Source organism: Sebastes umbrosus, chromosome 14 (genome assembly GCF_015220745.1).
Source record: "Sebastes umbrosus isolate fSebUmb1 chromosome 14, fSebUmb1.pri, whole genome shotgun sequence".
Lineage (NCBI taxonomy): Eukaryota > Metazoa > Chordata > Actinopteri > Perciformes > Sebastidae > Sebastes > Sebastes umbrosus.
In genome coordinates, this window is record NC_051282.1 from 19116148 (window position 1) to 19188236 (window position 72089).

Here is a 72089-nt window from a genome sequence, read left to right on the forward strand (position 1 = left end):
ATCGTAATCACAAAGACCCTATATGTTGCACAAAAATATAACTTTTAGTACTGATTATTGAGCAACGTATGAATGGAATTCAAGAACAATGTGTCCTGTTTTAAACTATTACTGAAAAAGCATCCTCTGTAGAGGAAGAGGATATTTCTATATGGACCCCAGGAAGAATTATGCTTCAGTACCTCATAGAGATCCAAGTAAAGAAGCAAACAAAGAAAGAAATGATCAAAAAAACAAACACAGAATACAAATCACAGTATGCCAGAGGTAAATGAAAAGGTCACAAGAATGAGTAAAGGGTCAAGCTGACTTTTTATCAATTCAAGAGTAAGCGCAGGACAAGAATGACTCATGCAACAGAGGAATACAAAGAAAGAAGAAAAAGCTTCTTAATAACACACTTTATAGTTTTATGATACAAATGCATGAAAAAAAGTGGCAAATTGTTCTTTTAAACATAGACTATATATAAGACGTGGACATAGTCACCGTGACGTCACCCATTGGTTTGTGGACTGCTGTTTTGAAGCCTTGAGTTTGGCATTTTGGCTGTCCCCATCTTGGTTTTTGCCAATCGCCGTCTTCGTTTTTGCCCGTCGCCATCTTGGTAATTTGACACGAGAAGGTGGAGCTCAGTACAGCAGACCAAAAAGTGTTACAATTAACTTTCATGAACTAAATACACACTTTGAAAGGGTTCAATTTGTAAGACGAAAACACGGACAACTCCCAGACCGGACAACACTGTGGTAGCGACCTGTCAATCACGTGGTGGCCACGCCCTAATACATACCCTGCCTTATGGTCTATTTGACTCTAAATGGGACCATAATCTACTAAATGAACATCATGCTGTATTGAAGAAGACTTGAAACTAGCGATTGAGACCATAAACTCATGTTCATAATGTTTACTGAGGTAATAAATGAAGTGAGAAGTAGGGTCATTTTCTCATAGACTTCTATACAATCAGACTTTTTTTTGCAAGTTGCAAATACAAGTTTAAGGCACTTCCACATTGGCTTCACTTCTCAGAACTGGAGTTGCTCACTGATTTTGAACAGTATAATGCATATTTGTAATGTTTATTTATCTGACTCCTGACACATTTGTAGATTTAGCTTCATATTTAAATAATGGTGTATTCAGAATGTAAGGTCCACATGTGTGTGTGTGTGTGTGTGTGTGTGTGTGTGTGCTCCTCATGCTTTCTGCTGCTCTTTTTAACCCAATCATTGCACCTCCACCCGCCCACCCATCCATCAAACTATCGAGTGTGCGCACAACATCAACACCTCTAATAAGGGATCCATACGGAGAGAAGTAGAGACAGAGCCAAGCTCTTGTTATGGTGAGTACTGACTTCCCCCTCATTTATTTACTCACTGGTTCAATTGCAAACCCAGATGAGTCAGTCAAACATCACAGCCAGTGTGAATAGAACATATTTTGCCAAATCCGCAGGGTCCGACGTGTCTCGGGAGTTGGCTCAGGATCCTGAATCCTGATTCAAATGCAACCTCCCAACCTTCAGTCTGACTGGTTCCTGGCTCTTCTGTCTCCCGACACACAAGCTTTGACACGCTGTCTGCGTCTGCTGTCAGCCATCATCCATCAACCAACGGCACGACACCGGGTCAGACAGAACAGCAGGATGGAGCATCATGTCCACTCTGAGAAACAACCCATGGGAAACAAAAGCATCCATTACTTTGCATTATTATGATTTATACTGCTGTCACTATGCCATTTATTATTGCACTTACAGGTTTTTCAATATCTCTGCCCTGCTTCTACATTTGATAGTGACATGGCTAATCTGAAATTCATCTCACTGTTCTTCTCCTCAGTGTACATGCACGTATTGACGGCTAACACTGATTTAACAAAGTTACCAGGTTGATTCGAGTTGAGATAAAAATCTATCTTTCCACTGACTCCTTATGTAACGGGACCACCCTCCTTTAAAATGGAAGGTGATGAATTTGGCCGGTTAGTTTGGACGATGATGGATTCTGGCCTTGGTGTATAAGGAAAATTAACATTCAGAAATACCTCTGGGTGTTGTTTCATGTGAGCGTTTCCATGGCAACCACAGATTGAAAGGATGGCGAGAACACAGGATTGATTTCCACCCAGAACACCAGGAGTAGCATGACATTTTACAGAGTAGTCTGCATAGAAATGCAGTGCATTGGTGAATTATTAAAAGACAGCTTCAGGCCAACAGAATCAAAGACATATCCTCTGCTAACTTAAACCTGAAAGATTTCTCTGTAGAGTTCAACGGTACGATTGTAAGAGAAGCCATTCTTTGACTGTTTGACAACGATAATAAAGCGGATCAAATCAGGCTCCCCTAATGAATTCAGGCATATGACAACAGTCATCAGTTGTTTGTCTCCACTTAACATCCAATTAACATTAATGACAAGACAGCATAACTCTATGCTTCTGTTTTACAAATATTACATTCATTATATCTAATATGGATTCATTGTTGCAGAGATGCGCTCTCAGAAAATGCAGAATATTCTGCAGTGACATGAGGTGACTCTGTTTCTGAGCTGATAAAAGCAGAGTGAAATGTAACCATTGTAGCCTGTGTGAATAACAGCCTCAGTGTCGACAAGCAATCAAATAGCTGCTGTAATAAAAGTGTGACAAAACTACTGATGGAATCATTAACCTCAAGATGCAGCACCTCTAAAAGAATTACATGTTCTCAACTCAATTACGCTGGACAAACTTATTAATTAGACCTCTGCCGAGCTTTCAATATTGACGTTTTTACAGTAGAGATCAATTACATTGTGAATGAGATTTATATGCCGCATCTGGAGCTTGCTTCATTGGTCCCCTCTCAGTGCACAAAACTAATCACAGCTACAGCCTCAGAGGAAATGAGTGGTGTGAAGTGTTAACCTCATACACCTTGGCTCGTGATCACTGGAGCGTTTACATGAGCTGGAACCTGTTGTGCTCAGACTCGAGTGCCTGCGCTGTGCTGATGGATCAATCAGTCCAGCGGTGGAAGAAGTACTCGAACTTTTACGAAGTAAAATACAACAATTTAGAAATATCCAATTACAAAAGGGGTCCTGCATTCAAAGTAAAAGCACAGAAGTAGGTAAAAGTATCAAAAGTAAAAGTAGTCATTCTGCAGAAAAATGGCCCCTGTGACTGATTATTTTATATTATATTATTATTGTTAATACTGATGTATCAATATTAGGGCTGTCAATCAATTAAAATAGTTAATTGTGATTAATCGCAAATTAATCACATATTTTGTATCTGTTCAAAATGTACCTTTAAAGGAGATTTGTCAAGTATTTTATACTCTTATTAACATGGGAGTGGACAAATATGCTTGATGTATGCAAACGTATGAATATATTTATTATTAGAAATCAATTAACAACACAAAACAATGACAAATATTGTCCAGAAACCCTCACAGGTACTGCATTTAGCATACAAATATGATTAAATCATAACATGGCAATCTCAAGCCCAACAGGCATCAACAGCTGTCAGTGTGTCAGTGTGCTGAGTTGACTATGACTTGCCCCAAACTGCATGTGATTATCATAAAGTGAGCATGTCTGTAAAGGGGAGACTCGTGGGTACCCATAGAATGTTTTTTCATTCACATATCTTGAGGTCAGAGGTCAAGGGACCCCTTTAAAAATGGCCATGAAAGTTTTTTCCCGCCAAAATTTAGTGCAAGTTTGGAGAGTTAATTATCCTCCTTCACGACAAACTGGCATGGCATGGTTGGTACAAATGGATTCCTTAGGTTCGTAAGATTAGGATAGTTTCATATGATGCCAGTATCTTCATTCTAGCTTTAAAACTGAGTCGCTATAATCTAAAAATGTATTGTGTTAATACGTTAAAAAGAAATGAATGGCATTAAAACAAATTTGGGTTAACATGTTATTATCGCGTTAACTTTGACAGCACTAATCAATATATAAGTAGCATTTTACTGTTGTCACTGGTAACTAACTTTACATGGAGTTTACTCCAGTGGTTCCCAATCTATAGGTCGGAACCCCACTAAAGGGTCACATGATGAATATGGGGGGTCTTGAGATGATTAAAAGGGTGAGATCCTCTGGTTTAATCTTTAACTATGCATATATTTTATATGGTCGTCTATTTGTTTATGTAAAATTGTAATCTGAAAATGAACTAACTTTAGCTGTCAAATAAATGTAGAGGATTCAAAAGCACAGTATTTCTCTCTGAAGTGTAGTGGATTAAAAGTAGAAAAAGAAAGAAAGTAAAGTACAAGTACAAGTACAAGTACCTCAAAACTGTACTTAAAGGTGCTATTCATAACATTGATAACTTTCAGCCACTAGATGTCACACCTCGTTAGAAGTCTTCTTAGAAGTGGGAACCAAATGTCTTCCAAAGAGATAAACAAAACATTTATTTTGGACCCGCCAAATTTTTTAAATTGATTAATTCACAATCATAATATTTTTTTTAGGCAAAGCAATTCGGAACCTTTATGTACAGTAACTGAGTACCTAGTTACTTTCCACCAATGGCTAAGTAACATGTCATGTCATACAGTAGTCTCGGATTGTGCGTCTTTAAATTAACCAGTCTCTCTCTTTGCTGCCAGTATGGATAAAACAACAATTATTATTATGCACACAGAGCAGAACAGGTAGTTAGTGTGTTCAGTATGCGGGGGAGTGTGCCACTTTGCCACTGGGAAAAGAAGTATTGACCGATTCATCCACAGCCATGCCAGCACAGTGTCATGTTCTGGCTGTGCCAGTCTCTTGTTATTATTTACTTTTGTGATTTTGGATTTGGTGTCTTCTATATTATTCCGGTGTTTCCTGTTTTATTTTGGTAATTCACTCCTCCTGTGTCTTGTCTGGTTTTACTTCCCTCCTTTGTTTGTTTTCCCGCCTTTTGTTGATTGTCTGCCCCGCCCTGATTTGTTTCACCTGTGTGTAATCATGTCTTGTATTTAAGCCTGTGTGTTCCCCTCTGCCCTTGTCGGTTCGTTTGTCTCTCCAGCCCCGTCTACCTTGTCCTCTGTGTTCCTTGTTTCCTCCTGCTCTGATCCTGGTGTTCCTCGTGTTTCCCTGGTTTGTGATTTTTTGGTTTTGGTCCTCTGTTTGGTTTTTGTTGTTTGTTTCTATTTGTTCTTTTGGTACTTGGTTCCCCTCCGTGCCTTTTGTTGTTTTGGATTTTTCAGCTCTATTAAAGCTCGCTTTTATTTCTAACAACCTGTCCTGCCTGTTACTCTGCGATTGGGTCAACTTTGTAAACTCACCATACGACACACAGATCTGAGGACTTTACCTTGTGTATGTACCACTCTGAGTCAGAGTGGTATTTAGGCTATTGGGTGCCTTTGTTTCTTTCCTAAATCCTCTTAGTCCTGCTGCATGATTCCAAACTTTATCATTTCAGCAAATGCGTCACTTTCAATGAAAAGCTGAAGCTCTTACTGTATTCACGCGCCGCCATTCAAATGATGTGGGAAGCCTTCAAGGTTGCATCCGCAGGTTGAATCATTACTCATCCTACACAAAGTAGGTGACGTTACACTGAAAAGACGGAACAAGCTGTTGCTGAAGTACTTATTCATGAAAAGAGATGACTTTGGGAGGATTACGAGAATGGAAACAAAGATGCTTACATAATAGCTGAATGTGAAAGAAAATATTCAGTGACTGACTACAGTCAGATATCAATGGTTCACAACAGATCATTGTTTTACTATCCTTCTAGAAGTGGATGCATTGGATGTGGATGAAATATTGTTTCAGATAGACATGCTACAGATTGCCTCATAAATAGTAAGGCTCATTTTGCCTCGTGAAAGATCATATCTGACGTTTGGTTTGTTCACAGCTTTGGTCCAGAGTAAAACATCTCAACAACCACTGGATGGAGACGTTCATGTTGGATGAATCCTAATAACTTCGGTGAAGCCTTGACTTTTCCTCCAGTGGCACCACGAGGTTCATATTTGTGGTTTAGAGTCAGATGTTTCAAGAACTATTGGATGCATTGCCATGAGAATTGGTACAGACATTCATGCCCAAGGATGAATTGTAACAACTTTGGTATATTTTAGTCTTGTTATAATCGCAAAGTTTATGGATTAGATTACCTGTTTATGTGAAAGCTAAACCAAAAAGGATGGTTTTCAGTATATTGTTAAATGAACATAGTATTGGAGCAAATCTCTCATCAGTAGGCACAGGTGCACAAACACAGACAGCTTTGCAGGGAGCTCTGGAACTATGAGTCAGAGGAGAAACAAAATGGAAAAGCAAGCACTAATTTAGCCTCATCAGCAGACTCATCACAGCAGCAAAATCAGCTTTGATTGCAGACAGAAATATTGAATTGGAAAAATACCACCATGGGTCAGTCCAGAGCTCAGCTACATACTGTATATCATTATCCCCTGGTTGCCATGGAAACCAATGCAGATAATGTCGTGTGTGCACTTAATGTTGAGGACGACAGATTTGGGGTGTGATTCCACTGGGGTTGTTTTTCACTGTGCCAGTTACAAAAACAGAAGCATGTGAGGCTGAGCAGAGCAGACATCTTCTTCAAAGAGTGTTTTGCTTTTTTGTGAAGGAGCCTGACGTTGACAATATTTCAACTTTTCAGAATTTTGGCAGTGCCGCTTTTCTGAAAACTGACAGTTTAGAGGTATCAGATGGTATTAGTGACATTGTCCTCACTCCATGGTGATCAGACTGAGCAGTGAAGCAGGAGAAAATCCACCATCGACCTGATCTACGGACAGCGTTGGCCATTAGATTATAGGATTATTGATGAGTGTACAAACTGTACTACAGAGCATTATCTCCTCTTGCTGCAATAAAACAGTAATTTCCAGCACTGTCCACTTCCAATACGAGCGTTTTTCTTCATACTGCAAACACGATTACTGTTATTAGTTCAAGCATCCAGCTCCAAATTCAAGTCCACTCTATGTGTGATCCAGACTTAGTGTGATATAAAGCCAGGACTAGGGTTTGTTAGCAGTGCTTTTTCAAAAGGCCTTTATTAGAAAACAGACAGTCGTGGGTTAAGCCTGCTGTCACTTCAGGTATGAAAGTTTTTTGTTTTGACCCCAATCGAAAATATCACACTGATGTTGAACGAAGACTGCGTGGCTTCATGGAGAATCCTTCAGTGAATCAAGGAAGCATTCATTAGTCACAGAAACACCACTTCAAACAAAACATCATCAAAATGGACCACTCACAATGCCATGGAAAAATGATTGCTTCAGCATGACTGGAAGAAACAAGAACAATAAGGAAAGTAAGGAGAATCACAATTAGCTTGGATTCAAAGCAGACAACCACCTTCATCATTGGAGAAGAGGCCATGTGAGTGCTAAAATACTGTTATATGGATATAATATTGAACACATTTTACTTTTTGTTGTGTAAATCATAACTTCTCAGCCTCAGAGCTGCTTTCCCTGGTAGCTTTTTCAGACATCTGCGGCTGCTGAGAACATCGTGAACCCACAAACAGCTCTGAAACCATTGAAATCTGCCCTTGGACTCAGACATAAGAACACAATGTACCTATAAGGCTTTATGATACCGTCTATATTCACAAATGGGAAATGCTCCAACCCAGCACACCACAGCTTCAGCTGTATGATTGAAAACAATATTCTGATTAATTATTAAAACCAGACTGACTGAATAAATGCTGCTTGCTAAAATTAAATGTTCATGTGTGTAATTACTATTATTACTATCATTATTAATTATGGATGCAAGCAAGAATCATTTGAACAAAACATACAATTCCTCTTGTAACAGTCAAGCAACAGGTGTACAACTTTTGTATGTGAAATATTTCATTGTCATATTCTACATTGTCAATTATATATATATATTTGTTATATATATATATGTATATATAACTTTGTATTTCCGGTTCCAATGTTTGTTAATACAGTAGCTGACAGGAAGTAAACTTGGACCAAAGCGGTTGCCCTAGCAACAGAACAGCAATAAAAAGGCATATGGTGAAGTCGCGCTTCTATTGGTTGGGTGGCATCAGCTGTTTGCAATGCTTCAAGGTGATTGGCTCATTCACAGTACTGGTAACGTCCAATCACGTTCACTCAGGTGTGCATGGCGGACATTTTTAAACCTGTCACATATCACTCACTACTGTTGCTGTAATGTCCAGAGAGATCATGTCTAGGATATAGGTCCTATTGGCAGATATTGAAATAGTTTTGGTGGTTTTCTATTACCTCATGCTATTTAGTGGATTACTAGAACACTTTACTCAAACTTTGATTTATGGTTATTCATATCATAATGGAGCCTATAGGCTAATAGAGCTGCAATGATTAATCTATTAGTTGTCAGCTATTAAATTAATAGCCAACTATTTTGATAATCAATAAATTGTTTTAAGTATTTTTTTAAGTAAAAAAAATATATATTATTTTTAATTATAATAATTAAAAATAATAATAAACTGATTCCAGCTTCTTAAATGTGAATATTTTCTGGTTTCTTTACTCCTCTATGACAGTAAACTGAATATCTTTGAGTTGTGGACAAAACAAGACGTTCGAGGACGACATCTTCGGCTTTGGGAAACACTGATTGTCATTTTCCACCATTTTTTTTTATATTTTATAGACCAAACAACTAATCAAATAATTGAGAAAATAATTGACAGATTAATCAACAATGTAAATAATCATTAGTTGCAGCCCTAGTCTATAAAGGAAGTGTGTTATTTTGTCTTAACTTCCTGTCCACACCAGAAGTGGGAATATGTTGCCACGTGTGGATTGACATCTGCTGTATGTGATCACCTTGCGCCTATATGTGAGCAAATATCTGACCAGTTTTATAATGTGTATATATAATGTATGTATGTTTAATAATGTACAGCATGAAGGACTGCCAGAGATGAGAGGAAATTAGACTTGTTTTCTACAGCTCCCTACCCACACAGCACCAGGAGCAGCTGGTCATCTTACCGTTCTAATAGTCATGTGACCGGTCAGCGTGTCCGTATTTGTATTTATAAGTTATTATGAATCATATAAGTCTGTCGGGGTTCGCTCTCTCAGCAGAATCCTTGTCGTTGCCCGGATTCATCAAACAGACTTTTCTGCCAAAATATTCTATAAATGGTCAGTTCCTGAAGTCTCTCACTGAAATGGGCTCTTCTCCAGATTTCTAGAAAGCTCATTTTGTTCACTTTACTTGATGGTTGTGATGATTTATTGATGAATAATTTAACAGGATGTTTTTCCATGGACCTTCGCAAAACACTTGATAACAGCCTGTAAGTTCTTCTTGTCTGACTGCCAGACTAATGCCGCATCATGAAAGGAAAAAAAATACTTTAGTTTGACATAACTTGGTGCATAAAATGGGTAGAAGGTTTTTGTAGAAAACTCGTTTTAGGGGTGATGTAGGTAAATATATCAACCACTACTGAATGCATCGCTATGACATTTTGTAATGTGTACATTCATGGCTCCCAGAGGATGTATCCTTTGGTGATCCCCTGACTTTTCGTAGCGCCAACATGAGGTTGACATTTGTGATATTGAGTGAAATGTCTGTACAACTATTGGATGGATTACCATGGATTTTCCCCTCAGGATGTTTTTTAATCCCTTTTCATCTAGCGCCATCATCAGGTCAAAAATGTATTTTGGTTTAGGACCTAAGCTAATGACATTTCCATCAGCTTCAGTCGTACTTTGTATTTAGAGCTAATAAGCAAATGTAAGCATGCTGCACAGTAAACTAGGAGGACGATCGTGGTAAATATGGCTACGTTCCATATCGCATACTTTTTCTTTTTACTTTTAGTACGTACTGCAGCTGCCCTTACAAAATAGGTATACGTTGCATGCATGTACGCATACAGTTGGGATTTAAGGCAACTACTTTGTTGAAGATTGTGGGTCAGAATAGCCAGAAAAGCATGCTAGTTGGCATACTACAAAATGGACAACCTGGTATTTTTGGCATTTGACATATGTATTGGGACATACTAAATATATTTTCTGGCATACTAAATAGTATGGGTATTGGAATGCACAGTATAGCTGCTAAACATCAACATGTCAGCGTTGCCATGGTGTGCATGTGCGCATGCTGATGTTAGCATTTAGTTCAAGCACAGCTATGTACAGCTGCAGGGTCACTAACATGGCTGCAGACTCTTCGTCTTGTTTTCTAATGTGCCACTGAGAATCAGCTCTTCTTTTGAATTCACAGTCGTGCATTTAACACAACACTTTAGTTTTTTTGCTCTTTGACACCTGCGGGTTGAAATGGTTGCTGGACAGAGGTCTTAATGCTCGGCTGCACCCTCTGTCGATGGAAGACATGCCTCACCCCTGGGTGCCATGCCATTGCTTCAATAAATCCGAGGTGATGAATCCACTGTGGGACTGAATAGTGAAACATGGAAAACATGCCAAGGTCTGTTGAAGCTGTTTCTTTGTAATAATAGAATATTTACTTACTATTATTATTTTCTATGAAGAACACGCATAACTTGCTGAAATAATCTACCTTGTGATATTAATGCCTCGCCCCTGACTGACCTGAACCAGCATCATATTATTGATCGTGGTGCAGGCGCTCCCCTGTGTCCTTGGGCTTGTTGAAGTATGAATCTGGTGAGAAATGAGGAGCAGAGATAATTACAAGCAGCAGCACGGAGCCAGAGTACTAAAGAATGACAATTTGATTAATTGAAGCTGAAGTGGGAAAAATAGGCAGCACTCAGAGATGCCATAACAGAGTTTCAGTCTTCTCTTGATGTTCATCCACATCCTCAGACTCGACATTACCAGGAACGTTGTATGACCCAACTGGAGAAGAAAATTACCTTTTGACAAATTAGCTCAACTTTGAACATTAGAATCTTAACTTAATCTTAACTGATACAACCCTGAATGACAAAATAGTTTGAACGGTGTTGTGTCTTCATATTTGGCTGTATATTGCATATTTTATGTCACTTTAATACAATTCCTATTATAAATTAAACCTTTTGACTTTCTCATTTCACAATATGGTAACGCATTCTATGACGCCCATGTCTACAATAAGAAAATGACCCTACTTCTCACTTGATTTATTACCTCAGTGAACATTGTAAACATGAGTTTATGGTCTCAATCGCTAGTGTCTAGTTTTCTTCAATACAGCATGATGTTCATTTAGTAAATTATGGTCCCATTTATAGTCAAATAGACCATAAAGCAGGGGATGCTTAAGGGTGTGGCTACCTTGTGATTGACAGGTTGCTACCGGTCTGGTCTTGGAGTTGTCTCTGTTTTCAGTTCATGAAAGGTAATATTAATATTTTGGTGGCCTAAAAATGTGTTATTCAGCGTTCAGTTGTACTTAGCTCCACCCTTTCGTGTAATTTCTGGTTGTAAATAACCAAGATGTCGACGGCCACAATGCCGAGGCTTCAAAACGACAGTCCACAAACCAATGGGTGACAGCACGGTGACTACGTCCACTTCTTATATACAGTCTACGGTTGGTAGTTGTTAGAGCTGTGTTAGCAGTGAGTTGTTTGATGCAAGTGGTTGCTGATTGGTCTGTTCAATGTATTTATTTCCACCAACATCAGTTTGGGGAACGCATCATTTTTATGTATCAATAGTTTGCATCAATCAATCTTCATTGCATTCAAACTGGCATGAGTTGTGGAGTTCTGAGGGTGACCTCAGCTCCCTTTACTCATCTGTACAGTTCCTCTCACTTTGTGAAAAGGTATATTACATCAATCAGTCCAATCTCATGGCCCATTTACTTGAGCACCATGTACTCCAGTGTGTGTGTGTATGTATTTTAGCGTACAATGAGTTTTCACTGTGTCCCATACTCTGACCCGCTTCGTACTTGTACACCACTCATCTGTTCAATGACATTGAGAATAAAAAACAGCATTACACTCCAGTCTGTCCCACTTTCACACCCCAATGAGTGTCAAGTATACTTAATACTTTGAATAAAATCATACCCACTGAGTTTTAAGAGCTCTTACTGTCAGCCTCTGGCTTCCTGTGTTTTAAATGGCTCTAATTAATATCTTTTTCCGCTGTGATTTTATCAGATTTTCATCCATAATAATATCCAAAGACATAAACGACACTATTGGTCTAAGAATAGGAGCAGTAAATATTTTAAATTCACTATGCACAGTACAGCATGTGGTATGAACTGCATGCACAATAAAATAATTGTTTTCTGTGTGCTGCTGATAACACAGCAGTGTTTTCTTCTGTACTGCAGCTAGAGTATAGTGGGAAAATAATGACTAACCAGCAGTGCCAAGTAATAAGTACGGTGGTGCCAATGGTGTCAGCTGTGTGGGGTTTATGGCCTATTAGTGCCAGACCAGCTCTGGTGCTGGTGCTGCTGGTGAACCAGTTGGACATGTCAAGTCAAGATGATACATGTTTTTAGTTGATGAGTTTCTCCATATTCACTCACCATAACGTCAGCTAAAGTGACCACCATTGTTACCATAGCAGTCAATTCTGTAAAAAAAAAAAAAAACAGCTTGTGAAAATGTGACTTTTAGTTGTTTCTGATGCTGTTAGACCACATCCAACTTTTCCATCAGCAGTGACACAACAAGGGCACGATGTTGGTCCACTCTGCTGTTCTCCTGCTGTGATGTGAAATGACTTTTGTGATAACCAGGAAGTTGGAGCCTGTTAGAGCTCTGTGCTTTTCCTCCACAGCCCTCCAGGTCATAAATCTCCAGCTGGGAAACGTGAATTTCCCTCGGGATCAATAAAGTTACTCTATCTATCTATCTATCTATCTATCTAACACATCTCCACCTCAGACATCTGAACAATCACAGTTTTTACAGAAACGTGGATAACTAATGAACCATTGGGGCCTTCAAACTAGGGCTGCACAATTAATCGAATATTAATCGCAATTTTGACTTCCCACAATTAAATGAACATGATCGACTGCGATATTGATGTTTAAAAGGTGTGCACCGCTCATAGAAAAACTCTCCTGCATATCAACTGTCCTAAATGTGCCAGAGGTCAATGACGATGTAGGCAACCCACCCGACCCGTCTTGAAACACTGAGCCTGTCTCGTTCACCATCCTTTGTCTGTATGACCTTTTTGCCGTGTCATCACCATTCATATCTATACAACCAATGTGTCTTTATGATTGAATTGTTTACAAGACCACAACGTTGTTCATAGATCTAGCCTCTTAATTTGGCTCTCAAAGTGAACCAGATTGATGCATTTAACTTTAAAATGTAGCTACAACATTCAGGGTGAATATTCCTGTATATTTTCATATGGTAATATATATTGAGGAAGAAAAAAATTGTCAGTTCTTTCCAACATCGTGCTGCCCTAATTTGTACATTAGCAGGAATGTAGCACAACACGGAAGAGAAAGCAGTTCTCTGTTTATTTAAATATTAAAATGCAATAAAAATATTTTGTAGCTAAATCAATGAATAATCGTGATAAATAATCGTGATCTCAATATTTATCAATATAATCGTGATTACCATTTTGTCCATAATCGTACAGCCCTACCTCAAACTCTACATAATATGAGCCTTTATAAACTAATATTGTTTTGTGATATAGGGCTGCAACTACCGATTATTTTCATTGTTGATTAATCTTTTGAGTATTTTCTCTATTAATCAATTAATTGTTTGGTCTATAAAATGATGAAAAATGTTGATCAGTGTTTCCTAGAGCCCAAGATGACGTCCTCAAATGTCTTGTTTTGTCCTCAACTCAAAGATATTCAGTTTACTGACATAGAGGAGTAAAGAAACCAGAAATATTCACATTTAAGAAGCTGGAGTCAGAGAATTTTGACTTTTTTTTTCTTAAAAAAAATACTCAAACTGATTAATTGATTATCAAATTAGTTGGTGATTAATTTAATGGTTGACAACTGTGTGAATAATCATTGCAGCTCTAATTATAATATATTAATTCTGAGTCACAATCTGGTCTAAGATTATTATCTTTCTACTATAAAGCAAGGACGTGTGTGTAATAAATCAAAACATTGAACAATACAGTGTTCAGTGTTTTATTGGCTTATTTTCAATATGCTAATAAAATCCTTTCCACTTTAATAAAATTACAAACCTTTGCTTTTGCAAACTGTTATTTATGAGAACAAGAACCATTCAGTTATTTGTTGACAGAAGAAACTTAACTCTTCTATCAAAACAGCCAACACAAGGTCATAATGTGGAACTACTGTGAAGACATTCACCGGTCTCGTGGCCACGTTCCTTTTTGTCCCCACAGAAGTGAATCATCGCAGCTCATAAATAGAAACAAAATCCTCCTGGTTTGACAAAGCAACAGTCAGTCAGAAAGCCTTGAAACAAATCCAAATGACTCAAAGGAGATCATGTACGCATTCATCGATGAGATTACCAAGATACTCATTTGGCTGGCTGAGTGGATGCTGTTGTGTCCCAGCAGGGATCAGGTGCATCAAGTTTATGCCTCACCGAGCTTCATCGTCACCACCTCTGAAATCCTCAGAGACAAGAGGCAACACGGGCGAAAAGCACTGGTCTTAAAACGTGTCTGAGGCACAATGTTTTCTTCACCCAGAGAAATGACCTTTCAACAATCACAGCACAGATTTCTATTTTTAAGTGTTGTGCTCTATTTTGATCTTCAGTCTCTATAAACCCTTTTCACTTAGAATTTCACTCAGCCTCAGAGCTGGATCGGTCTGCTTTTCTGGCAATAATGGCTCAATATCAACTACTTGGACTAATGTGAGAGCTCTGTGTGCTTTATATAACGCATAATTGTAATAATCCACTTGAATAACTTTGGTAATGTCACAATAACCAGCCAGCTTTGAGCAGAATCAGTCTTTCTCTGCATTTCTAACACGTTTTTAATATTGAAGGTGGCAGATTTCTTCCTTTTTTTATACAATTGTGAAACCTGTTTTCACAAAAAAATAACAATAATAATAACTTGTATATATTGTAGCTTTTAAAAACAGAGTTTACAAAGTGCTTTGACAGACAAAGTAAAGCAAAACAGGATACAAGGCAAGATAACAGAAAGCCAAAAGACTAAACTAAGGTAACTTTTAAACACAGATAAAACAGCACAATAGATAAAACAATAAAAAAAACATAAATTAAATAAATACAAATAAAAAGAAAACAGCAATAAAACAATACAAAAGATGATAAAAAAGGCTGCATCTTCACCAGTGTGTTGTTTAAACATCCGATTTCTACATTTAACTTGAAGTAATTGGTGCTCTTCTCTTTAGTGACTGATACTTAGAGCCTCTCCTGAGTTATTACTAAGTAGTGTTTTCAGATGTTTGTATTACTGTGCAGTATGTTGACCTCCACTGGTGAAAATTGGAAGTAATTGTAATGAAATATGAAAAAAAAAAAAATAGTATCAGCTAAAAGGGAATGTTAATCAACATCTCCCAGAACCAGTGATAAACATGAGCAGATTGGGTTTAAATATGTGTCTTCTTTGTACATAACGAATATAAATAAGAGCTCCTAATCCAATGTAGAACTTTTAGTACTCACAGCACTTTGAAGAAAATGACTTTCCTCATGAAAATGCAAATTTATGCAGCAAGATGCTGCAATTGATCAAGTCATGCATGATTTTGTTCAATATAAAGGCTTGCTTTGAATACTTTTACAGAATATTAAAGAACCAAATGTCACTTCACAATGTCAGCGGTGAATACTTATAGATATATTCTGACTAAGTGTGTTTATAATAGTTATCACAGAGGTAGCTGCATCACTGGCATCTCATAATGGTAATTGGGTATTTTGTGACTCATGCAAACTGCAGCAGGTTGAAGAGGTCGGTTCAGCCGTGCTTATTAAATATTATTATGTAAATGGCTTGGGACCGTTTTTAGGCTGCTTTCCAACGCAGCATTTCAACTGCTGGCTTTGTTGGTGACATCAAAGACCTCGATGATGTGTCTCCTCATCATGTAAACGGAAGCAAAGGCAAAAATATTGGAAAAAAAGGACCAGTCACCTGATTTTTACATGACATGTTTAATCTCTGTAAGAACAATAAGTAGAAAAATAACAGCAAACAAACAGCTGTGAAGTAAAACATCAAGCCTGTTATGAAAGATGAAATATGAAGTATTGCTGCCCTCTGCTGTACAAACCCTGAATGACTCACACACTGCAACAAGTACATTTTCAATTAAGAAAATATACACAAATGTTCCCATAATAAATATTCAAATTGCTTGTTTTGTCCGTCCAATACTCAAAAATATTCTATTTACAATTCTATAAAACATAGCAAAAGTGGCAGATCTTCAAATTTCAGAAGTCTGAACCAAACAATGTTGGTTGATAAATGACTTAAATGATTAAATTGATTACCAAAGTTGTTGCAGAATTTAACCGACTAATCGGTTAAATTGTTTAAGCTTCAGTCGCAAGAAAGAGCAAACTTGTAAAGATATTAATAATCTGTAAATATGTAGTGAACTAACTTCATCTAACCGTCGTTTGTAAATAATAATCCACATTGGAGCATAAAAATTAAATTAGAAAATCCTATTTATCTGCTTAAAGCTGTCAAAGTTGCTCCCTCTCATGTAAAAATACAGAAATCCGTTTTAAACTGTCAAGGGTATTGTGTTTTAATCCAGTGGTTCCCAAAGTGGGGTCCGGGGACCCCCAGGGATCCTTGAAGGAGTTCAAGGGGGTCTCCAGCAAAAAGGGGAATCGTTTAATTTCACAATAATTCCATTAGTAAGTATGTATTGTAATGGATGTCAATTTTGGTCATGGGTTTCATACACTTTCTGTAATAAAACATAAAAAAAGCAAAAATCCTATCAGATGGGGGACCCTGGGACAAAATCTTATCAAATGGGGGTTCATGGTTTAATTTGTTTAAGTTTAGGGGTCCTTGACGTGAAAAAGTTTGTGAACCACTGTCTTAATCCACAGCAGTTCTGATATGAAACCTGAATTTGAAGTTTGGGAACCAATTGTTACAAAGTTCTTGAACAGTAGAATGTATTTAAGATCAAAAACTCCTGTAAAACCCTGTACATGTTGATCACTTGTATGGTCTTTATTTACAATGAGGTTTACCTGATGACGGCCTGAGGGCAAAGCATAAATAAACTCGTGTGGAAACCATAATAGTTCAGTATTCTCACTTTCAGCTTCATGTGGTCATCACCCACACCGATGCTGTAAACAAACCCTCCTTGCTGTAGAGCTGATTACATTATTTGATTGTTCCACTTCACAACTCTGACAGACTTGCTGATTTGCCTTAATAACTCTCCTCGGTGTCTCAGTGTTAAGTGCGTCTTCAAATCTGAATCAATTGAGCGATTTCACATCTGCATGCATCTTTGAAATAATTTATTCAATATTCATATATATGGTAATATAATGGTTTTCATCATGATCAGCATAGAAAATATATACAGAGCAAAGCATTAGTAAAAATGACAGATCCTGCTGGGAAAGTTATGTGCTTATATATTGTAGAAGGCGGTAATATCTCAGCAACTTCCAAGAGGATTTTCTTCATTTAACAATCATTGATCCCGGATATGGATAGCCCAGATGTGCAGGTTCTAGTAGATAGTTAGCACAGCTTTTGAAGTCTAAGTGGTGATCCGAGATTAAGAGAGGCTGCAGTTGGAGGTTTTGGACTCTCGCCCCTAAACAAAGAGAGAAAATACGGTTAGAAACAGACTAATTTATCCCCACATATTTCATATACTAATTAAAAATGTATGAAAAGGCAAAATTAGTCTTTCTTCTGTCAGTACAGGAAGTTCAAAGAGGATGGATTGCCATGACAACAGTGTACCTACATGTGTTCCTGTAAGCATGCTACGGGCGCCTAAGCTTTCCGGGTACCTGTTGTCTCTGCTGCTGACGTCTGTATTCTTCTTCACTGGCAGCGAGAGCCTGAGCCAGAGCCAGATCCTCCTGCTCCTGAGGGCTGAGGCACAAACAAAAAGAGAATCACAGTTAGTGGTGGGAAAAAAACAAACAAAGTTAAGACCTGTGAATCTGGATTTATGTATAATGCTGCCTCTATTATTATGTGTACTTATGTGTATTAAACCGATGACGGTATGCGTGTATACTGTATATAAACTAGGATAGTGGTAAATATCAGAATACTTCCCACAACTTTGATTCTTTTTTTTTTTACCTTGGAAACAGCTGCTGTCAAAGAACGTCAATACAAGGTTCAATAGCTGTTCCATTGTATCACAATCCTTACAAACAAGTAGGCTCACATATTCCTGTTGCTCTCTCCCTGACATGTTAACACATTACATTTTTATCAAGTGGTAACAATATTGGGGAAACTATTTACAAAAGGAGCCCAGTTGCATTGTATAGATATGACATTATTAAGCATCTATCATCTTTTACGCATGTTTCTCATGAGTTACTGTTGTGCAAATAAAAGAAATTCAATTTAACTTTTGTTTAGATACAAAAGACACAAAGCTCTTCTGCTGTATTGACAGTGAATTTGAGAGCAAGACTGACTTCTTCTACATCCCTTTTGAAAACCTACTTTTTGAATAAAAATACAAAAACTTTAGCTGATCTTTTCATGTGCTTGCTATATTTTATTTTCATATTGTGTGATTTTATTGGTATTTTATCTTAAGTTTTATTTACGTATTTACTTGGTTGTTGATGTTTTAATGTTTATCTACTTATGCTACACCTTGTAACCTTATTAAGAAAGGCGTTACGCAGATAAAGTGGTGTGCTGTGCACTCCTGCTGTAATCTGTAATACCACTCCACTGTTTTAAACTAAAGGTCAGTGAGAAAAACACTCAACAGCAGCACGCCGTGTTAGGAGTGATGTCGAGCTGATAATAGGATGCGTCTATGTTTTGATGAACAAAGCCATTGCAATCTCAATAGCACAGGACATCACACACCCACTCAATCACCACCTCACCATAATGCCCCACTCCGGGCACTAGTACAGAACACTGAGGTGCAATAGGGCTCGCTTTGGGAAAAGCCTGATACCGGCAGTCATAGCCGCCTTAAACATCAGGCGTCGCTCAATAGGCCTGAGTGTGTACTGCTGTCCATCACTTTCTGTTGTGTCATTGTTGTATTGCTGTTGCTGTTACTGTCACTGTCACTGTGTGCTGTTGAACGTATTGGTGTCTGACAAGTACAGTGCTGCAGAAAAGAATTCTCTCTTGTGGGATAATAAAGTCTAAAGTTTACTCACGTGAGGGCCGGCTGAACTGTCTCCCTCGAATCAGCCAGGGACATCTCCAGAGCTCTTTGTAAAGCCTGCTCCTCCGTCTGCAATGACAGCACCAGAGCAGCACACTCATGTTCACATGTTCCTCGCATTTGGGAATTATTGAAATCAGGTGATGTCATGTAAACAATGTTCATACCATGCCGGCCTGAAAAGATGCTGATGGTGGAATTACATTCTGTGCTGAAACGGAAGTAGGAATCCTGGGTAGCTGGGCAGGGCTGAGGAAAAAACAAAAACAGGACAAAAGTCAAGTATTATTTTAAGCATCTATTTCAAAAGTGATTAGGCTGACCTTCTTCTGACGCATTTAAAATCAACACTAAGTGAAAGTGTTTACCCAGCGCTGTGGCCTCTGTTGTTTGCAGGCACACCATTAGAAGCCGGTCTATAGTTTCCTGAACCGGAAGAACTAGAGGCAGAGGTGGAGGTGGAGGTGGAGGTGGAGGAAGCACCTTGGGTCCTCATTAAAGCAGAATGTCTACGACAATAAAAAAAAAATTAAGTCAGCAATTCCTAGTGCAATATTCAGATGAACGGATCTGAAGATGTAGTGTGACTGTACCCACCCTGCTTTGGACAGGGGTTTCCCGTCAGTCTTACATTCATGGTCTAGTGGGTGCCGGTGTTTAAGACAGTAATTTAAATGACACTGGTCACAGGTCACTCGCATCATTTCCTTCTGCTTACAGCCTCCTTTAGAACACTTGTTTGTGAAAATCTGAAAGGAAAATAGTCTTATTATTGTTTTTAGATTATAACTCACTGTAAGGTGAAACACCTCAGTTTTATATTAACCTTTCTTTTTCTCTGCGCAGGGTCCGATTTGCAATCCCGATCAATGTGTTCCCCGACTTTAATGTCGGGCGTCTCTCCTCTCTTTATGGGAATGGGGATGTTGCACAGAGGACATACTGGGACCTGGATGTCCTAGAGAAAACAAATTAAATACATTTAACAAACGGAGGGTCACAGATGCTCAAAGGGTGAATATATTGCCATCACTACTGCTGTAAACTCTGACCGTTCACAGTTTAAAGTAACTCAAAATCAGGAAAGAGAAGCAGGATATATCAAAATGTGCTATGGGATAAATTGGTGAATGCAGTAGGTTTATTTATTTGTGTAATGCACCCAAATATTATCACCAGATAGTAGGGATGCACCAGTACCGGATCGGATATCGGGCCGATACTGACTCAAATAATTGGATCGGGTATCGGTGACAATGGGGCCAATCTATTCAATTTAATTCTATGTTTATATACGATATACATTACATACTGGAATTTGAATTCCTTTTTAAGTTTTGAGAAATTTGTTGCTGCATTAAAAGAGTTTACACTTGAATTGTAATTCCTGATCATTTTAAAAGATGTTTTTACCAAGTTGCTGGTGTACAATTTATCATTTTAATAACAAATATCAATTCAGTCAATTTATATCTATGTATTCATTTGTTACATTTAGTTTTATAAAGGCAGTATAATTTTGACATCATTGGGCAAAAATACCATAATAACCTTTCAGAATATTGTAATTCAACTTTGGCCAATCACAGGTCATTTCAGAGAGAGAGTGTTCCTATTGGCTGTGCTCTGGCTGGTGGGCGGTGCTTGGTATTTCGTCAACTGTTCTCAACATGGCTGTGGCCTGGTGGCCAAACTCTCATTTTACAGCTAAACAGTACACTACAAGATGTTTCTGAAAACATTTTAAGCGAGAAATAAGCATTACAGTAACAAAATATTGGTTCATATTTGATCAGCGCTGCCTAGTTTGACCGTTTCATCGGAGTTTGCGAGTGATTGACAGCTGCTCAGACACGGCAAGACTCCAGCTCGGCTCTGATTGGTTGTTTTCCTCCGGTCTGTGAAATCTTGCAGATTTTTTTTCAGATTACCTGTCTCATTTTTTAAAATCATATTTGCTCCAATCTCGCCTACTGCTGCTTTAATGAAAGTGTGATTTTAATTGGACATATATACTGTATATTCCTTCATAAAAACAACCTAAAGAAATGGCCTGATCATTTTGTAGCCTTTAAAATGTAACATTGAAAAAAGTTACCTTTTTGTAGGACGACATGCATTTGTGAGTTGCATAGGATATGTGGTCCTTGCAGAAAATCTCTTGACAGGCGTCACATCTCATAGGAAGAAAATCTGTAATGTGAAGTAGGGGTTTTTAAATTTCCAGGTTCAAATCAAACTTAGCAGGATTTAAAGGTCCCATATCATGCTCATTTTCAGGTTTCCACTTGTATTTCGTGTTTCTACTAGAACATGTTTACATGCTGGAATGTTAAAAAAAAACTTTATTTTCCTCATACTGTCATCCTGAATATGCCTGTATTTACCCTCTGTCTGAAACGCTCCGTTTTAGAACATTTTGACAAAATTGCAACAGAATTTCTACAGAATTGCATTGCTAGGCAACAGCTTGGGTCCATGTGTACTTCCTGTCAGCTGATGAAATTCACATACACTGCAAGGAGAGGAAAACATGCACATTCTCAAAACTGTTTGGGGTGCTGGGAGTAGATCCCCTCCAATATGTGCTTTTTCAAAAAAATGACTTGCTCCGGCACACACTTTTCTCTGCAGAGAAAGTGATTGCGGGAGCAAGTCATTTTTTTTAAATTCACATACACTGCAACCAGGAAGAAACTGGGAAACATTTAGAATGTTTACGTTTAAGATTGTGTCAAGGGTCTAAATATTGTATATTCGTGACATCACAAATGGACAGAAATCCTGACAGCTTGTTTCAAATGCAGAGATTCTGAACACGGGCTGTGTGTATTTCCCTGTGAATTGAGTGTTTCGATACTTTCACAGTGTTTATATAGCACTTTAGCCTGCTTTATAATAAAAAAAAAACATGGAAATCTCACTTTCTTATAATATGGGACCTTTAATAAACAAACATTGTCATCTTTCCTCCCAAACAGCACTCACCTAAACGTTTGCAGGTCTTCTCAGAGCAGTGCTCTCCCAAATGTGGAAACTCCATCACACAGAAAACAACGTGATCTCCACAGCAGACAGTGGTGAAATCTCAACAACCTGGAGGAGGTAAAGGGTTAAACATGTTTACTGTGTTAAAACAAAGCTGTGATTGATCAAGTTCTCAGTGTGTGTGTGTTTACTGAAAGGCTCTGCTAGTGAACGTTAGCTCAAATTAGCTTAGTCATTCGTGAGTTACTTATTGCTAACATCATGTTAAGATGGCTTATTTTATACTGTTAGTAACACTATTTTTTATTTGACTTTTGCTGGTTTTGGCTTTCAGAAGTTATCTTGGCCCAGAAAGAAAGAAAACAGTGAATTGTTGAGTCCTCACAGAAGAGGCTGCTAACTTCCTAGCTAACTAGGCCAGACTAACTTATACGATTAGGTTGGTTACATAACCAGCTGAAGCTGAAAATATCTCCATCCTAACTAGGGTAAAGGTAAACAGACATGACTACTGGCACCAAATCATGACATGTTTATAAGTAATCATCAGTAATACTTGTTTATTAACCACATATGTTAGCATGTAGCTTGTGTGTTAAGCAGTAAATCATGTTGTCTTGTATTGAAGTGGATGAAGACAAACACAATGCTTCACTTTCTCCCTCTCTAAACCTCCAGAGTCAACACAGTAAACATCATTATCTAGATAACACACAGCTGTTTTTACACGTTATAATCGAGCTGTACTTTTAGCTGACTAAGCTAGCTAACGGTCCTTCAATCTGACAGCTAAACTCTCGTTTGATTTCACCAAACTCACCAAACCCCGTTGTGTTTTCGGTCTGTTGTGTTAACAGCAGGAGGCAAGCGATGTTATCTGTAATAAATCCTGGTTAATTCCGATGTTATTGTGCCTTTTTGACAGCCGTGTAACCCTCGATCCCTGAGCACCGAACAGCCTGTTTACCGCTGAGCTGTCTGTTTTGATGTGTCATGCAGGCTCCGCCCACGAGGATGACGTAATGTGACGTCAGGAAAACACTACGTCACCTCAGGCGTGGTCAGTAGTAGAAATCAGTAGAAATGACAGGTGAAGTCTGGAAAGATCTAGACCTTTTCCATCTCTACACATTCATTTCAGAGGTGGAAAGTGATTAAGCACATTTACTCAAGTACTGTACAAGTACAATTTTGACATACTTGTTTACTTACACACCAAAAAACTGACAATAACCTGATATTTTCAGGTGGAATTTCATTCATTCATTCATTCATTCTCACTGTGCAATATAATTTTCCACTTGTGCAATTTTGTTAATAGTCTGTTTATTGTCAATACTGTATATACTGCTCCTATTTTTTATACTTCCTTCTATTTAAATGGTTCATATCTTGTTACACTTTGTTTAGCTCGTTTTTACTGTGTTAGCTGATGCATCTTGTTTTTTGCACTATCCCCTTTGCTGCTGTAGATTTCAAATTTCCACAATGCAGGACTAATAAAGGAATATCATGCAGGCTCCGCCCACGAGAATGACATAACGTAACGTCAGGAAAACACTACATCACCTCAGGTGTGGTCAGTAGTAGAAGTCGGTAGAAATGACAGGTGAAGTCTGGAAAGATCTAGACCTTTTCCATCTCTACACATTCATTTCAGAGGTGGAAAGTGACTAAGCACATTTACTCAAGTACTGTACAAGTACAATTTTGACATACTTGTTTACTTACACACCAAAAAACTGACAATAACCTGATATTTTCAGGTGGAATTTCATTCATTCATTCATTCATTCTCACTGTGCAATATAATTTTCCACTTGTGCAATTTTGTTAATAGTCTGTTTATTGTCAATACTGTATATACTGCTCCTATTGTTTATACTTCCTTCTATTTAAATGGTTCATATCTTGTTACACTTTGTTTAGCTCGTTTTTACAGTGTTAGCTGATGCATCTTGTTTTTTGCACTATCCCCTTTGCTGCTGTAGATTTCAAATTTCCACAATGCAGGACTAATAAAGGAATATCATGCAGGCTCCGCCCACGAGAATGACGTAACGTAACGTCAGGAAAACACTACATCACCTCAGGTGTGGTCAGTAGTAGAAGTCGGTAGAAATGACAGGTGAAGTCTGGAAAGATCTAGACCTTTTCCATCTCTACACATTCATTTCAGAGGTGGAAAGTGACTAAGCACATTTACTCAAGTACTGTACAAGTACAATTTTGACATACTTGTACTTTACCTGAGTATTTCCATTTTTTACTTATAGTTTATTTTTACATAATGATAATCTTATATGATATTATGCAGTACAACACTTCAAATCTACCCAGTAGCATACAAAGTAGGAAATTGTCTCCAAGTTGAGGAACTATAATATTAAAATGCTCTTTCATGTATTTGTTAGTGATAAAAAAAACAGAATAATATAATGACAACACAAGAATGACGTATCGTGATGTCAGGAAAACACTACGTCACCTCAGGTGTGGTCAGTAGTAGAAATCAGTAGAAATGACAGGTGAAGTCTGGAAAGATCTAGACCTTTTTTCATCTCTACACATTCATGTAAGAGGTGGAAAGTGACTAAGCACATTTACTCAAGTATACTGTACAGTACAATTTTGACATAATTGTACTTTACTTGAATATTTCCATTTTTATGCTACTTACTTCTACTCCACTGCATCTCAGAGGCAACTATTGTGCTTTTTACTCCACTACATTTAATTGACACTTATAGTTTCTTTTTACATAATGATAATCTTATATGATATGATGCAGTACTATACTTCGAATCTACCCAGTATAGTATACAAAGTAGGAAATTGTCTCCAAGTTGAGGAACTACAACATATGTATTTGTTAGTGATAAAAACAGAATAATATAATATTCTATAATAATATAACACTGTGAAAGGATCCATCCTGCATATTTTACTTTTGATTCATAAAGTAGGGCTACATTTTGCTGATAATACTTCTGTACTTTTACTTAAAGGTCCCATATTGTGCTCATTTTCAGGTTCATGTTTGTATTTTGGGTTTCTACTAGAACATGTTTACATACTTTAATGTTCAAAAAACACATTCTTTTTCTCATCCTGTCTGTCTGAATATACCTGTATTCACGCTCTGTCTGAAACGCTCCGTTTTAGCGCATTTCAACGGAATTGCGTTGCTAGGCAACAGCTTGGGTCCATGTTTACTTCCTGTCAGCTGATGTCATTCACATCCACTGCAACAGGAAATAAACTGGGACACATTTAGAATGTTTATGTTTAAAACTGTGAAATGATCTAAATATTGTATATTTGTGACATCACAAATGGACATAGATCCTAACAGCTTGTTTCAAACGCACAATTTCTGAACACGGGCTGTGTGTGTTTCTCCATGGATTCAGTGTTTTGATAGTTTAACAGTATTTATATATTAATTAAGTAACATTTTTAATTAAGGACTTTTACTTGTTATGGAGTATTTTTAGACTGATTTCTATTTTTACTTAAGTAAAGTGTCTGAGTGAGTCCTTCTTCCACCACTGGTGGACAATCGGCTTTTGTTACTGTGATTTTCTGATGAGCACAAACAACAATGTGTGGCTGATTTGCCAAATTTGCCCCCAACAACCCTCTATCATTACCTCCCTCCTCTGTCTTCGTTATATTTTGTTGTAAAGTTACATTTACATCACAGACTGGAAAATACAGCTTTTTTTTTTTTTATTATTTTGAAAGCTCCTACAGGATGTGTGTGTAGAATAATGTGTTGCTGCCCTCCAGTGGTCGAAGTTGGAAACTGCAACACATTAAATTAGTCAATTCAGCATCAATGCACACATCATGGCATACCGAGGAATACTTTCTAAATAAAGTGACCAAACTGAAGCAATCACAAAAAATGAACAGACCCTCTTAATATGACAACATATTTACATTGTCTGCAATGGCCACAGTTGGAGTCTACAATCCCAAGTTATTTGGTTACAGACAAAATACTCAATTTTCTTTATTCATCAGATGCACAACAATTACAGCGAGCAGTCGTTGGCAATGAAAATATTGGGCACCCTTCAGCAATGCTCATTAAAAATGTATATATAAAAAGTAAAAGTGCATAAGTAAAAGCAAAATGAGAATCAAAGGCATAACATTACTATCATTAACATACATAAATGTAAAATTATTCATGTAAATATAAATTTGTGGAAGGCAGTATTTCAAATGGATAATGTTAGGGTGTATGATGAGAAGTAGCCTAATAAATCTACGTACAGAGGTGTAAACGGTTTAGTTAAGGTGACACTTGTCTTTTAGTAAGAAGAGTATTATTGGTTTGGCTCACATTTCTATCTTTTGTTTTGCACATATCAGTGTTTGTAACATATTTTTTGAAGTAGAATATTCATTAATATCTCCCTTTGGTGAGGCCTTCACTGGCAAAATGTTTGTGGGTCATTCCAGAACTGGAGGACAATTTAGGCATCAGTACTTTTGAAAAGGTGCACATTTAATTTATCATTTTCTGTTACAAAACAGCTAATAAACCATCAAATAATTTGATTCGTCCAGCTCAGGCATCAAAGGTACACTTTTTATGAGATGTTTTTATTTGTTGTGTGCTATGCTTGGTGCAACCCTGTTACCAGTACTCCTGAACCTGAAAAGTATATTTTAAAGGTCCCATATTATTAAAAAAAGTGAGATTTTCGTGTTTTTTTTATTATAAAGCAGGCTTAAGTCCTATATAAATACTGTGAAAGTATCCAAACACTCAATCTATAGGGAAATACACACAGCCCGTATTCAGAAACTCTGCATTTGAAACAAGCTGTCAGGATTTTGCCCATTCGTGATGTCACAAATATACAATATTTAGACCCTTGACACAATTTTAAATGTAAACATTCTAAATGTGTCCCAGTTTATTCCTGGTTGCAGTGTATGTGAATGTCATCAGCTGACAGGAAGTACACATGGACCCAAACTGTTGCCTGGCAACGCAATTCTGTTGCAATTCTGTTGCAATTCTGTTGCAATTCTGTTGCAATTCTGTCAAAATGCGCTAAAACGGAGCGTTTTTTTGAACATTAAAGCATGTAAACATGTTCTAGTAGAAACATAAAATACAAGTATGAACCTGAAAAAGAGCACGATATGGGACCTTTAAATAAATATTGTTTAATAAATCCTTTACCATCAAGTAAAAAAAGTAGGATTCATATTAAATAGTCATTTAATTTAAAATAAGACTTGACTTATAATAATGAATTAATTCAATAATTAATTCACCTTTGCAGATGTAAATCTATGGCTGGGTGAAGCATTGCTGAGGTGCAGGACTGCAGCTATACTGTAGGTGGGCCTAGTTTTGTTTAGTTCTACCTGATTGGTCAGATGTATTGAGTGGCAGTACGTTTAGCAAATGTCAGATTGCGAGCAGCCCCTCCTCTCTCAGTGGATACAGGTGTCTCGTAGTGAGAACACGAACAGAAAGCTTTGAACTGTACTTTATACACTTTAAATTAACATTCCTCTGTGCACGTCAGTAGTTACTATAGGAACACGAGGATGCATTCGGGTGAAAGTCACCAGATAACACGGTCACAAGTTAAACCGAAACACCTGTGCGTTGAGGAAAGGAAGCTTGAGGAGCAGGAGGAAGAGATGATGTCCACCAAGACTACTGCCAAGTAATAACAACACGTAACGTTATGTGTGCCGTCGTCTCCTGCTGTCACCATCAACAGTAAGCTCATTTACAATATGGACTAGTTGCCTATTTCAGTGTTATTGTTTGTTGGGTATAGGGGAGACCAGGGTTTGTTAACAGACGTTTCACTTTCTGCAATATTACTCTGGCATAAGTTATGTTAGAATATTCTAACCAGCAGCAAATAGATATGTTTTAATGTACACACGTTTTCTAAAATGAGATGATTCGTGGTTAAAGTCGTGTTGTGCATTTTTTGCCAAACAGCCCAAATCACAGGGTTGGTTGGCACAATGTTGAAATGCTGTAGTTGCAAAGAAAATGAATCAAGCAATAGAAACAACTTGAACATTTAATTCAAACTAGAACCAGAAAACATGAACACTTAATAGAATATAGCTGCCCATTTAAAAAATGTTTTTAAGCAATTCATCAGTGGGAGTGTCTAATTTATTTTGCCATTGACCATTCAAAATAATAATAATAATTAACAAACGATTAAGGCTGTCAAAGTTAACACGATAATAACGCGTTAATGCAATTTTGTTTTTAACGCCACTAATTTCTTTAACGCATAAACGCAACTTGCGATTTTTAGGTTTTAGCAAGTCATCTGAAACTAGAAAGACCTAAGAAAACTACCTAAAACTAGCTTGTCTCGAAGGAGGCTAAATAACGCTCCAAACTTGTGTTCATTTTTTGCAAGGAAAAACTGGCATGGCCATTTTCAAAGGGGTCCCTTGACCTCTGACCTCAAAATATGTGAATGAAAATGGGTCCTATGGGTACCCACGAGTCTCCCCTTTAAAGACATGCCCACTTTATGATAATCACATGCAGTTTGGGGCAAGTCATAGTCAAGTCAGCACACTGACACACTGACAGCTGTTGTTGCCTGTTGGGCTGCAGTTTGCCATGTTATGATTTGAGCATATTTTTTATGCTAAATGCAGTACCTGTGAGGGTTTCTGGACAATATTTGTCATTGTTTTGTTGTTAATTGATTTATAATAATAAATATATACATACATTTGCATAAAGCAGCATATTTGTCCACTCCCATGTCAATAAGAGTATTAAATACTTGACAAATCTCCCTTTTAAGGTACATTTATGAACAGTTGACAAAGATTAATTTGCGATTAATCAGGATTAAATATTTTAATCAATTGACAGCCCTACAAACGAGCCCTTCAAAATAGTTATAATCTATCAAAATACCCCAACAAAATATACATTAACAGTCATATTAAATAGTGCCAACCAGCCCCGCTCACATTTGATGCAGCTTTTGTGATGAAATTATGTCAGCCAGCTATCATCACTCATCACAGACTTTAAAATATTGTATCAAAATGTAGCTGATTCCTTTGTCTATTAACTAGAAGTAACATATTTCCAATATAACTATTTAACACAGTTTTATAATATTTTGTCCATAAACCACTTTTTTTTTTACTTTCGATAATATAAAACTGAAATGTTACCCTCACCAAAAAAGTTAGTGCCTTTCAGATGTTTGAGTAGATGAGAGCAGGTCAAGTAGATGAACATTTTGATTTTCCATTTTTGTTTCTGTGACCTTCAAAGGACCGGAACATAGCTGTGTGCCAACCAACCCCGGTCTCCCTATACACTAGTTTTGTTCGGGTACAATTGGATTTTATGCTGATGTTTCTGCTGCCAGCTGTGTGTGTGTGTGTGTGTATATGTGGCCGCCGTGCCAGGCTATGTCATGCTGTTAATGTTTGTCTTGTTGGATCAGAATCAGCTTGATTGGCCAGGTGTGAGCAGGCCTATATACACATAACAGGAATTTGACTCTGGTTATGTTGCTCTCATTGTACATCCGGAAATAGAAATGCAGCAAGAGGAAAAAAAGAAGATGCTGGAATAAATATTGAATGATTAATGTAACAGGTTGCTTTATGTACACGACGTAGGTGATATGTACAGTATGCATATATACATGTCAGTTGCCTGTAACATTACCTCTGATGATGACGTTTAAGGCTTGTATGATTACACTGAGGTGCAGTCAGGCAAGTATAGTTGTATAATGGCCTATTTTGGTTAACATATGCATTTCAGGACCTACTAAGTAGATGTTTGGTGTTGGACGGCCCATCTGGTGTAGCGGCAGCTTGCTATAAACCATCCTCGCCAGCCTCTTCTAGCAGAATGTTAAGGTTTCTGACTCACGTAGACTACCATGTCCAACTTCCACTTGCCTTCTGCAGCCACTCACTCTCCTTGGTCAGGTCGATGTGTCCTTGAGCAAGACATTTAACCCCAAATTGCTTCCGAAGGCATAGTCATCGGTGTGTGAATGAGTATTTACATTAGATCCTGATGGGCAAAGTTGGCACCTTAGAAGCCTCTGCCATCAGTGTATGAATGTGTGTGTGAATGGGTGAATGCTGACATGTAGTGTAAAGAGCTTTGAGTGGTCGGAAGACTAGAAAAGCGCTATATAAATGCAAGTCCATTTACCATTTACCATTCCACGAAAATAAAAAAATAAAAAATATATCCATATGCAATCTTGGACCAATTCCGCTGGAAATAACTGAAATACAGACTACAATCTGTGGTCAGAAAAATCGTTGCTCCTCATTCTGCTCCATTGAAGCCTAACTCACACTAATCACACTTAAAGGGACACATCCAAATTGTCCAATAGCAGGTCAAAATGGATCAAAGCCCATTCTACAACGTGACTAATTACCTTAATTCTAATTCATATCAAACATGAATAACACAATGTAATTTTGCTATGAGAATCAAATGCAAAAAAAAACTGTACATAATACAACATGGCTCTTACACCTTGTTTTTTCGGTGCCCACCCACGCTGTGATTTCTGCTGCACAGCTGCGCTGGTGAAGGTGGAGCCATTTGGAAACTTATGAGATTCCCCAAATACACATTTCATTCTACTTTAGGGTTTTCCAAAAAAATATGATGGAAAATCCGGACCCCTTCATGACGTCAGTGAGTGCTGCCGTGGGATGAGCGCTGTAGGTGAGGGCCAGGAGACGTGGTGTTTGTGTGAAGACATGTTTACCTGAGAGTTTCCCTAAAGTGGGCAGCAAGACGGTAGTTTAACTGCTGAGCTGGCTGTTTTAATAGAAGGCCAGTGGGCTCCTGCTGGTTTATATGTTTTAGGAAGTAAATTTGCTCACTGGACTCTGTGTGTGAGTGTTGCATTGTGGGAGACACGAGAATTTGACTTTGTTTTATTGTTGTTTTTAATCTGTTTGTTATGAGCTGTCCATCATCATAAAGGTGATAGATTGAGGAAAGTATTTGACTTCCAGAAAATGTCCTCCCTAAGCCATAATGCCCAGTTTAGATCAGAGTTAAAAGAAGCACTCACATCTTTTACTTCAGTAAAAATAGCAATACCACAGTGTAGAAATGCACTGCTACACGTAAAAGTCCTGCATTCAAAATCTTCCTTACGTAAAAGTATTACCATCAAAATATACTTAAAGTACCAAAATTAAAAGTACTCATTATACAGAATAATACATAGCCTATTATATTATTTTATCAGAATTATTGATGCAATAATGTGTCCATCAATTTTATGTTGTAGCTGAAGGTGGAGCTCATTTTAATTACTTTATATATGCTGAGTAGTTTAATCTACAATAATACATCATCATTTATTAGTTGATTAATTATATATTGTATGGATAATCTGAATCTGTAAAGTAACTAAAGCTGTCAGATACATGTAGTGCAGTAAAAAGTACAACGTTTCCCTCTGAGATGTAGCGGTGTAGAAGTAGAAAGTAGCAGAAAGTGATAATGAAACTTAAGTTCAGTACTTGAGTTAATGTACGTAGTTACTTTACTCCACTGGTTTAGATACCAGATGTCCGGAGTGCTCCATAACTACATTGTTAGCTGCCGTGGGAACTCTTTTTGGCCTTGCAGGCATAACAGATTTGATTTTAAACTTTGTGAGATCTTCTAACTATTTTACACCTCCAGAGCCTTCGAGAATCTCTCCCATAATACAGTTGCATGAGTGGTTTTGATCCCAGTTCAACATTAGGTAGCAGATATGGGGGAGTTATCATTGCACCTTATTTCCTGGATTACAGAAAACATATTAATCTACTATATTTTATATTTTGTCGTGTATGCAATGTTTTACATATTCTGCTATATATTCATAATACTGTATATTTCAAATATTTTGTATTCACTCATATCAATATAATTTTAACAATAACTGTACTTATATTATGATACGTACTACAGCACTGGTTCCCGACCCCCACTAGGGGTCGCCAAAGTTTAACGGGGGGTCGAGAGGCCTTCTTGATTTTAAGGGGTGTGAGACAACTTTTTAAAAACTATAAACATTTGGTCTATATCTCAGCATTTCATTCACTTCTGTGAAGAAAACTAAAAGAACATTTCATTTTTAAACTCTGGATTATTATTTAAGATACAAACCAAAAAAATAAGAGTACGCAGTTAAAAAAAAACAAAGAGCTAATAGAGCAATGGCCAAGCATCAGGGAGAAGAAAACATTGAATTTATAAAATTTCTACAGAAATACACCATACAGGGATCTATATTAAAAGTTCTTAAAAATAACAGGGAAATTCATCTCAGATGCAATATTCACGAGAAATAATCTGCTCAAAATTCATCCAAATTGCTCGTTTTACACAAAATTCCTGCAGTTATTGCGTTCACTACTTGGGTAAATTGTACAATTTATCAGTTGTTCTGTACCGTTCTTGTTATGTATTGAATATAATGTGAAATATCCATAAAATATGTCACTTAATCAGGGGTCGTCAGATTACTCATTGATAAAAAAAAAGGGTTCCCTGAGGAAAAAGTTTGAAAACTATTACAGTATGACTCTTAATGAATTCTACCCCTCAATGAGGTCTGCAGAGTTTCAATACTTGACTCTGTACTTTTTAATGAATATAATGTCTATAGCTGTCATTTTCTTATTTTGCTGTATTCAATTTTGTAAATAGTTCTATCTGTTTCCTCTTCAGACTTTTTCTTGTATCGCTGTAACGAGTGAATATCCCCTCAGGGCATCAATAATATAATATCTGAAATATGCACACCAGTTGAGGGTTGATTTAGACTTAATAGGAGTCATAATATAAGGTTCTCTCCAGCGGGCCGACAGCAGCTCTGATAAACTGATCATTGAAGATTTGGTGAGCCAGATAAAAAAAAAATAATAATGTGCTTTTCTATCTTTTTAAATATTAAACCCCAAAAAGAGTCTTTGAAAAAAGCCTAAAGTCATATTCAGCATTCATGAAAATGTGTGTAACTCAGCGTTATTAAAAAGTGAGATAGAGCCTTATAATTCCAGTATCACATTTTGACATCGATTTTTTTTTTTAAAGTCAAGTCCAATCATCCAATCTTTTGACAATTTACAGAGAACGGATCTTTTTGAGTTTGAGTTTGGGCTGCTCTGTCAGATGAGTGAGTGTAATGGAGTGAAATCTACCCCAACATTGTTTTAGATGGCGTGCAGGTTAAATCTCTTGCAAACTGATGGCTTAAAGTGTGAATTTATCAGAGCAGAGGACTTCTAGGTTTAATGCATCCAGGCTGAGTGGTGTCTTTGCAAGTTTTACCAGTTGATGGCAGCAGGATTCCTCTACTAGCCACTGAGCTGAGGAGGAACCATGCATAGAGACACGGTGTGTTTTTGTCTGTATATTGTCACCGCATGGTGGAAATCTTGTCTGAGATGGAAGTTCTCTTTTCATTTTTACATTAAATTCTCATTATAACATGAAAGCCACAACACTGTATACAACAACAGTCTATTTAATGTATTTAAATGTTCTTCAGTACATAATAATTGATTAGAAGTCTCTATAGATTGAATGAATATTGCACTGTTTCAGTGTTGCCATCACTCTCCTGCATATTTCAGCCAAATTATCACAAGGGATCAATAAAGTAACTGATTTAAATGACATTAATAGAACATATATAGGCTAATGTAAGAGTACATCAGCAGCAGCAGACAGAGGCAGTTACAGAGAGCATACATTTCTTTCCTGTTCCGCAACACCTGCCTCCTAAGCTGCTAACGCCGAGTCCAGATGGCACCGCTCTGAAAACACCTGGCCCTCCACACACGCTGCAGACCCGCACCTCTTCTGCAGTTGCTGTTAAATGTGCAATTACAGATTATCAGTCATATTAGAGGATTACGGAATCTCTCAGCAGTGCAGTTGAATAATGTCGAGAGTACATTAAAGCACATTGACCAGCATCACTGTATGTGTATGTGCCAGTTTTAACCAAAAGGCTCATTTTCAACTGTTCATCCACTTGTGTTCTTTACCTGGGAAAGGAAGGTGCTGATAAAAACACGTTTAAAATATGTTTCCAGTCACTCAAACAAGAAAGGAAATATTTAAAAATTAATAACCTTCAATGCAGACCATAATCTTACCAAGTATATCTGTCTAATCAGCAGTCAAAATATCTCTCCTAACACTTAATATAACACCCCAAACAAGTAACATTCAGTGAGATATAAGGACTTGTTTTTAGACAATGCATCTTGACTATCTTGTTTAGTGAAAAAATACTGCCCTAATAACACTTCATTGATTGCTGTGGGGAAATCTAGAGGTCAGAGGTCAGCTCTTGTTAAAAAACACTTTGACAAACTGGATGTTTCAGACACAAAAACGTGTCGCTTGTCCTCACCTTGCCACATATTATTGGTCCTGATGTAAACCTCTCGAGACATTTGTTTGTTATATTTGTGTCTATATGTGTAGGTCAACACTCATGTTTGTGCCACACCATATAGAATAAACACTGGAAAGCAAACAGCCACTAGAGGGCACAACAGGTCTTTTTATGCACACTGAAGCAGGTCTTTTGAGATTCACGTTGGATGAGGAGGTCAAGGAGGCCCAAAGGTCTGTAGGTACACTAGTGCGCCATATGTATAAGGTGTGAGTGACTGATTCCTAACAAAATGCTGGATGAATGAGAGAGGTTGTGTTCCTGCAGAATGTAACCATAAAGTGGGCTGTATGTTGTGGACCACGTGATCTGACAACAACCATGTCCAAAATGTACATCTTTCTGCAACATATCTTCTGTGGGAAAGAACAGCAATAGCAGTGGTAAAAGATAAGCCTCGTAAGTTTGTTCAGCATGCGTCTCAAAAGTTCACATTAAGCTTCAATCTGTCTTTTTGTGTCAGAACATGTTGTCTTGTTTTGCTGCAGTGTATTTCTACAGTAAATATCTCTGGGGTGTTTGGTATTTTCTGTATAGCAGCAGATGGCCGGGCTGCAGAGTACAGTCACCGCTCAGTTTCTACCAGATCTCTTTGTAATGTGAGGAAACGGCGAGGGACTGCTAGCTATCCTGCCATCACTTCCAATTTGGCTGCAGTCAGAATAAACTACACAAGCCCTTGCAGCGACTAGTTTGAGGATAATAATAAATAGCTTCATTTCTCAGGCCTGGCCTCAACTTTATCCACAGTTTGTGTACTTGGATTAGTCGCCAAAGTTTAGCGATGTAAGTCTTGTGAACGCACTTGTTCAGTGCAGACGCATCACAGTTTAATACACCTGCATAATGCATTGTGTAGATGTAGGGAAGTTTGTTTATTACACATCTCTCTCAGGAGACTGTAAGTTTTGGGGTGTTTGATGCTGTCCAACGTGCTTAAAATCAAACAAACCCATCATTTGCAAGTGTTTTTTGTTATAAACACACACACAGAGTCATGCACAGCAGCTATATGAGTTATAATAATAACAGACACCCACAGTGACAGGCAGACTATATACCTATATGCACACATTTTCACCCATCCAAAACCATTTGGGATTATATGGAGGATGGCTTAAAATTGGGATAGGCTACACTTTTTTATATTCCTGTAGAGTTGAATTATTATATTGAAGTTGAATAATAAGCACTGAGTCAAACAGCACACCCTTCATCTGCAGAGCTGTAATTAACGGGGGCAAAATGCAGGCGGTGGCGAAGGAGGAAAAAAAATGCAAATTATCCTGCACAAAGGCTCCTCACAAATTGGCGTCACCATTTCTCAAATTATATCATTACTATATTTTGAAAATGTTAATCTGTTGAGCGGATTTCCCGGGGGAGTTGAGTAAATTAGTTCTATTTCCGAGACTGCCTCTCTGCAAAGGCACGGCAGCGACAAGCACCTCTGATTTGCTGATTACAATTAGACTCCCCAGTTTGGGCTCCTTCAAGCATTGATAATTTTCGGCATATTAAGCACGTTTTAGCAAAGGTGATAAGTCAGTTTTAATTGAAATGAAATTATTATTCTAATGGAAGTTTGGTTATTATTATTAGGAGGCACTAGTCATTCTAGCTTCATTTTTAATATATAAATGCTGGGGAGTAAAAAAAGATTTTGAAGGGCATTAGGGTGTCAGGATTGAATGAGGTAATTTGAAGGGAATTACTTTCTCTTCTATCAGAAATGAACTGAATTAAAAGTCCAAATCAATCGCTTTCACTTCTCCATTCTACTTTGACAGCGGCACAATTACAGATAATTAGATGGGAGGAAACTTTTAATTGTGGGATTAGAGGGAGAGAGAATTTGTAGGATCAGAGGAAAAATTTCCAGGCAGAGTTTCTTGCTTAAAATCGAATCAAAGGATTTGCGAGCTTAAAATGGCATCCAGCTTCTTTTTTTTTCCTCCCTTACTGTTTAATTGGAATTGCATCTAGTTCATCCAAATCATCCAAAACAATTAATTTAGATTTAATTCTATAATTATCATCAAATCGAATAATGTGCAACCTAATTTAGATAGTTAAAAATTAACGTGCGTGAAGTTAATTGAGTAATTAAACTCCTAAACTGCTGCCTATTAATTTGCCTGCCTAATTAAAAATGAATTTGATTCTGTGCTGCTAAAGTAAGCATCATTGTTGGATGGGCGTCTTGATAAGACCTGTGTCTGTTTTTAGGAAAGGGGGGGGGGGGTTGGGGTGTAGGCTATCATTAGAACACCTATATTAAGTTGGCACGCCTATGAGTTTCACTTATCTGGTTATCTAGAGTCAGGTGAGCTCCAAAATCCTCTTAGGAGACTCAAACAACATGTAAAGTTGTCAGTAAAGAGTCGTATTTAGGGAGGAAAAGATAAAGTGCAACTAGAGGTGGTTGACTTCTATTTGTTTAGCCTCAAAAAGACACTTTGAGGGGTGCAAAGAATACATGTGTGTGAATTTCTAGGCTGTACATTTGGACTTTTGAACTCTTGATTCGAGTCTAAGTAAGTGAATGAGTGAGTGTGGAGAGTTGGTGTGTGACTTTCCCATGCACTCCGTCAGTGCCACTGCTGTTTTTCTTCACCTCATTCATCAGTAGTGGATTTAAGAGCAACCCCTTAAGTGATTCTAACAACATTTAACACTCCTAAATGATAAAATAAACATCTGGCATGAAGCAACAATAGCAGAAAACAATAACGTGTGTCTGGCTCCGAGTGTAAAGTGGCTAAAAGCATCATCTCATCATAGATATAATACACTCTCCAGGCTTCAGGGTGTGTTACTGGTCATACTATCTTCCAGTCACTCTTGAGAATAAATTTAAGTGTAATCTCTAATGGCGGCAATGCTGTTTTATCTTATAAAAGGTGCTTAAGTTGAAGGGGTTATACGCATTGAGGTGACACATGCAGTGAAATATCAAATAGCAGGAAAAAAGCAGTGTTTTGTTGTTTGAGAAAGGCCAAGTTGTCTACAATATTCTCTGTAAATCCCATAAATAGTGGATATTAATATCCAAAAGCACGAGGATTGCATTGCATAATCAATGATGTTGATAACAAATCAACACGAATATGAAGCTACAGTATTTCAGTAGTTGAAAAAGCACTGTTTGGCAAATACATTATCACTATTATCACAATAAAACCAAAGCAAATTCCTAGTGTATACCTCTTACACCTGGCAATAAACACGATTCTAATTCTGATTCTGACTATTCTAAAATAAAACACAATATTTAAAAACACTGACTATAAATGCAAAAATGGTGGCAAACAATTGAAGTCCACTCATCTAGCCTATAAACATTGGGATTGTGGGGCAGTTGGGGTAGACATCTTAAAAAGTAAGTACTACCAATTCTTCTTAGAAAGGGCAAATTCTCCACAATATTCTTTAGAAATCCACATAAATGCACATTTTAGTCTATGCTCACCCATTTTCCTTGTAAAATAAAATGCTATATTTAAGTGAAACCCCTGATCAGTGCTGAGGTGTATATGCTATCTGTCATGATCTCTCTCAGCCCTCCTGGAATTCATCTCTTTGGATGGAAAGTTGAATCAATTAGTCTATAGGCCTCCTGTGCTCTTATTGATTAACATCAACAATACATAAAATGCAATAAAGACGATGTGTCCAGCTGAAAACAGACGACTCAAAACTCTCAGTGAGGGAGGGGGATAAAAAAGAAAAACCCACATATTTATTATTATTTTTCCATGTGAACAGCTGCCAAAAGGGCCAGTTATAAAAAAGGTAACAAGGCAGAGCAACAGTGCGGCTGAATGCTGGCCTTGTTCGCCTTATTATCGGGTTAATTAAAGCTAGAATCTGACAATGTCACCCGGTTGTAGAAAAACGGATTTAAATGCAATGTCTCTGGAGACTGTGTCAAGGGCTGCCTTTCATTGAGCCCCTCTCTCTGCGTGTGTATGTGTGTGTTGGGGGACAGCACATATATATGCTTGGAAATGAACGAAAAGCAATTATTGAATTTTTAGATGTTCAAAAAAAAAAAGAAAGAAAGAAATGAATGGGGAAGGAATTATTCATAAGATCTTGTCCGTGTGCGTTAAAATTAAAGTTAAAATACAAAAGAGCTTCAGAAGACGAAAGGCTGGAAGATGGATAAATAGGCGAGATCATTTCTGAGGAGTTCATTAAAATGTAAGGCTACACACACTGCAATACAGAGGGGTTGTTATTTGGGCTTGGGGGTCAAGTGACGAGCGGATTATATACTTCCTCATAATAATATTAATTAAACAATTTGCATGCTAATAGGGTAACAATTATCGCAGCTTCTGTTGAGAGATTCAGGTTATTACAACATGCCAATCCGGGTGCCAAGGGGTCAGGGAATGAGTGGGGTGCGAAATTTCAACTCTGATTAACATTATGACAGCGCCAGACTTGGGATAAATAAAGTCGAATTAATTATTTGAAAAAACCTAATGAGCAGATTTGGATTTAGGCTGGTCACATACTGAGTGCAGGGGGGTTGCACACAAGTGGAGGAGCTTTGCAATTTAGTTTCCTGACAGGAAATGTTGTAGATGATGCATATATAGGAGTATTTAGTTGCTGTTTTGTTATTATATTCTTTTAGTAGTTCCTTTATTTGGTCATATATTTTGTTGGTAGTAACTGAAGCTTTCGCCTTGTAACATTAAAATATTATAGTTTCACTTTCGCTTTGTGCCTTTTAAACACACCCATATTTCAACAATCACCCTGTTTTGTTTTACCACGTGGACTTGATTGTAAAGGTTTAATGTATTTAAATGATGATCCATAAATAACATGGGGGGGGGGAGGAGGGGTTATCTTAACTCAGGGGCCACAGTTCAATTACAGGAGAAATTAATATTTGAATACATTATATTATGAGTTATTATTGTAGTTTTCCTCATTTTCCTCAGATTTACCCATACAAAAAAAAAAAAAGATTCAAAATAATGCTAATAAACAGCTATGGCTTTAACTTTGTTAAAATATGATATTTTTGTGTGTGTACTCTGGTCTATATTATGAGTTATTATTGTAGTTTTCCTCATTTTAATCACTTTTTCTGCTACCTCTCCAAAAGATTTGCCTATACAAAAAAAAAAGATATAAAATAATGCTAATAAACGGCTTTAACTTTGTTAAAATATTATATATTTTTCCTCATTTTTAATCACTTTTTCTGCTATACTTCCCAAGAAAGATTTACAAAAAAAAAAAAAAGATACAAAATAATGCGAACAAACAGCTTTAACTTTGTTAAAACATTATATTTTTTTGCGTGTGTGTACTCTGGTCATAATATTCATCTATTTGCAGCGCCTCCACCTCCACCGCGCGTCAAAAAGCTCCGGGCTCCTCTTGGCCCAACCTATCCGCCTGTAGCGCCTCCTACCCGGGATGCTCTGAGCCTTCTTCCTCCCGGTGGTGGTGGTGGGTCCCCCGTGTTAGTTGCGATGTAGTTCTTATCAAAGCCCTCCTGTCTTGTTGTGACAGCTCTGATATTGTTTATTGAGGTGGATGTCAGCTTTAATTAGCAATCGATACAGGGGGAGCGTTTGCAGAAGAGCGCGCCTCTGACGTCACAGCCCATTACCGCCTCTCATTGGGTCTCTTATTCCCAGAGCCTGATGGGCTAATTATTGGGAGGGTTCATGTGGATAAAGTACAGCTCATCCCTCCCTTCACATCATGTCCCCTACTCGTTGGCCACACTCACTGCATGCTTTTTAAAAATTCCCCATCCAGACGTCGTTTTTTCCCTCTTTTTTTGCCTGGCGGGATGATGGACAGCAGGATACTGGATGCACCTCACGCCCAGTTCGGAGGCTCTCTCGGCGGGATGGTGGGCTTCCCGTACCATCTGAGCCACCATCACGTTTACGAATTAGCCGGGCATCAACTTCAATCTGCGTCCGCGGTTGTTCCCTTCTCAATAGACGGATTACTCAATGGTTCCTGCACGGCTTCAGTGGGCAGCTCCAACAACCTCTTGTCTTCGGGCTGCGGGATGAATGGAGATAATCAGCAGTACAAACTGTCAGGTAAGACACATTATATCATTATATACACACAACAAGCTCTCCTCTATAGGTCAGCTGCATGCACAGAGACAAAAACAGACACAAAGACAGGATATTGCAATGCAAGTTCTCCTCTTGGTGGTGTACAAGCCGAGCATCACACACACATCCTCCCACTTCATTCCCATCTCCAAAAAGCTGAAGATGCACCCAAAAAACAATGTTCCTTGTACCTATCTGGTATTAATGTTCTGGATTTATTGGGATTTGGGAGATTTATTGATAATCAAAAATAGAGAATATTATCAAATTTATTTTGAAATTTGGTTTTCAGTCATTGCTGTTTTATTATGAACAGCACTAGAACAATACTAGAGCATGGACATGCATGTGTGTTAACATCTTAAGGGTTTTTCCTCTTCATTCAGAAAAAACAGATTTTTTGATCTGCATGTGTTTATTATACACAAATGCAATCACCTTCTCCAGCTGTAAAGTTTGCAGAATTTTCTTGTAAATGCATGAAAGCAGTCTTGTTAGGGTTGTGTTGAAATGTGGTAATTTAAAAAAAAATATTCGACTCTATAGGTCGGCTGCTTGCACTGAGACAGAAACATACACAAAGACAGGGATATTGAGATACAAGTTCTCCTCTTGGTGGTGTATACAAGCTGAGCCACACACACACACATCCTCCCACTTCATTCCCATCTCTGAAAAGCTGAAGATGCAAAGCACAAAACAATGTTCCATGTCAGTCAGGAAATACTAGAGCATGGAAATGCATGTGTTTAACATCTGAAGGGTTTTCCCTCTTCATTCAGAAAAAAAGGCGACAGATTTTGATCTTGCATGTGTTTATTATACACAAATGCAATCACCTTCTTTGTTTACATTTTATTTATTACATCTACTCTACCTGTTTTACAAGTGCAATTACCTCTGTTTACATTACATCTATTTTTATATTTTATACTTCTAGTGTAACACTTCTGTTTATATTTATTTATTACATCTACTTTACCTATTTTATTTGTCTTATTATAACTGTGTGTGTTTTTACCTGTTATATATGTTTTATCTGCCTCGTTTAGTCTCGTTAAGTATTTGTTTTAAAGCACTGACCAGAAGTGGCAACTGTGAATCTCGTTGTATTTAATACGATGACAATAAAGCTTTCTATCTATCTATCATCAGCTGTAAAGTTTGCTGAATTTTCTTGTAGATGCATGAAAGCAGTCTTGTTAGAAATGTGTTGAAATGTAGTAATTTAAAAAAATATATATATTATAGGATTATATTGTTTGTTTACGTTTCTTCTCATTCTTGCTGTCAGACTCGGGGGACCCAGACAAAGATAGTCCTGGTTGCAAGAGACGGAGAACTCGCACAAATTTCACTGGTTGGCAGCTGGAGGAATTAGAAAAGGCTTTTAATGAGAGCCACTATCCAGACGTGTTCATGAGGGAGGCTCTGGCTCTTCGATTGGATTTGATAGAATCAAGAGTTCAGGTAAATATTTATTTTTGTTCCTTCATATATCATTTTAAAGCTTGTCTTTTATTCCTTTGTTTTATTAATTAATTCATGACAAAGGCTCAGTGTTTCAATTTCATGGTCCAAACTGCTGAAAAAAATAATCTTCAGATTAAGGTTAATTTTGGGTCATAACATACACCTTGTAATAATTTTTTTTAAATAATTAAAGGGACACCACTAGATGGATGTGTGCTGTTTGACCTTTCATGGCTTATGTTAGTCCAATAAATCAATTTTAATTACAGCTTTTATTTTGAAAAATAATGAAGCCTTTACTGCCGGCTAATATTTTGTCTTTTTTATTAACAACATTATTTTTTAATATATTTATCAAATATATTGACAATCTTTGTTTAACAGAAATACAAAAAAAATATTCAGTGTATATACTGACCTCAATTAGTTTAATTGCACGAGTGAATATACCGACATGATTTATTTTTATTTTAGAAGAATATATTTGTTGATGAAAATATCAAAGTGAAAAGTTTAATTGCAGAGTTTATATATATAAAAAATAATTAAGACCTGTAAATCTGACCTATACTTTAAATAAAGTTTGTTTAGCTTCATCCCAATTTTTTTAACCTTGTGTGCACAGATTTTTTTTTTTTTTTAAATCAAAGGCCTAATTAGTCAAGTCAAATTTATTTATATAGCACATTTAAAACAACATGAGCTGACCAAAACTTTACAGACATAAAGGCAGAATAAAAACAGAATAAAAACAGGTCAACAGAGCAGACAACAAAATCTCACACATATCCACAGACAGAGACCAAGATAAAATCCATGAGTAAAAGACTGTTATAATGAGCATTATAATTAAAGGCCTGCATAGAAAACAACCAGGTGTAACTTCACTATTTGTTTAATTCCCATATTGTTAAAACACTGACCCCTTTTTCTATCTAAATAATGTCCCCTTGTGCAGTGACAGAACATTTTACACGTGTCTTCTCTGCAGGTATGGTTTCAGAACCGCAGAGCCAAATGGAGGAAAAAGGAGAACACAAAGAAAGGTCCAGGTCGACCTGCTCACAACGCCCACCCGACCACCTGCAGCGGGGAGCCCATGGACCCGGAGGAGATCGCCCGCAGAGAGCTGGACCGGATGGAGAAGAAGAAACGGAAGCAGGAGCGACGCTTGCTCAAGTCCCAGAACAGGCTCGCTGCCGGGGATTTATTTCACACCCCGGGATCAGACAGCGACAGCGGCTTGTCGCATGTGACCGACAGCGACCACACTGGTCCGCCTTATGACAACCAATCGAGCTGCGACCAAACACCTCTCCACCAGACCCACCAGAACCAAAGACACTTGGACCGGGATGCTGCTGGTGCTGGATCCGAGCTGGACTCAAGCCTGTTATGCTCCAGCAGCAACATCAACAACAACAGCAGCAGCAGCAGCAGCAGTAGTGCGTCCAGCGTGCAGAAACTGAACCCTTTTAGCGTCGAGAGCCTCCTTTCTGACTCCAGACCGAGACGCAACCCGGCGGCCTTACAGTCCTCACGGCCTTTAATTGGTAAAGGACACTTCCTGCTCTATCCCATCACACAGCCACTTGGATTCATTGTTCCTCAAACTGCTCTGAAAACGACAACAACAACAACAACAACACCAGTAGCGAGCTGTGACAGTGACGCACCAGCGTCAGAGAGAAACCATACCACTGTCCGCTGCTGCTGCTCGCCGGACTCTGCAGACGCACCTCTAAATAAAGCACAGGTGGGGTCAGAGGACAAGACGCTTTCACCACACACCACTGCCTTTCCCACTGGCAAAACTCAGACCTCTGTTATTTGCAGCGATTCGACGACTTTCGCCATGCACGAACACAGTCCACAACTCATTAATAATAAGCCTGCAGTCGATGCAGACAGAAAAAAAGAGCATTTAGAGATCAAGGAGCAGCACCCTGAGTGTGTCCTCAGTGACAGTCCAGCACAAACAAAGACAACAGACTCTAAAAAAGAAGATGTCGACATGGAATAAAATCATTGGGGGTAAAAAAAAAAAAATAGTGATATAGCCTCTTAACGACACCTTTTCATTATAGGCCAAAGCTTAACCAGACATCTTTGCATCATAGGTTTTCCCCACTTTTGCTGATATTTTGACAATGGTGTGTTCTCTATCTCTCTCTCTCTCTTCTTCTTCTTCTCTCTCTCTCTCCCTCTCTGCGAGTGTGTATGTATGTGTGTGTGTGAGTCAGGAAGTCTCTAGATATCCTTTAATGTGTGATAACTTGTCAAAAAAAAAAAGACCAACAAAGATCCTCAAGAGCTGTAAAAAAAAAAGGTATTATACTATTTATATATGTAAGGTTTTTTCTTAAATAAATCTATTGTATACAAGCACCTCGAAACCGTGTGAGACCTTAAATAGCAGCACATGGACTATACAGTAGCCTACAGTAGGAAGGAAGGGCTTTTCTTAAGAAATCTCATGTTGTACTTTGTATATTGCCTTAACAAATTTATTCATCTATAAGCCCCCACTGAAATGAGGTTACGAGCCTGAGGCGAAAAAGGACCCGCTCGACTCCTGCAGAGTTTTGATATGAAAGTAATTATTTTCCCGGTGGCTACTGCAAGGGGGATTCAGTTTATTTTAGCTCAAAGGGGGTTATAATACATTACCGATTTCTAGTGATATGAAATCACATAAACTTCCAAGAATAATAGAATTAGCATGAAAAGGCCTGGGTGTCAAATTGAAATAGGAAAATAATAGCCCCGGCAGCTGGGAGTGTGTGTGTTTGTGCATATTGGATAGGAGATGGGGATTCGTGGGGAGGCATTTTCATGAGCTTTTTTTTTTTTTTTTTTCTTCCTTCCTTCTTCATCCCCCCATCTCTCTCTCCTCTCTCTCCACTTTGTCAGGGGCCCCCTTGTAGCAGGGCTATATTAAGATAGATGTTCGATGATATCCCTCATTGTTCTGTCGCTTTACATTGATGTTTCTGTGTTATCAGCCTATTGATCATGCGTCGGCTGTAATAGGACGGGCTGAGGCAAAACGTGCCTATTTACAATAGCAGAACACATTTGTTCTAATAGGGTTGGTGGTCCCTAGGGGAAAGCCATGCAGGGATCTGGGACATCTGCTCCCTTTTTGCAATATTAGCTGTGTTGACCACAATATCACGTCGACCCAAAAGGAAAAAAAATGTCAAGGCTGCTGTGTGTGCAGTGTAATAACATAAAAAAAATCTTAAAATAAAAAAAAAGCTATAGCGTCCTTGTTAAAAATCCACAAGCCCTTTAGTGTTCTCTTTGGGTCTTGATTTGCAAATAAATTGAAAATAATCAGAGAGGGGTGAGCTTTACGTCTGAGCCGGCGCAAATGAATTTCTGAGCCAGTGTCCCTTTCAAAATATTTACATAAATTTTCAAACCCATGCAGCTGTTTGCTCTAGGAAGCAATGTCTTATTAGGTTGGTGGTGGTGGTGGTGGGGGGTGCAGGGGCAGACACAGCCAACATGGCACACACACAGAAAACATGCAGGAGATTAGGCCTGCAGAGGCTGCTGAGGGTTAGAGGTGGATCCTCTGTGTCTGCATGCTGCTTTATGCTGCTTTTAAAATGTCTATTCATTTATTTATTTATTTCATCCTCCATCCATGGCACCACTCTAACTTTTCCATAATATTCCAGTCAGTTGAGTTTACATGCATCTTTTTAAAATCTCATATTAATTGAACTTTTTTGCAATGTTATCTTATTATAATTCCACTATTAACTAGGAATATTGTGACTTAATTCAATCTGGAAATTGATAAATCCATAGCTCTTTTTAATTCTGTAAAAAACATAGAAACTAAACTAAATAATATTCCAGTCAGTGGGTTTACATGATTTTTTTAAAATCTCATATTAACTGAACTTTTGCAATATTATTTTACATTTTATTATAATTCCGCTATTAACTAGGAATACTGTGACACAATTCAAGCTGGAAATTGATAAATCCATTTTTAATTCTGTAAAAAAAACATAGAAACTAAACTAAATTGTGGGATAACATGGGGCTGCTTTATGCTGTTTTTAAAATGTGTATTAATTTATTTATTTCATCCTCCATGGCACCACTTTAACTTTTCCATAATATTCCAGTCAGTTGAGTTTACATGAATCTTTTTAAAAATCTCATATTAACTGAACTTTTGCAATGTTATCTTATTATAATTCCACTATTAATTTAGGAATATTGTGACACAATTCAAGCTGGAAATTGATAAATCCATTTTTAATTCTGTAAAAAAAAAAAACTAAATTGTGGGATAACATGAGGCCGATTTGAAATAACCCCTATAAGATTTATTCGGTGTGTATTTTTCCAATGCTACTCTTTTAGGCTATTTGGGACGTATGCCCAGTTCATCCATAATTCATTAGCGCACTGAATAGGAGTATCGCTGGCTGCACATTGGTGGCCTTAAGGTGAAATTAGCGATTTGCTTAAGTAGTTAAGCTTTTTCTTGCCTTGAGAGCTGCACGCTGCACGATTCAAGACAAACTATCAATCGATATGCCCAGGCAGCCTCCAGGAGATGTGTCGTCCATGAATCATACTTTATGAATTCAATTTATACCCGGAGAAATTTTCAATTTGAACGCCTGGATCATTATGTGGGAGAGTGTAAATTGTTTTTGCTCTATTATGCATCGGACGCCATCATTTTTCTTTCTAATTACGGAGGTGTCAGGTCGGGCTGTCATGCAGACGCTGATTTTCAATTTAACTGATCATCATGCATTCATTTTCCCCATTTGATAAATCTGCTATCTCGAAGCTTTCTGCATGCCCGGAATGCTAAAAAGAGGTGCACAGATTGGCAAAGTAATAGGGGCCTGTATATGCGGCAATAAGTGCAGATCAGGCAGCTAATTTAGCACCTCCTGGTATTTCCATTTCCATTTCTCATTTCCAACTCTCAAAGGAGAGGAAAAGCAGCCCAAAGGCAGAAAAGCTGGTAGGCTTTTTCCTCCACTATCAGAGAAAGACAGAGAAAAAAATCTAACCAAAAACCTGCTTGTTTTCAACCACACATTTCCCCCTAAATTAGGATATCAAGCTTAATTAAGGCTAATAGAGTTTTCTCAGTATGTGTTAGTTTTATTTAATAGAAACAAATTTGCGCAATTAATTATGGCCATGATATTAAAGGGTCTCATTTGCAGCATTCGAGCTGCAGCCTTTAAATCATCAGCGTCTTCAGAAATAAGCCTCTCATTTCCAAAGCCAAATGACTAACCAAATGTTTTCCATCACACACATTAGATTGGGTTTATTTCCCCCCCATATTATTATAGCCAACTAAACTAGACATAAATAGCTCTCCTTTTACTTCGCTGGATGACAGAAATAAATGTTAAATTGTGCTATTTTCTGTTATTGCAGAAATGGTATTAATCTGAATTTTAGATTTTTCTTTAAAAAAAATGTATAGCTCTAACACCTTAAAAAAAACAACCAAAATAATAAATCATTTTTTAGAATAATAAAAGGACAAACGTTTATCTTTTAAACTCACTTGAAGGGCTGACACTCATCATCTTATATTCACACAATTTTCCATTTAAAAAAAAAAAATATAGATATATTTTGTGTTTCCCAGACTGTAAACTGTAATGTAAAAGTTTGTGAACTATACTGCTATAACAACACATGAAAATAATACAAATTAATATGTCCCTCAGTGACCAATCAATCAACTCTAATTGTCTTTTTACTTTGAAAGTAACACAATGCAGAAGACAGAGTCAGTTTTCTGAAGAAATAATGTTTTCTCCTTGAGTATCATTTTAAGTTGTTGCTTTATTCATTTCAAATGAATGCATTTTTCAAATAGCTGTGACAGGGAAGGATTTTTACAAGTTTCATGCTCAAATCAACTCAAATGGCCAACCTGTGTTCTCTCTGTGTGTGTGTCTCAGGCTACTCTTGTGCTCTTTGTGTCTCTGTATGAGATCTTGGAGGCTCTGAGGGCTCAGTTTGGATAAGAAAGAACCGTGTCCCTTTTTTTAAAAAAAAGGATCCCTCCATAAAATAAAATGCCACTTGACATTTGGCTTCTCCTGCAGCAACCCTCGCCATGCCTTTTAAGGATTATTTTACATCTACATACTCATTAATGCGCCGGTGGGTTTAATCACTCTTATCTTTCCTGCGCATACCTGGGATAAGCCTGACATTACCATCTGCATTGATTTCTGGACGATCCTTAAAATAATTGTAATTATCTTGGAGTATTTTTTGCGAAAAATCCCTCTAATCAAAATTTAGTTAATGACACTTGAACACTGGCTGCTCAGGTTTCTGTGTGCTGTTAACGCGAAAAAACTCAAATTTAGGTGAATTTAAAGATTCATTAAAATAGCAGTCTTTGCTAAATAAGATTAATTGAAGACCATCTACACTTTGACTTTTTTTTTAAATTTATTTTCCTGTAAAAAAAAAATGCCCCTTTTGAGGTTGATGATTTTCACACTACTCCCAAAGTATTAAATATATTTTTACTAATTTTATCCAGTGCATTTTATGCCAAAGTTATCACCCAATCTGGAAAGCTTACTAAAAACAATTTGGATAAAAAGAGGATACAAATATTACAACTTTATGTTGTAGCAGATGTGTTGCTGTCATGGTAAAACATCATAACTCCTGTGGTGTTTTTATTTTGCTTTAAGTTTCCATGATCTTTGTGTAATTCTCCAAGATTTCTGAAAACAATTCGAGAACACTGAAAAATTCAACCAAAAATGGAAAAAAATGAACAGAAGAAAATGTGCTTTTTCATTGTTTATTATAGAATATTGATCTGCATTGAGCTAAGGATGAAGAGATGGTGATATAGTGACATGATGTGGCAATTGTCATGATAATATAGATGTTAGCTTTCTGGTAAATAAGGTATTCAATATTACCTTCCTCAAAAAAGTACTAAACAAATATGACACAAACAAGTGCATTTCCACAACATGACGGCTGAATTGTTAGAAAACCATACAGAACATTGCATTCCCTTGTGGTTTGAGAAATGTGACCTTTAAAAGACCAAATAGAAAACCTGGTAATGAGTTATAAAGATAAATATTTGCAAAAGGACAAACGTTTATCTTTTAAACCCACTTGAGGGGCTGACACTCATCATCTTATATTCATACAATTTTCCTTTTTAGATAAATATATATATATATATATATATTTTGTGTTTCCCAGACTGTAAACTGTAATGTAAAAGTTTGAGAACTACTGCTATAACAACACATGAAAATAATACCAATTAATATGTCCCTCGGTGACCAATCAACCAACTCTAATCGTCTTTTTACTTTGAAAGTAACACAATGCAGAAGACAGAGACGGTGCAGTCAGTTTTCTGAAGTGCAATAACGCACCATTTCCCTCTTCCTTTTTAAAAAGAAATGCATTTCTCATTAAATATTGCGTATTTCTGCATTATGCCGGCTCCATATTGTCTTGGAATAGCTGTAGGGAAGGATTAGATATTAGACTCCTCTTCACAATAAGAGCACTTGCATCCTTGTATGATAATGTGAGAGGTGACTGGAGTCTTTCTCAGAATGGTCACACCTGTTACTATCTGCCTGGCCTCGTTATATAAAGTGTCCTATATTGTGCCACAAACTTACAATTCATAGAACAAAAAAAATATATCGTAGAAAAAGCAGATGATGTGTTAAAACGTGTCCTGGTAGTTTAAGGATAAGAGGGTCTTCTTGTAAGGCTACTGGCAGACATGCTTGGACATACGTGTCAAATCAAATGATCAACTGCTTCCTGACACCTCATTGTCTTTAATACATAAACCTGACAGCTTTCACGTTTAACTCGCCATGTATCAAAATGTTGACGTTCTACCACAGCATCTAAAATGACTACATACCCTTGGAAGACCATATGAAAGTACTTCAGTAATCACTCATTTTTGAGAAACACTTTGACGCCATACGTCTCAGATTGTCGTTGCTATCAAATCTGGTGAAATTTAAGAGGCTTGTATACCGACCCGACTCCTACTGTAGGTGAGTTTGACATCAAATATCTAAAATAAACCAAACAAACTCAGTTTTGAATGTATTTCTCTGTGTGGTGAGTCTAGACGCCCTTGTTCTGGTATAGCCTTTATACAGTTGGTATACCTTGTAGAGTGTAGGCAGAACATTAACGGTATAGTTCGGTTCAGTTTAGTTCATAGCAGGTGTTTTTTTTGTTGTTGTTTTTTACATGAGGTGGTATGCTTTTGATGCATGGATATTAGCTGAGGCTATAAATCAAAGATCTTCTAGACAACCTCCACACAAAGACGAAGCAGCAAACGGGCCAAGGTAACCCAAATATTTAAAGGTGCCGTGTGTAGGATTTGCGGCATCTAGTGGTGAGGTTGCAGATTGCAACCTACTGAAACTTGTCCAGTGTGCCAGGTGTTTAGGAGAACTACAGTGGCCGACGCCAAAACGCGAATGCCCCTATCTAGAGCCAGCGTTTGGTTTGTCCGTTACTGTAGAAACATGGCGGCCGGCTCCGTGAAGAGGACCCGCTCCCTATGTAGATATAAACGGTTCATTCTAAGGTAACGAAAACACAACACTTCTTATTATCAGGTGATTATACATTAAAGAATACATACGTATTAATATTAAATTCCATTTCAGCCAATAGTTCCCCCTTAATGTTACACACCGTTCCTTTAAGCCACTATAACTCTCACTAACTAACTAGGCTGCTAATTTTTATCAAACAGATTGGTACATAATAAGCATTAGCTTATAATTAGATTATAGTCTACATGATAACTCACTTCATGATACTGTTAACCCATCAGTTATGTGAATAATAATGTTTTGCATTAATGTATAAACACATTGATACTGTTCCAAAATACAACATGCTGTAAGGCAATAGGGCGATATATCTATAAATACCAATTATCACCTTCTCTGGTGATTCTATTTATGAAAAAAAAATATGATTTAAACAATTTAAAATAAAATCCTTGGACTCCATTTGGCTCCAATCTCGTACACGTGCAGGCTGATTGGCAGACTGCTGGCCATGTTATGTATGTATGTGGAATCTTCAAATATCCTCTGGATAGCTTATTCAATCCTGCTACATTATATTTTTAAATTTGATGGCACACACTATATTGTGTAGCTTCTTTTTTACATTAGTATGTCAAAATGCAACACAATCAAAAGTATGTTACAGTATGAACTATTTCAACAACACCCCCGATGGATTAATAGAGCAACCCTTCTCTTGAAGTCCCAGTGAAACGGATGTTAGAGCATCCTTAGCTTCTGTACTGTGACGTATTCCCCAGTGAAACAAGATTTTAGCAGTGTACAGTTACAAGAGGGATTTAAATCAAATCCTTCGTATTTGACTGGACCGCTAAAGAGTGGTCAGGCTTATAATGTAGCGCAATTTATGATTTATTGATGGATGGATGTCATGATATTATTGGTTGAAATTGGTTGGTACTAGCTTACGTAAGCACATGTCATATTTTGTTTTACAGGAAGAAAAGATGATTTGGTTTTGATATAAAAATACGAAGAAATCGTTTTTTCTTTTGTAATTTTTTTGGCATATATTGTTAAATAAGTGCACAATATGACCATAGAGGTCATTTAAAATGGTTAAAAAGACATTTTTCATTTCATCTCGACTTTAATGTTAAAATTCAACTATTTGGCATTGCTGAAATATGCTTGAAGATGGAAAGAAAATGCTTTCTTTCAATCAACAAATTAGACAAAATGTTCGTATTTCTCATATTAAAAATAAGCATTCATGCTAAAATAATGACTTAAAATATCCACTCATTGTCTTTCTTTGTCCTACAATATGGGCTCATGGCAGCTAAAACATGATTAAGGTATGGCTGAGTTTGAGCAACTAAAAGCACTTAGTTAAGGTTAGACAATGTGATCATGGTTAAATGCTGAGATGGGACAATTCAATTCAATTTATTTCTATATAGTGTCAAATCATAATAGAAGTTATCTCAAGACCCTTTTCCTATAAAGCACGTCTCGAGCGTACTCTATAATTTACAGATACCCAACAAGAGATCCTGAACAGATTCGTTAGAGACAGGATTGCAAATCTACAGAAAACAACCCACATGGCTGGTAATAAGCTGCCACAAGGCCTGCATGAAATGCTTAAGAGCTAGTGGATGAATCACATAAGACCAAATCATGGTGAGCACATACTCAACAGACCCAGAGTACAAGATGTAGGTGGAGTTGGTGTCAGTTGAGAGTGGCTTTAGTTTAAGGAGAACGTGACGACCATCATTGATCCAAGAGGGAAGGGTGACACTGACAGAAAACTCCAGGCAATAACAGCAATTGGCCTTGCTTCTAAAAGGTTCGGTTTGGTACGTGATGACCAGCGGCGATGATTAACCAGCTGAGGCTGGAGCTTATAGGCTCTTGAAACGGCAGTTCAAGGAGGCAGGGGAAAAAGTCACGGGAACATAAGAAGACCTTAATTTCACTATGAAAAGGAACCTTCCCAACACTTAGAGCCCAGAATATCACAAGAGGTTAGTAAGAAAGAAGACCAGGAAACGGGTTGCAGTTCACCATTGGGTTCATGAAAGAGCCATTTGGGAAACAAATACTTTGCAACCTCCAAAAAGGGTTAGTGGTCACCTCCATAACACAGAATGCAGATAGAGAAGAACCTGCCCTTCCTTCTGATCCCAATGACCTGTTGCATGAGGAAAACTATTGTCTGTATAGCTGAACAGACTTCCTCTTTACGATACGATACGATACAATACGATACAACTTTATTGCACAAGGATGGCACAGAGACCATTGAGCTGATTAGGGGTCTGAAAAAAGGTGTAATGTAAAGCAAAGCCTTTGTATTCATGCTGAGAAGTGGTAAATAAGCATTTGTTGTCTAATTTTAGAGTTGCCTGTAGATTGATGCTCTGATCTTTCAGAATTTGTTATTTGGGCACAGCAGTTTTGTTTGTAACTGTATCCGTCCAAGGAAAGTAGATACCTGCTTTAGTTGCATTTAGTATTTATAGGATACTCTGACTAATCCTGTTTTCACATTCAGCTTGTGTAAATCTACCATATACAAGCAATACCCTGGTTCCTGCAGAGAGAAGTGCTTTTCTGCTCAGGCCATGCTTCTGTCCAAGCAGGAACTAGTTGCTGCTCGTAGCAAATTAGTGCAGCCAGGTAACCTCGGTGCTTGAGGTCCCAGTATAGGATTTCATAGTTCAATAAGCCTATAATTTCTTTGAATCGTTCTTGCTCGGATCAATGTGAATCCAACACCAGGGTGTACAGTATGTACTGTAGCTCAGAAGAGGAACATCCTCAGCTGTTGCCTGAAAGCTTCGGAGAGCGAAACTATCTTTTTGTTCAATAACCGCGTCCCGGAGGCCTGCAGAAGCATCATCCAAGGCAGGACATCGCTGTGATCCGAGGAAGAAGAGGACACAGCTCCAGAGCAAAGTCCCATGTGGACTTCTCAGAAGACTGGCAGCAGATGGTTGAATTAGGCATCTCAGAGACCATCGTATTGACTACAGTTGGGCAGAAAAGTTTAGAAAAAGGAGCGCTTTGAAGTGTCTACACAGTTGGTCAAAGTTTAGCAAGTTGTTACTCAGAAAAGTGCATTCAGTTTGAATGTGATTGTTTTGTCTTGCTTGTGTGTGTGTATGTGACGGCTCACACTGTCTCATTGCAAAATGTACCAGCTCGGCCTGCCATCAGAGTTAAGAACGCCATTGTGGTTGGCTAATCAACTCTTCTGTGTATGCACAGCAATAGTAACCTAGAAACTAGACTAGACCACACTAGACTGTGGTTACTTGTTAGTAACCACAGCAAATAGATATAAAAAGATATTCATTGTTTTGTGTGCCTCAGACAAACAATGAAAGTAAGGCTTCGTTGTGCTTGTTTTGTTTGTATATTTGTCACTTCTAGTTTTATGGTGATAAAAACAGAGTTTAGTCCAACAGCAAATGAAACACTCTCACCGGCTGAGATGTTTGGAGGGTTGTCCTTTGACAAGGGAGTAGCCCACTATCTCAAAAAAATATGTTCATATTGGATTCATCTGTAGTGTGCAATTTACATCCAGTGAACAGACTACGGGTTTGGGGAAACTCTAAGAAAGTTAATTAGCTAAATTCTTTGGGTGATGCCACAGAACATCCAGTGGCAACGTTTGGTGTTAATACAGGAAACAGTGTGCCTTTTATAAAGAGAAATGCTCGCCATACATTTTTTAGGCTTAGTAGCTATTTTCACTAACATCTCTACCTTTAACCTCGTAGGTACTGTATACTAGGGCTGAGCAATAATTTCATATATATACAGAGGTTATGATTCAATATATTGCGATACTGTAAGCAAGGTAATATATTGCGATTAATTTAAAATCTAATTTTAGAAAAACTGTCAGTATAAAGAACACATCATCATATGCATAAAATCTGAGTTAAAAAAGTCTTCTTCTATTAATTAAAAATCTATAATGTATTTGAGAATCTATACAGTAAAACATAATATTGCAATACACAAGTGTATCAATATATTCTTACACGCCTACAGTTTATTGTGCCTGGAATTCTGTTTGTAAATCAATTAGATGTGGTTATTTTTAATCATTTTAATTATTTATTTATTATTTTGACCGCTAGTGAATCAACATCACGAAAATTAACCCTGCAATTAACACCATATCCTTTGGTTATTTGTCTTTATTAAATATCTGAACCTTCCACACCTCCATCTCTCATCGAGCCTTTTAATTATCACCTCATAAAAAGCTATTCAACTTTATTTTTCAATGCACAGGGGAAACAGCAAACTCTAAAGCAACTTACAATGAATATTATCAGTATAGGTATAGTATTTTTTACGTGTATGGTGAAAAACATAAAAGACGTGCAATGTGTTTTGAGTAAATATATTTTACTTATGAAAACTGACATGCTTTTAGACAAGGATTCATGGCATTAATTGGGATATTCAAGCATTGTGCACAGGTTGGAACATGTAAACCTCTAAATATTTGTATACAGTAACAACACCTACATTCATTTTTGTTGTTTGTTGTCTGAAAGCTGCGTCTACATTGCAAAAATCAGGAAATTCTGTATGTACATATAGGCTTAAATGAAAATACATTTAACTGGGATCCATGCAGACTACTCTGTATGTAAACACCTGCTTTGGTAGCTGGCATAATATGTCAATTTAATCTGGGATACTGAGACAAGTAAACTTCATCTTATCCCAATTATTGTTGTTTTTTGCGATTAGTGCAGGCGTGGTTTTCACAATAGTGTTTGGAATATTCTGTTTATGCACATGTACATGGATATTTGTGATCGAGACGCGAAGGTGCATATAAACGGCATTTACTGAATCGCACCTTAACCGGAATATCATCTATTATCTGGAATACTGTGTGCATGTAAATGCTGTCATTGGGGGCTTACCGCTTGCTGGTGATTTGTATGAAAAAGACAAGCATTTTCTCTCCATGACTTCCCAGGGAATCGGTGCCCTAGAGGTTAATGAAGTGTGAAGTGTGAAAACTTCCTGAGATGGGATGAGTTAAATAGTGTTCTCAGATGTTAAAGCTACACTGTCCAAATTTATTTGTGTGTGTCAGTTCTTTATAAGTCTTAAATCTGGCAAACATGCCCCCATGGGCCATCTGCTCCCACTTTTGGGGGGTAACGCCATCTCGTGTGTTCCAGTCGGTCCACATAAATGGGTATAATAACAAGATCTAAGCGGGAATTCGAATTGAATTCATGGAATTTACTGACATTTGTTTTACTGTTCAGTGTTTATCATATTAAATATATTGAGAAATTTCACATGCAGGGGTAACAAACAACACCATCTGTCTTTTATTTTATGGATTTGAGCACAAGTTTGTCGCGACTGAGAACGTCAGTGACCGTATAGGGATGGGATTTTATCGCAGATCGCAATTAAAGTCACACGATATGTTGATCGTGGTGAATTTCCTTTATCGTGGGATAATCGTGAATATCCTCACGAGTGACTTGAAAAAGCTGTCTTGCTTGCTATCATGGTAGAGAAGTGAAAATTACAGCCTGATTTTAAAAATACAGGAATTATCATGTCTCACATGATAATTCCTGTATCTATATCCTGAACAGTCTCACACACTGTTGCTATTTTTATCTATTTATCATGAATAGCAGTTATTTTCGCCAGGATAATTGTGACATGAAATCTTTATATCGTCTCATGCTTACTACTGTCAGATAAAGACATTTAACACTACATTTAACAGATATGGTGGCTGTAAGCATAATGGATATGACGCTGTTTAAATGACAGTAGTAGGGCTGTCAATCGAATTAAATTAAAATATTTAATCACGATTAATTACATGATTGTCCTTAGTTAAACATAATTAATCGCAAATTTTTCGCACATTTTTTATCTGTTCAAAATGTACCTTAAAGGGAGATTTGTCAAATATTTAATATTCTTATCAACATGGGAATGGACAATATGCTGCTTTATGCAAACATATGTATATATTTATTATTGTAAATCAAATAACAACACAAAACAATGACAAATATTGGACAGGTACTGCATTTAGCATACAAAATATGCTCAAATCATAACAGCCCAACAGACAACAACAGTTGTCAGTGTGTCAGTGTGCTGTCTTGACTATGACTTACCCCAAACTGCATGTGATTATCATAAAGTGGGCATGTCTGTAAATGGGAGATTCGTGGGTACCCATAGAACCCATTTTTATTCACATATCTGGAGGTCAGAGGTCAAGGGACCCCTTTGAATACGGCCATACCAGTTTTTCCTCGCCAAAATTTAGCGTACGTTTGGAGCGTTATTTAGCCTCCTTCGCTACAAGCTAGTATGACATGGTTGGCACCGATGGATTCTGTAGGTCTTTAGTTTCATATGATACCAGTATCTTCACTCTTGCTTTAAAACTGAGCCTGCTACAACCTCCAAAATTGATTGTGTTAATATATATATAATATAATATATATATTAATTTACAGCTAAATAATGTCAACAGTACTAGATTTAACAGTAATAATAACATACATTTTAACTAAGTGATGCATTTTACAACTTAAGAATACTTACTATAATAATGATAAATATATTAATGATAATGCATTTCGACATATATCTTTTGGAATGATGTATTTCAACCCAACAGTATGACCTCTATAATGGATACATTGTGAGCCTAAGGGAGACTTCCCTAATAGACATTTCTGGTCGCAATTAAAACGTTTCTCATGAAAGGCCTGACATGTCCTCTAAGGCAAGAGTCTCAGACCCGGCTCCTTCCTTTCGTCATTAAAGTGGTATTGCAAATGTTCTTAGCACATCAAGGCCAAGACCTCAGATCTCACTATTACATGCACATTATTTAATCCTTGGGCTCTCTGGTAGTACTGACATGTACAATTTCTGTCATTAACGCGCCTGTAAGCTCAGGGATGGACCAGACTCCGAGATCCACTTGAGGTCCAGTTTTTCATTTAATGGCCCAGGGGAAGCAGGGTTCAACTGGGCCTGAAATGTTACTATAAAAGTGCTCTGTAGAGGAGCATGTTATGGCTCTGTAGCCAGTCCAATCGATCACATTAGGGCTAAGGAAGTGGCGAGATGTGACAGCCCAGAAACATTTCAATACTGACACAGTGTGTCTGAGAGCTTCAGGCACACTTCTGAAAATAAAAAAATAAAAAAACCTTGTATCAGTCCTGTAAATAGGTGTGATTAGTCATAAAGGAGCTTATTGTGCAGAGGCTGGAAGCAAATTAGAGGTGATAGTGGGACAGAATCAATGCTGTTTACCTCTCGGAGGTGTGAGCATATCCATCAGCGGCGCCGTGGATGGCCGAGGATCACTCCTTCCCAACTCGTTATTGACAGCTTGAGGAGAACCTGAGGAAAGAACATTTTAAGACATAACATTCATTTCTCTGCTATCGACGAGGAGACAGGGCTTTCAAAATAAGTGATTAAGAAAGGGACAATATAATTAAAGCACCACCCACAGCTCCTTAAGCTGGATGTATAGGCAGTTTAGAGAAATGCATACAGTACATCCACCTTCTCCCTCTCTTCAAAGACATATAGTAGTATCTATACTGTACCGTATCTGGTCTTCTCTACATGCACAACAAACAAGGGCCAAAAATAGGTTTACTGTGAGCTTATCTACTTCAAACATTAAATAGGAAAAATGAAACATACATGCTAAATTAGCAAGAATGACAATATGTTCATTAGACCTGTATTTTTAGAGATTCAAACCAAAACAACTGAATATAATGCTGCAAGATTTTGAAAAAATATCTAATTGTGATTATTTTGACTGATATTGCAATAATGATATGATTTGCGATAAAAGAGAGAATGATCATTTTTACATAATTTATTCTCATTTTCATTGAAAAACATATAAAGATGATTATGTGAAGTCTGTAGAATATGATGTTTAGGTCTGGACATCTCTGCAGCACCACAATATTTAATTTGAAATGGTATTTTGACGCATATTTCACCTTTAAGAAATACTGCGATTTGAAAATTGCACTAGGCCATATTACGATTTCCTTCAGATGATCATTAATTGTGCAGCTCTAACTGTATATTGACAGTGTCTATTAATGACAACATTCCTGACAATGAAATGATCATCACATGTGATGTTTGAGCGGTTTATGGAATTAACAAGTCATGGTAATAAAACATCCTTCAACACCATTAGTCCAACACCTATCCGGTGATATATTTCCAGATATATTAATGTAACGAGACGAGTCAGAGGATGAATTTCATTCAATGCTAAGTGTGAGTAATTAGTAATTCTTAACAAGAAATGTCCACTCTGTCATTCTGTCATTAGAGGGTAAATGTTCCTTTAAGAGACCTCATATTGTATCCCAGCCAGCAGACTTTCATCCTCCTCGATGGAGGGACAATGACTGTAAGTCTAGATGTTCTCTATCTACTGTAATTAATGGATTCAGTTTGTCTAAGAGGGTGTCGACCCTAAGGATAGAGGGTGTTGTATACGGTACAGGTTGTTGAGCTGTTTGAGGCAAATTTGTGATTTTAGGAGATATCAATGAAATTGACATGCCCTGTACATTTCTCTAATCTGTACAACACGAGTTGGCACATGTCACGTACAACAAAGGAAGACACTTAACAACAGGTATTCGACATGACATGAAAGTGAATGTGATTTTAGACGGGCTCAAATAAATGCAACGTGTGACACAATTTTTTATCTGAGGTTTGAGGAGGTTCGGAGAGAAGGCCATGTGCTGTAAACAAAGCCACCACGTAAAGGGGACATTTTATGCTCATTTCCAGGTTCATACTTGTATTTTGGGTTTCTACTAGAACATGTTTACATGCTTTAATGTTCAAAAAACACATTCATTTTCATATAATGTCTGTCTGAACATACCTGTATTCACCCTCTGTCTGAAACGCTCCGTTTTAGCGCCTGTCTCTTTAAGACCCCCTCCAGTAAATAAAACCCAGTCTGCTCTGATTGGCTTGTGAGAAAATATGGGGTACCTTTGTAAAGGTAGTTCTCAAGCTGTGAGTGATATATTCTAATGAGCCTGCATGTTTACATCTATTTATTGTACACTACATTTTTTATTGACGGACGATACACGTAATGTCCATTCACTATTTTCATTCACTATGTTCATTCACTATGTATATTCTGTATTTCTATTAATGTTTTATAATCTTTTTGTACACCTGTACCTCTGTACCTGCACTTTGCTGCTTTGACACCTGCATTTCCCCCCGGGGATTAATAAAGGTTCATCTTATCTTATCTTATCTTATCTTATCTTATCTTATCTTATGTGACATAGGAAGGGGAGCCAAATCTGAATGGCTTGTTGAATCACATGTTTTCTGATCTAGACAGCCCACAAAAAACTGATAGGCACTGCAGATACCCAAATATATGAGCACAAGCACTGAAAAAGAGTTTTTCATGATAGATAGGTTATTGGTCACTATAATTGTTCCTCATGTCCATACTAGCCATGATGCGATTGCTTACAAAAGTGATTTCAAAGTTAAGTGATCTGCCAAAATGACCTCTAAAAAAGGATGATTAAGACTTCAGCAGTCTCCGGTAGACAAATCAAATTGGTAACTTCCAAAGTTGCAGTCTTTTCAGTGTAAAAGTCTGTCCCTGTTTTTCCCACGATGCTGATTCCGGGATGGTAACATAAAGAGGGACTTCTGTGCTAAACATCTCAGAAGCCTCATATTAGCCTTACCTGAATTCTCTTAAATTGAAATTGCGTTGGTGAAGGACTTCACAGCCACTATGGACAGGAGGAATGATTACAGCAACCGAAAACTCTTTCAGTGTGACCTGACCACCCCTTTAATTAGTTGCATGTGAAATGTTGACAGTTTATCGTGAAACCTAATAAGCGACCATAATTTTGTTGCTACTAACATGCTCAGTCATCAATTATGTAGCCTGATCATTTCTCTGTATTCACATATGTGTGATATGATCCTCATGGGTACATTAAATGTTTTTCCTCACTGGGTGAAACATCAGTGACTACATACGCAGACACTTAATGTTTAATCTGTCTGTCTGTCACAACAGTACAGCTGTTGAATCACTTTTCTGACCGTGCCACAAATAAATGTGTGTTGGTGGTTTCGCCGTCAGCAGCGACTGGAGAATACACCAAACAAGTCAATCACGAGGAAAGTCACACACCGGGAGAGAGATGACATTAAGGAAATAATAGTATAACTTCCAGCAAAGAGGTGAGCTGACCTAGTTCTGGCAGCAGACTCGGTGTGCCTCAGAGGACTGGTTTCTCCTCCGGAGAGAGGTGACTTTGTCCTTGATGGAAGGCAGTCAGTGGCCTCTCCAGCACTAGTTTTCCTTCAGACAGGCAGATTGATGCTAAGCCCGAGTAGAGTTTGAAAATGCTTTTTAGGAATGGTCTTTAAAATTAGACTGGAATACAGGGTTCTAGTTTTAAAACAAGTCAGCTTGAAGCATTAAAAAGTGACCAGGAGACAGCTTCTTCAACCGACTCATAAAGCCAACGTTGGCCTAATTAGCTACTTACAGCTGCTAAAATCCACTAGCCACACAGTTGTCATTTCAGCTGACCAAATCCGACTAGAAATGAGACACCTGCTTTTGTCTTCCTCCGTCTGAAATCAAGGACCTATTAAACTGAAAGGTGTAGCAACAGTAACTAAGGGGGGCAGGGCTTATTATACGGTCAATTAAAGGTAGAGTTGTTATATCGATACTGCCCAAAATTCAGGATCAGGTATCGGCAAGTACGCCAATCTATGCACCGATCCGATACCATAATTTATTAACCCAGAAAAAAATCAATTTGTTTAACCAGAAATCAATTCTTCTTGCTGTCGCCCTGGATGTATCATGGTTGCCACTGGAAACTACTGTTTTAGAGCAGCGAAGAAGAACTGATTGCAGGTAGTCTGTCACGTGGCGATAGCGAACAACAACAGTGCGGTGCTAGTGGAGAGTGTAACGGTCGTCAGAGTGAGGAAAATGTAGTAGTGCAGTAAACAGCTGTTAAATAATAATAATAATAATAATGATAATAATAATAATAATAATAATAATAATAATAATAATAATATATTTTTATCACGCTGGCATTGGATTGGTACTCGGTATCGGCCGATACTATAAGTTCAGGGAATCGGTATCGGGAAGGAAAAAATGGTATTGGAACATCTTTAACTAAAGGTTGAGATCATTATTGATCTTTTGTTCCTCCTCAGAGCATAAACTAGCAGAATCTATTGATAAAATGTCATTGTTTGTTGTTAGTCGGTCACCTTACTGAGAAATAATTCATAATTTGACATATTCATCATCTGAGTTCTCAAAGAAGTCTTATGTTTCATGTTTCAAGATATTTTCAATATTGTTTTAGGCTACATACCTGCTGAGTCTCTTCTAAACAACCATTAATCACTTGGCCAATCTTATTTCCAAGTATTGTTAAAAGCAGCCTTTTTTAAAAAAACTATAATTGACTCTTCTGTCACAGATCCTACAGCGTGTCTGCAAATTCAAGATATCCTCCACTACAAAAGTGCTTTCCCATTAATGAATAGAACATGAGATGAGGAAATTATTCCTTGAATTCTCTGGGCAGATAATGATTCTCATCTTTATCAGTGGTTTATCTTCTAAGGTCAAGATTAAAGTGAAAAGTGATGTGAACCCCCAGTGTCTCCAATTAAGAAGAGAGAGGAAGGAAGAGAGAGGGAAAGAGAGAGAGCAGAGGTGGACTCTGCTACATTACTCTTTCCGGTCCCTAAAGTATCCCTGAGAAATAGAAAACACAATTAAATTATGACACCTGACATCTAGACCTCACATCAGTGTGAATCATAATGGACTAACCACTGAAAGTGAGATCCTGTCAGATGATTAATGTGATCACACACATTAGCACCTTTCTAACTTGACATTTTTTTGAGTTTTATGTTCTGGTCTGAGTAAAGACCTCAGGATAAATGTCTATAGAAACTACATAGTTGAAAAAAAAACATCAACAACATGGCACTGGTATGTCTCCATGTGGTATCTATTATCCTCAGCAGGTAGCCAATTGCTTACAGGCAGAAGCAGCTCCGTCTATGTCTATTTCTGTGGTGCAGTCAGTTTTTAAATCAACAAACAAAAGCTCTTACGGAAAACCTCTTCATGAGAAAGGTATATTCTTTTTCCAAATGTAAATCTATAATTTGGCCAGTCTGAACCACACAGGAAATAAAGCTTCTGATGTTTGCTGTAACAATAATAATTTGCATGGAATCAGTAGAGAAAGAGCTTCATAGTTGGCAAGAGAAGTTACAAACATTGTACAATAGTCAAAGAAAAGACCAATCCAGCCTTCTACAAGACAACTTTGACTGTTATATTTTTAGTTGCAAAGATTTTTGTGAAAAAGGTGATAGGAGGTTAGCACTGTCACCTCACAGCAAGAAGGTTTGAACCAGTGGGATACCTTCGGGTCTGAAAAGTGAAGCCAATGCTGAAGTGCCTTAAAGTTGCATTCTTTCTAACAGCCAGCAGGGGGCGACTCCTCTGGTTGCAAAAAGAAGTCTGATTGTATAGAAGTCTATGAGGAAATGACCCTACTTCTCACTTGATGAATTACCTCAGTAAACATTGTAAACGTGAGTTTATGGTCTCAATCACTAGTTTCAAGATTTCTTCAATACAGCATGATGTTCATTTAGTAAATTATGGTCCCATTTAGAGACAAATAGACATAAAGCAGGGGATGATTTAGGGCGTGGCTAACTTGTAGGTCGCTACCGCAACATTTTCCGGTCTGGGAGTTGTTTGTGTTTTCAACGTAGAATTTTAACCCTTTCACAGTGTGTTTTCAGTTCATGAAAGTTAATTATAACATTTTTGGTCGCCTAAAAATGTTTTATTCAGCGTTCGGTTGTACTTAGCTCCACCCTCTTGTGTCATTTCTGGTTGCAAAAAAAGCCAAGATGGCCACGGCAAAAATGCCGAACGGGAGACTTCAAAACGGCAGTCCACAAAACCAATGGGTGAAGTCACGTTGACTACGTCCACATCTCATGCACAGTCTATAGTTTGTACCTGCTGGCCGACTGTTAAGTGTGCATGTTCTCCCTGTGTGTGTATATTGGTGTTCTCTGGGTGCTCCGGTTTCCTGCCACGGTACAAAACCATGCAGGTTAGGTTAACTGGCGACTCTAAATTAACTGTGAGTGTAAATAGCCGTCTGTCTCTATAACTTTTCGTACCATACGAACCGTTGTATGAGGATACACGGATGGATGGATGGAAGTATTAGTAGTAGTAGCCCCCTATGGCGCTAGCTGTACAGGGTTGCCATAGACTATAACCTCTAATTGTAGTCTTTTCTTCCTCTGACATGCTGTGGCTGGTAATGGATTTTTTTTTTCAAATGAATGAAGGCAAAAAAGCTTACAGAGTTTACAAGCAGGGGTGCTACTAGAAATTCTCACTCCTCTGACAAGATGTCCACCCTCCACCTCAGGGTCCTATTAAGAATACTCAGTGCATTTTCATGAGACCCACTACCTGTGCCCCAAATTAAGATACTTTCAACACCAGTGAAATAGCCGCCTAGAGCGGAGCCTCCCCACAGAGAGGCTGAAGGAGCTCTCAATCAAGTGATGGAGGAGAGTTGTGACCATGTATATTTTAATGTGTAACCAATCCAATACCTTATATCTACACTACACTATGCCAGTTGGCTACACCAGCTGAGCTTTATTATCAGCTGCCAGTTGCAGTTAAGCTGGAAATCATTAGGCATATAATTTAATAGCTTTCTTGGCATTAGGCTGTTATTTTCACTTCAAAAAAAGAGAAATATTCTCATTTTACCAAGACATTTGTGCCCATTATTTAGTCATACAATCTTAACTATTTCATTTTGTTGATACAAATAAATCAGTTTGTCCTATGGTGAAGTCCAGACCAATATTTGTTGAGCAGGTTGAGACATATTCACTTTTGACCTCTCATTCAGGAAATATTGTCTGTAGTTAGTGCAATGATAGTGAAAGAGGCACTTACAACTTGATGGACGACTGCTGTTGTTAGCATGCTAACCATGTTACCTCCTATAGTTTATGTTTACAACCCACACTACCCATGCCACTTCCTGCCCCCCACTGCTTTTGGCCCCACTGCATGACTAAATTTCACCAGAAAGAGAAACAGAGACTCTGCTCTGAGAACTTGTGGAATTATTGAACTTCATTTGTTTTTATTTCTAAGATGTCATAACATTGAATCTATAAAAGAAACTGGGTATTTACTAGGGCTGTCAAACTTAACGCAATAATAATGCGTTAACGCAAATTCGTTTTAACACTGCTAATTTCTTTAACGCATTAATGCAACTTGTGATTTAAAGGTTGTAACGGCAGTTTTAAAGCTAGAGTGAACATACCGGTATTATAGGAAACTAGAAAACCCAGGAATACATTGGTGTCATGTTGGCTTGTCGGGAAGAACGCTAAATAACGCTTCAAACTTACACTAAATTTTGGCAAGGAAAAACTGACATGGCCCTTTTCAAAGGGGTCCCTTGACCTCTGACCTCAAGATATGTGAATGAAAATGGGTTCTATGGTTACCCACGAGTCTCCCCTTTACAGACATGCCCACTTTATGATAATCACATGCAGTTTGGGGCAAGTCATAGTCAAGTCAGCACACTGACACACTGACAGCTGTTGTTGCCTGTTGGGCTGCAGTTTGCCATGTTATGATTTGAGCATATTTTTAATGCTAAATGCAGTACCTGTGAGGGTTTCTGGACAATTAATTAATTTTACCCTAAGTCTCTTTTCCACCTACAAAACCACCACCAAATTAATGAAAAATGTGTGTGACAATTGTAGGAGGATATCATGGATTTGAATTCTGGATCATGATTTACTGAAACAATACAACAACAAAGATGAGAGAAGGACCTTGTATTATCCTTTGATTTGAGAATTTTGTCACTTGAGTTGTATGTTGTGGACTGAAACATCATCAACGTGCTTTTACATTTTCTGCATTTTCAATAAATGTTGAACCTTGAGCCACAGTAGTAAATCTGTGTTTCCCAATGAGCAGAACTAAAAGCACACACGCTCACATAACACATAACACCTACACATCATGCCCACATTATAACAGTGGGTGCTTTGTTATCGACATGAGGCTCGAGTCAAGCAGTAAAACTCAGTGGTAACACAAAACAAGTGCAACACATTTAATTGCTGTACGGTATGGTGTCACTATAAGAAACCAGAACAAGTTATTATTTAAATAAAGCCCCCTCAAAGATTAAAATATCATGGCAGCTACAGAGAGCAACAAGGACGTGAAAAGCAATAAAGTTCTTGACATAATAATACTTAATGGTGTTTAACTTTGACACAAAATAAATACAAACCAAACAACTCTTCACTCTGTGATATGAGTAGAATCACTTTAAAGAAATGATTAGCCTTTGATTCATCCAGCCAATTGGAGTTAAAAGACAGTTTGATCTCTCTAGGTTTTCTTTAGTGTCCTTTTTAAACTTTTTAGATCTTTCCGTATTTATCACCTCAGCAACACAATATACGTACAAGTAAATGTCCTGTATTTAAAATATAAGTACAGAAGTACTATTAACAAAATATACTTTAAGTATTAAAAGTAAAAGCTGCATTACGCAGAATTGACCCTTTCATGGTGGTATATATTCATACCACAAACACATTTTGAAGTTTTTGATTTACATGTGTGGAGATTTGTCCGATGTAAACAATATTATATTATATATTATTATAAGAAGTGGACGTATAGTCACCGTGACGTCACCCATTGGTTTCTGAACTGCCTCAGGTTCGGCCTTTTGGCTGTCGCCATCTTGGTTTTTGCAACCATAAGTGACACGAGAGGGTGGAGCTAAGTACAACCGAACGCTGAATAAGACATTTTTAGGCGACCAAAATGTTATAATTAACTTTCATGAACTGAAAACACACTGTGAAAGGGTTAAAGTTGTAAGACAAACACGTGGACAACTCCCAGACCGGACAACGTATTGGTAGCGACCTGTCAATCACAAGGTAGCCACGCCCTAAAGCATCCCCTGCTTTATTGTCTATTTGACTCTAAATGGGACCATAATTTACTAAATGAACATCATGCTATATTGAAGAAGACTTGAAACTAGTTATTGAGACCATAAACTCATGTTTACAATGTTTACTGAGGTAATAAATCAAGTTCGAAGTAAGATAATTTTCTCATAGACTTCTATACAATCTGACTTCTTTTTGCAACCAGAGGAGTCGCCCCCTGCTGGCTATTAGAGAGAATGCAAGTTTAAGACTCTTCAGCATTGGCTTCACTTTTAAGAACCGAGGGTTGCCCACTGGATGTAATACATAAAAGTGGAACACAGTGCATTACGTTGAACATGAATTTGATTATACGTAATTTTGCATTAATTTGTTATGTCGTGATAACGTTTTGTGTCTAAAATCTTGACCTGCAAAAGCATATATAAGCAGCAATAATAAAAGTACAATATTTGCCTCTGACATGTAGTGGAGTAGAAGTATAAAGTAGCATAAAATAGAAATACTCAAGTAAAGCACAAGCACCTCAAATGTGAACTGAAGTACAGTACTGTACTTTAGTATATATAATTAGTTACTTTCCACCGCTGCATATTGTAATAGTTGTCCTAATAAGTACATTTGAGGGCTTATTCACATTGAATTCATCACATCCCGGAGATTATCATTATTATCAAATGACCCAATACATACAGTAATTAAAAATTAGGCAGGCAGTCGCCCAACATTGAAGCACCTGGGAGAAAAAAGTTATATCCGCCAGGAAAGTGTGTCCTAAATAGTAAATTCTAACTCTACATGATAATTTTATATTATTTTCCCATTGAAAAGCCTGACGTGTGGACGGCCTGCTACCCTTCATCTTACAGGTTGTACTGAATGATAGTAACAGGGATAACAAGGTTTTACACTCTGTCTATTGGAACCGTTATAGTGGCACAATCAATTAGTCTCCAATCAGTTGAATGTGCTAAAGAGTCTCATTTTATTTTGTACAAACAAAAGAGGCGACGCAGGAAAAGAGAAGCAATCCTTTTGCTCCAGTGGCCCATGGCAGATAGATGATTCCTCCAGGTAGATGTTTTAGTTCAGCTGAGCTGCATTGATTTGGCAGCATCGGGTGGATGTCACACATGCACTGAACAATGCTCAATGACTTTGCTATCCTATTCCCATTTAAATTGCCTCTACATTTCCTTTCTGACACCTGTTTAAATCAATGCCTTCCTCTGCAGGTCATGGGCTGAATGTACTAAGGCGCACACCAGCCGCCTCTCAAATCCACTAAAATCAACACAATAATTGAAATATTTTCAAGCTGATTACACCGAAGCCCGGGGCTTGGCTGGTTGCTAAGAGTATGCTCCCTAGTTGCTAGGGGGAGTAAATCATCCTGCATTATTTGATTTTTGTTACTGATATGAAACTGCTAGTCCCTCGATTAAATGTCTCACAGTCAAACACCTAGGGGATGGACAGGAGAGAAAAAAATAAAATAGTCACCGCGAACCTGTAAAATAGCATCTCTAACTTCTCTTCTCCGTGGGGCTTCAACACAAATCTATCTGCTTGTTTATGTTTGTTCCTGCTGAAATAAACAAAGCTGCGGTTCTGCTCTCATTGAGGAAAAACAGAAAAGACAGCGAAATATCCAGAAATCCCACATCACACTTTGGTAAGATCATGAGTAATCTATCTGTCCCTTTTATCAAAACAGATTGCTATAGTCCAAACCAGGATTTTTTTTTTTTGTAGCAATCTCAGTTCGATTTGGGTGGTAACAGTCTTATAAATAATAGTCAGTCAAATACAACAAGGGAAACATTGACTGAATAATATACTGTCATAGAAGATTCAAAGATAAATCACCTTGACTTGCACAGGGGCTTCTGCGTGTGTCACAATTTATAGAGGATCTTTCTTCTTTGCTGCAAACATCTTAGTCAATATAGTCAGTGTTGTATTATATTTATCAAGACATTCTTTGCTGTACGTATGAGTCAGGAACATGCAGTTTCACCTCAGTTGGATTATAAAAAATTCTAATTAGGGCTGTTAATCGGTTAAAATATTTAATCTTGATTAATCGCATGATTGTCCATAGTTAATCGCGATTAATCGCAAAGTCATCGCACAATTTGTATCCGTTCAAAATGTACCTTACAGAGAGATTTGTCAAGTATTTAATACTCTTATCAATATGGGAGTGGGCAAATATGCTTGCTTTAAGCAAATGTATGTTTATATTTATTATTGTAAATCAATTAACAACACGAAACAATGATAAATATTGTCCAGAAACCCTCACAGGTACTGCATTTAGCATTAAAAACTATGCTCAAATCATAACATGGCAAACTGCAGCCCAACAGGCAACAACAGCTGTCAGTGTGTCAGTGTGCTGACTTGACTATGACTTGCCCCAAACTGCATGTGATTATCATAAAGTGGGCATGTCTGTAAAGGGGAGACTCGTGGGTACGCATAGAACCCATTTTCATTCACATAGCTTGAGGTCAGAGGTCAAGGGGCCCCTTTGAAAATGGCCGTGCCAGTTTTTCCTCGCCAAAATTTAGCGCAAGTTTGGAGCGTAATTTAACCTCCTTCCCGACTAATTAGTATAACATTTGTACGTTGGTACCAATTGATTCTTTAGGTTTTCTACTTTCATATGATCCCAGTTTCTTCACTCTAGCTTTAAAAACTGAGCCCACCACAACCTAAAAATCGCAAGTTGCGTTAATGCGTTAAAGAAATTAGTGGCGTTAAAACAAATTTGCGTTAATGGTTATTATCGCGTTAACTTTGGCAGCCCTAATTATAACACATTTATTTCCTTCCTTCAGCGTGCAAAAGAAAGGGCCATATAATCTACAACACCACATTGTGGATGTGATGCTCACTGATTACAACTGGACCTCCACTCTCATTCCATTTAATATTAATACTGCATTGAGGAGGATTTTCTCCAAAGACTTGTCAGACATTGAGGACTGCTCCAGCCGGCCTTGTCAAATGAGATCAGTGCTCACCATAATGGTGAGGTCAAGTGGAGGGGCAGCCTCTCAACTCCATAACAGCCTGACAGCGAGCATTATATTATGCTCTGTAAGTATTAGCGCATAGACGTGCCCAGTTCTACACATTACAAACTGCAGATGCACTTGACACACAGCCAAGGTGTGCCATATCATTAAAAAAAAAAAAAAGTGTCGACGTAATCCTCCAAATGGGTGTCAGTTGAATTAGTTAATCTACTTATGCAACATTAGATTATCAAAGGAATAAACTCCCGTGGAGAGAATACAAGCCGTTTAATGATATTCCTTGACCTCTGCTATGAGCTGGCCCCTGATTTTGTCGTTCTGCAGCCAATAGGATAAAGCCGCCTGACAGCTCCACTCAGGGCCCGGCCGCTAAATAAACACCTAACCACGGACCAGAGTCCCTTCATTAGCAGGCACTCAGGTCTGGCTCGTGGTAGTTGGATCGATTAGGCGGGTCCCGCTCTTTTTTTTATTTACCAACTAGCACATTTCTTGTAGCTGAGTTGTCTTTAAACTGTGCCGTTGTTTAACTGCTTTATTCAGCCTCTGTATGAGACCATCTGGTCCCCTGTCCTGTAAGTCTCTTCTAAAGCCCAGGCCTGACAAGCAAGAGATATGTCAATGCAGTCCTCAGCACAAAGCAACATCTGCCATGCCTGACGCCCACTATTGTATGGCCATTTAATCTGTCCCCCTCCTCCCCTTAACGGCACACAACAGTTCCTGGTATTATGTTTTGCCACTCAATTAGCATTATCATCCCGCTGAAATAGAAGCCAATTTACCTTTAATGACGTGATTGTTAGATGAGTGACAGCAGTCGGCGCTGCCACTATCGCTAGATAAACGGAGGCCTGCCCCTGTTTTCCTGACTGGTCGCGCCGAGGGCTGGGAAGTCAGAGCCAGCCAATCGCGATGGCCCGACTTCACCCCTTCACCACCAACATTGTTTCCTCCGGTTCATAGAGGCAGTGTGCTGGAAAATTGAGTCCAGATTCATTAGGTTTTCAGTGTGCCGCTCGAGTCAGTTAAATTGATACATTTCCTAACAAAATTGAAGTGCTTTTGTGGTGCCTGCGGATGGCTGGTGACCCCACTCGGCCCACTGAGCAGCCGAAGCAAGCTGATGGATCCATTAGACCGCTTAGACTGCTTATTCCTCTCTCTCCATCTCTGACTGACACTGTAAATCTGAACCAATTTCAGACTCTAATCACCATTACAAACCCCTTCCACTGTCCATTTGTTACTCTGCAATTCGAATACACTACCTAGATTGGTTCAGAAATACCAGTTTAGAGGGGCCCTCCTGCTTTCCCATGGTTAAATGGCTCATGACTGGTCCCTTTTCTCAGCTGAAGCAGAAAAGCAGTGGCTACTGGAGGAGGAGGAGGAGGAGGAGGAGGAGGAGGAAGAGGAGGGGGGGAATAACATCCAGTGAAACAAAGGGCCTTGAACAATTCCCAAAAGATAAACTGGAATTAAGAAGAATGATAGATAAATGAATAAATACGAGGAAAAAATAGGAAGTGTGAAATTCAGTGAGATGACAGACAGGCCTCAAGGCCACACTGCCGGCTGTGGTGGAAGGGTGTCCCTTGAATAACAATCACTGTTACACCTCCAAAACATTTCCTCATCCAATAGCCATTTCTACCCAAGCTTTTATCTGCTCAGTCAACCGCACAGCACTAGCGAAGCGGCTGGAGGATATTATTTCCCTGTTGGCCCCAGTCATATAACTCTGCTTAATATGCACTCTATAATTTAAGAAACTCGAATTATAACCCGAATACGCCGTGCTTTATATTATCTATCTAAC

At 37.8% G+C, this 72089-nt stretch overlaps 2 protein-coding genes and 1 long non-coding RNA gene across 4 annotated transcripts; 1 reads left to right on the forward strand and 2 right to left on the reverse strand.

Annotated features, from left to right (window-relative positions):
- Nucleotides 1-1341: 1341 nt before the first annotated feature.
- Nucleotides 1342-2002, reverse strand: LOC119502210. The gene is made up of 2 exons (XR_005210022.1): nucleotides 1767-2002; nucleotides 1342-1673 (listed from the first exon to the last, which is right to left on the reverse strand). It is a non-coding gene; the product is annotated as an uncharacterized LOC119502210 (long non-coding RNA).
- A 15453-nt stretch (nucleotides 2003-17455) lies between these two features.
- On the reverse strand, nucleotides 17456-23350 carry zfand2a (zinc finger, AN1-type domain 2A). 2 transcript variants are annotated; one of them, XM_037793185.1, is made up of 10 exons: nucleotides 23155-23350; nucleotides 22335-22442; nucleotides 21445-21539; nucleotides 20173-20304; nucleotides 19944-20095; nucleotides 19715-19855; nucleotides 19514-19595; nucleotides 19339-19415; nucleotides 17934-18064; nucleotides 17456-17777 (listed from the first exon to the last, which is right to left on the reverse strand). In XM_037793185.1, exons 2-9 carry the CDS (start codon nucleotides 22387-22389, stop codon nucleotides 17953-17955), a joined length of 846 nt encoding a protein of 281 aa, XP_037649113.1. In that variant the 5' UTR covers nucleotides 22390-22442; nucleotides 23155-23350; the 3' UTR covers nucleotides 17456-17777; nucleotides 17934-17952. The 2 variants fall into 2 exon arrangements, with proteins under 2 accessions (XP_037649113.1, XP_037649112.1); XM_037793184.1 differs by having other exon boundaries at nucleotides 17980-18064; nucleotides 23155-23349.
- Nucleotides 23351-39683: 16333 nt separating this feature from the next.
- uncx (UNC homeobox) lies at nucleotides 39684-44813 on the forward strand. Its single transcript, XM_037793614.1, has 3 exons — nucleotides 39684-40923; nucleotides 42239-42414; nucleotides 43409-44813. Exons 1-3 carry the CDS (start codon nucleotides 40602-40604, stop codon nucleotides 44438-44440), a joined length of 1530 nt encoding a protein of 509 aa, XP_037649542.1. The 5' UTR covers nucleotides 39684-40601; the 3' UTR covers nucleotides 44441-44813.
- Nucleotides 44814-72089: the final 27276 nt, after the last annotated feature.

What these genes read in the sequence shown, in the direction of transcription:
- uncx (XM_037793614.1), top strand. Translation starts at nt 40,602, where the DNA reads ATGCTTTTTAAAAATTCCCCATCCAGACGTCGTTTTTTCCCTCTTTTT. An exon ending in TCAGCAGTACAAACTGTCAG is followed by an intron (nt 40,924 to 42,238) that starts GTAAGACACATT and finishes TCTTGCTGTCAG; the next exon opens with ACTCGGGGGACCCAGACAAA. An exon ending in TGATAGAATCAAGAGTTCAG is followed by an intron (nt 42,415 to 43,408) that starts GTAAATATTTAT and finishes TCTTCTCTGCAG; the next exon opens with GTATGGTTTCAGAACCGCAG.
- zfand2a (XM_037793184.1), bottom strand. Translation starts at nt 22,389, where the DNA reads ATGGAGTTTCCACATTTGGGAGAGCACTGCTCTGAGAAGACCTGCAAA. An exon ending in GAAGACCTGCAAACGTTTAG is followed by an intron (nt 21,540 to 22,334) that starts GTGAGTGCTGTT and finishes TTCACATTACAG; the next exon opens with ATTTTCTTCCTATGAGATGT. An exon ending in ACAGTTCAGCCGGCCCTCAC is followed by an intron (nt 18,065 to 19,338) that starts GTGAGTAAACTT and finishes TTTGTGCCTCAG; the next exon opens with CCCTCAGGAGCAGGAGGATC.